Source organism: Anastrepha obliqua, chromosome 3 (assembly GCF_027943255.1).
Source record: "Anastrepha obliqua isolate idAnaObli1 chromosome 3, idAnaObli1_1.0, whole genome shotgun sequence".
NCBI classification, from domain to species: Eukaryota; Metazoa; Arthropoda; class Insecta; order Diptera; family Tephritidae; genus Anastrepha; species Anastrepha obliqua.
In genome coordinates, this window is record NC_072894.1 from 53,309,164 (window position 1) to 53,381,252 (window position 72,089).

Genomic DNA, 72,089 nt, shown 5'->3' on the forward strand with positions numbered 1-72,089 from the left:
GAGGGGCGACCGCTATTAGAAAAATGTTTTCATTAATTTTGCTTTCACCGAGATTCGAACCAACGACCTCTCTGTGAATTCCGAATGGTGATCACGCACCAACCCACTCGGCTACGGCGGCCGTCAATCAAATGTCATATTTACAAATTACATTCGATAAGAATGCAATAATAAACGACCGCATTACATTCACGACGACACGCCACGCCAGTCTTTTAACAGATGGCGCTGGCATAGCGTGAGTTTTACGTAGTTTAGCGTAGTTTTACTCCTCACAGCGTTTCATCCACGCCACGCTTTTAACAGATGGCGCTGGCGTAGCGTCACATATCGATGAAACGCTATGGTTTTACTCCTCACAGCGTTTCATCCTTCGAGACAAAAGAAGTTTCACTTCAAAAACTCATCTGAACGGTATTCGCGTACATATACATATGTATGTATGTATGCATATACATATGAATACATATGTTGGGACAATGTACATATGTACGTAAAAGTTTCTATTCTAAGCAAAACAATGAATACTCGTATATACATATAACCGCACATACTTACTTTATGCCTCTACATGTGTATGCTTCCAAAACTAAAATTCTAAGCCTAGCGACTACAAGAACAAAATGCATTCCTAGGCGTAGCTGCTGCCGCCACGATTATTTACCCGCGACGGCGCTGAACAGTTTCAAATATTAAAAAGCACAAAAAAACAAATTCATTGATAAGTTCGAGCTCATATTTCTACGAACAAAGTACTTTCATTCATAAAACGAGCCGCTAATATGCCAATTTTCTCGACCATTCGAAAATAGTCAATATTGGAATATTTCGCGTTGAATTATTTGCCAATATTTGGTAAATCTTGAATTTTTGTCAAGTCGAGTGGCCGCGGCTCCGTACATATGTATGCAATAATATATGTATGTAAATATGTGTTCTAAATTCTCAACAACAATAGCAAATCGAAATATTTTTTCTGTCGCAAGTGCTCGCAGCCTCATATGTATGTATGTCTATGGAAGTTTGTATGCATGTATTTATGTATATGCGTGTTTTGCTTTTGCACGTCCATATGAACGATTTTTCATATGCAGATATTCATTTGATTTAGCTGAACGAATATATTGATTTTGTAAGGAAATCCTGTCGAATTAAATTATTGGTATATGTTCATTTAAGTTCTTCTTACCAAATAAATATTATTATCCTTTAGAAAATTGAAACACTAGTTTTTTTAATCTCTATTTTTTATTTTTACCAACAAGTAAGTTAACTACTCATATATCGTCCCCTTAGTATAACAATAGCCTATGTGCTCATAGGCTATTATTTTTTTATTGAATTTTTGGATTCTCCATCGTCGATTTTATATGTGGTCAAAATTTTCTCAAATTCTAGTTCCACAAAGTGGGTCAAAACGTCAGTCAAAAGATAATAAATATTTACAGACATAACGAGATTTGAGTGAGAGCTACTTTAGACAAAAAGTTTGAAATTCATTTTCTCAAAACATCAAAAAATTTATAGGCTATTTTAATACTAAGGGGACGATATAGTACATATATTTTACAATACTATAAATAGATATTTATTGTACATTTCCTGAAATGAAAAAAAATATATAAAATTGTGAAAGCACGAATTACGAAATTGTTCTTATATTATAACAATTTCTCACACGACTTCGATATTGACATCGATTAAGTCATATCAGATATCAATCGCGCTACTATGTACTGCACTTCGTGTGCTGTGGAATGAGTATTAATACCCTGACTAGCTCGGACCCGATAAAATAAATTTTCTAGACACTCTTGGTTTAACTTTCCAAGGAAAATAAATTTTAAATTTTAATGCTGTTGAAAAAGTTCCTCGCACAATTCCATCATCGATTTTATTGTAGTACGAAAGCCTTGGATACATTTAATAGTAGAATATGCACGCATATTGTAGACATTGGACTAAAGAACTCGAAGTAACTTAAAAGTCTTTCAACTTTGCCCCTATCATCCCGCTTCAGAGGAGACCTTAATGGATTTGTTGACTGGAAATGCTTTGCATAGAGTTCATCAAAAAGATCATTCATTTCTTTAATAAATATCTGCGTGGGCTTGGCAAAATTTATCAAGTTTTCGTCATTACCAAATAAATTTTGACTACACATCATGTAAATACCTGACGCTACCGAATTGCTCAATACTTGTGTTGCGGGTGAAACTCTAATTTTTTCGAAAATGCTTGGGTAAATATGAGCCTCCCTCAATTTTGGGCAAATTTTAAAATTGGAATTCTTTTGATCAATATCAAATAACTTCCTAATGACCTTAAAGCTTGCAGTGCCATGGGCGGTTGGAATATCATATTTCATAAATACATTACGGATGGACTTTATGAGATGGCAATAGTCAAACATGCAAAAATTTGATATTTATGCACGACAACGATCCCAAACATACTGCGGGACTGGTCAAAAACTGGCTTTCGCAGGAAAATATTACCCAGCTCGATTGGCCAGCACAAAGTCCGGATTTAAATCCAATCGAAAACTTGTGGAATGATGTGAAGACGATGGTTGGACAAAAAAAATTTAAAAATATCGATGAACTTTGGGAAGGTGTACAGGAAGCATGGAACTCTATTCCTTTGGACAGGTGCCAAAAGTTAATAGAGAGTTTACCACGCAGGTGTGAAGGAGTTATACAGAATAACGGCTATTCTACCAAATATTGATATGGTAAATAATAATAGTCAACAATCTTTTCTCATTTCTTACAAATATTTCATATTTTTTAGAGAAATCAAAACTGCGCCAAGTCTTTGTCCAAATCCCACTATGACCAAATAAGAATTACTTCTATTTTATAATATTTTTTCTAGGGAAAACTGTCTACTTTAAGTTATTTTGTCTTATAATAAAGTGTTAAATATATTTAGTTAAAAAAACTGGATTTATTTTGGTTTCATATCATTTAATCGAGCATTATATTGAACTCTTTTTAAGTGCGCTAAACGTTTGACCATAGCTGTATGTCCTATGCTAATATATGTATATAAACATGCATATATACAATTACGCGCAATTTTCATAAAAAGACCAAAAAGAACAAATCTGTAAACATGCATACAAATCATATGGACATATCAAATGAACAAATCTGTTCTGTACGCAAGCAAATGTAAGCTAATGTAAACTACATTTTTTCACACTTGCCTATCACTCTCTCCCTCTCATTTCTCTCCGGCAGCCATATTAATTAATTTCCTACTGTTAACGTGTGCTGATTTCATTTTCCTACCCGTATTTTGTTAGGAGGAACGGGCCGGGACTGCGCCTTCTCTATGAATTTACGTTCTCTGCCAATAGGCGCAGTCAAGAGTACAATTTCCCTAAAATACCTTCGAATCGCGGAGTGTTAAACGTTAAAGTTGTTAAACATGAAAGGATGGGATGCCTGGAGACTAACGGCAGTCATAACTGGCTATTGGTCTGTCAGAGAACAAGCAGCCAAAATGGGCATCCCTCACAACATATACTGTCATAGTTGTAAAGAACCGGAGAAAAAGAAAACAATCTTCCATTTCCTCTGTGAATGCCCTGCCCTATGGAAGGACAGAATGTTAACCCTGGGCAGGCCGCTATTCGAGAGTCTCGAACAACTATCTGGCTTAGATGTCAACGACCTAATAAGGTTCTTAAACCGCACAGACTGGATATAGTCATGCCGTAAATAACTGGTAAACAAGTTGGTAACCAGGATGTGGCAACAAAATGGTGCGGAAGCGCTAGTTAGATTCTGGAAGAATCACCACAAAAACCAACCAACCAACCATACCGAAGTTAAAAATGTAATTACTTCCCCAGAGGAGGGCAAAAAAGTTATTTACAAAATGTGAACAATCAATGGGTCGCATACAATTTGGATTCAAATAAGCTACGGGCGAAGCGAAGCCTTCAAGTTGTAGTACAAAACTGTACAGAAGTTCGGAAAGTTATCTTATATACTTCACTGACTATGAAAAGGCTTTTGATTAGGTACTGCCCACAAAACTATTTGACATTTTAAGACAAAGGGATATTGATAAAAAATAAATAAGGTGCATTTTCAACTCGTATTGTGGCCAACAAGTGATGTTGCATTCAAGAGGGGAGTTCGCCAAGGATGTGTTTTATCACCAATGCTCTTCAATTTGTACTCGGAATATAGTTTATATGTGAAGACGCTTTGGCAACAGCCAACTTAGAAATAAATAATAAATAACACCCAAAAAACCAAATTCAACAAATCACCGATTCAAACATTTATGTATAAGTTAACACTTTCTAGCGTCTTCATGGGAATCAGTACGTTCCAATATAAAACACTGACACTCTTGTCCGCAAATAACGCATAGCGAATATGACACCTGCGTATGCGCTTATGGGTAACATTTAGGTCCCATACTAATGCTGACGTTATGTCTGCGAAGGTGCGCGTGTTGGAAGTTACCTGCGGCAAGAACAACAACAATATCAACCTCATTTGCTGCTGCATTTGCTATCAATAAAATAAACTTGAGTTTAGGCTTAGTGTTTCGTCTTTTGCCAGACAAAATTAAAAATTGTAACTGTTTGAAACTTATAAAATAGTTATAATCGTTAGAAAAGAAAAGTCTTATGAGGAAATACAGCATTCCGCCTTGACTTGGAACCCGCAAGGAACGAGAAGAAGAGGCAGACCATTGATGACTTGGCAAAGGACTTTCCCCAATGAAACTGGAAAATCGTTTAATGAACTACGATGTATGTCTAGAAATAGACATGTTTGGAAAACTTTCCTTAAGCTGTCCTTAAGCTCCTAAAGGAGTATGGAATAACAATAATAAAAAAATCGTTATATATAGCTTATATAAAAATCCGCTCAAAAGAATATTGCGATTTAAGTATCTAGGATATTGGCTTAGCGGAACATGAACAAATGACAGATGAATTTGCTGTCGGATTGGAACAGCGAGAGAAGTTTTCTTCAATTACATGAAAGTTCTTTCCAATAAAAGCTTGAACATGAAATCACGCCTTTGGTACCTGAAATGTTACGTTTGGTCTGTTTTGTTGTACGGTGTGTGACACTAAAAGTTACGAATATGAATAAATTAGTGGCCTTTGAGATGTGGTGTTATCAGTTAGTAACAGAAAAGTCTTTACGAAACCTAGAAAAGATAGAGAGCTTTTATTTACGACAAAGTGCCTCATATCATATCAAATACGAGTTGTTGCAACTGATTGTGCAAGGTAAAATCGAAGGCAAATGAGAAATTGGAAGGACGCTACATAACATAAGACATGAAGCAGCACGAAGCAGACACAATTACCACATTATTATATCTCATATTTTGTAGTTTGGTTAAATGTAAAAACGAAGAAATAATCATTTAACAAATTTGTTGCAAATTAAAAAATTGTTTGTTTGTTACTGTGATGGCTTCATTCATTTGGTTAGGTTGTGGTGGCAGTCGGACCGTATGACTAACTCACTTAGACCTCACAGGTCCGTTGTGATATCACTGTGCGACACGGGAACCTTGTTTATTTACTTTCGTGAAACCATTTTGGGGCTCTTATGAAGCGCAGGATTGACCTAATCCCCGCGCCAGATAGTTCTGTAAGAGAATTGAAAAAGTGTTTAACCTAGACAACCTGCTCTGATTTTAGCTAAGGCTGGACAATTGCAAAGGAAGTGCTCTACTGTTTCTTTCTCCTCTTGATCTCTGCAGCTTCTACAATATTCATGGGAGAATACTTCTAGTCTCAACGAATGCCTTCCAAATAGCCAGTGGCCGGTGACACAAGCCACGACCTTCGAGATATCTTCTCTTGAGAGGCTAAGCAATTCCTTTGTTCTTTTCTTGTTTATTTGCGGCCATAGTAGCCTGGCTGTTACGCATGTATCTTCGTCTTCCCATGACCTATTGGCCTCTTGGATAATGTTGTTTTTTACTATTAATTTACTCGTGGCCAAAGGTATTCCAATGGTACTTTTATCACTGAGCAGTTGAAGAGCAGTACCTTTTCTGGCTAGCTCATCAGCTTTACAGTTTCCCTCAATATCTCTGTGTCCCGGAACCCAAATAAGGCTGACCTTGAATACGACGCTAATACGAGTATCATTTAGGGCTGCTCGGCATTCCTGTGCAACCTTTGATCTTAGTATAGCCGCATTCATTGATTTAATAGCCGCTTGGCTATCCGAGAATATGTTTATAGTCGTTTTTGTTACGGCATGCAAATTTAGGTATGTAGCCACTTCTTTTATACGTAGCTAGAACCTCTGCCTGATAGACGCTGCAGTAGTCTGGTAGTCGAACGTATAGTTCCAGTCCTAATTGTTTCGAAAATACTCCATAACCAACTTTATCGTCTAGCTTAGAGCCATCTATATAAAAATTTAAATCCCCTTTTCTCCATGGCCTTGGTGTTTGCCACTCCCTTCTTGACGGTATACTTGCCCTGAAGAGCTTGTCGAAGGTAAGTCTAGGAGTAGAAGAGTCTATTTCTTGTTTGTGGCTGTTTAGAGTGTGCAAAATACAGGCGTGGCCAAACCGCCGTTCTTTCCATAGCGCCATACTTTTGAGTCTAAGCGCCGAGGCGGCGGTCACGTTTTTCCCTACGAGATTTAGTGCAGGCAAATTGATTAACATTTCTAGCGCTTTGTTTGGGGTAGTCCTTAAAGCACCAGAGATGCATAAAAGAGTTGTTCTTTGGACCTTACTCATGATTTTAGCTTCGCCTTTAGAGTAGATGGCCACCATACAAGTATTCCATATATTAAGATTGGTCTAATTACCGAAGTATATAGCCAATGAGTAACGCGAGGTGTTAACCCCCATTTAATACCGACCGCTCTTTTGCAAGTATATAATGCAACGTTGGCCTTTTTTACTCTTTCCTCAATATTAGGCTTCCATGTAAGTTTCCTATCTAATATGCGTCCTAAGTACTTGACATTCTCTCTTAAAGGAATCTCTACACCCTTGAAGATCAGCGGGGAGATTATAGGAAGCCTATGTTTCCTTGTGAAGAGAATTATTTCAGTTTTTGCGGGATTTATAGCGAGTCCCATACTCTCAGTCCAGCTCCTAAGTGTGGTCATGTTAGAGCGCAGAATGTCCGTGAGCAATTGCTAGGTCATCTGCGTATGCAGTGACGTGGCAAACTCCTCTCTCCAGGATCAGCAATAGCGAGTTTACCGCCAAAATCCAGAGGAGAGGGGAGAGGACACCACCTTGAGGTGTGTCTCTGCAGACCTGTCTGCTTAGGGTAGTGCTGCCTAAGTTTGCCGTTACCTTCCTTCTGACGAGTATTGCTTCTATCAGGGCCTTCTACGAAGGCAATCATGGCAAACTCTTTATCTGATAAACATTTTTCCACCAACCCGACAAGCGAGTGTAAGGCGGTTTCTGTAGATTTCCCCTTAGTATAGGCATGCTGCGCTTGGGAGAATTTATTTGTTGGTATAGCGCCCCGTATGTACTCGTCCACTATCCTCTCTAGAATTTTGAGGAGGAAAGACGTAAGACTAATTGGCCTGAAGTCTTTGGGGTTAGTGCGTGAGGACCTGCCTGCCTTGGGTATGAAAGAGACTTTTGTCTCTCTCCGGAATGTAGCCCATGTTAAGACAACTTCTAATGATGATTTTAATGAACGGTGAGGCAATATCCCGTGATTTCTGCAATTCCACAGGATATATACCGTCTAGTCCAGTTGATTTATAAGGACCAAAAATGTTGATGGCCCTTTTGATCTATGCGTTTGTGACTAATAGACTTCCTAAGTTGGATTGTCTTTCATGATTAGCAGAATCATTTTGTTCCACCGGCTTGTTTCCTGGCAAGTGTGTTTCTAGTAGAAGACCTAATGATTCCTCGCTTGACGTAGTCCATGTATTCCCTTGACCTTGTAGATAGCCTAGGTTACATGGCGTCTTTGGAAGAATATTTCTTAATCTGGCCGCTTCTGAAGTTTCCTCAATTCCTTTGCAATAATTTTGCCAGGATTCACGTTGCGCAGTTCTGACTGCTTTCTTATACTTTTTCAGTTCAGCCTTATAGGCTTGCCAGTCCTCTGACCTTCTCGTGGCCTTGGCGAGGTTGAATAACGTTCTATGGTGTTTTTGTAGCGAGGTTAGTTGCTTGGTCCACCAAGGTGTCCAAACCCGAGCTCGAGGTCTGCTTGGAATTTCTTCCTTACTGTCCGCTTCGAGTTTGACTCCCGGCCTAACCTCTCCTATCCTGGCTACGGCCAACCTATAGAGCGTGGCTGACCTAACGTCCTCGCAGGCGATGAGCTTTGCTCTACCTTGATAGCAACCTGCGTCATGGCAAAATGTAGGGGGTCCAGAGTGTTCCTCTAGGATCTGGAGGTAAAATTCGGCGATAGCCTCCTCAATCCAACTCCATTTTTCCTTAGGAATGTTCCCTTCCTCCTCTCCCTTGTTAATGATGGCCAGTATCTCACCGCCGCCTTTTACGACCTTACGTTTCCACGACAGTCGGTTCTACGCTACCGAAACGACCCGGATTTATATCCGGCCAAGGACTGTCACTCCAGCAGCATTCCCCGTATATAAGTATGGGGAATGTTTATGCTGTTACAACAACAAATTCATACCGAAATTCACCCGAAATTCATACGATGTGAACTGACGGCCATTGTCGCTTACAAGTGTATCGACCAATCCATACCGCGAAAACATTTCTCTTAACTTCGTAATTGTGAACATTGTAGTTATTTCCCTCGTTTTGAACACTTCAACGAATTTCGAAAATGAATCGATAACAATTAGAAAATGAAAATTTCTTATAGGGCCAGCAAAGTCAATATGAATTCGACTCCATACATTACAACTTGGCGTCCACGGCATTAAACTGCTCTTCTCGGGGCTAGGGTGCAGTTTTTGACATGGTAAACAGTTTTTAATTAATTTTTCAATATCTTTATCAAGACATGGCCACCATATATATGATCTGGCAAGCGCTTTTGTTTTTACTATTCCTAAATGCGAGGAATGTAATTCATTTAAAATTTTTGTTCGCAATTTTTCGGGGATAATGGTTCTGTAACCCCACAATACACACCCATACTCCACACCGAGTTCAGTATACTTTTCACGATACGGAGTGAAATTATTATCCTTTAAGTTACATAAGGTTCCATCCAAAATGCATTCACTCGCACTAGCAAATATTATAAGTCCATAAAATACAGTTTGTGAGAATCGAATAGGTCAAATAGTTTCTAACTTATTGCGACTCCGATTCCATTAGACACACTGTACGTGTAAAAAACTGGCTGAAATATGTACCTTGCAGCTACTCAGTGTTATGAATATTTGTATGGCGACCACCGTAGCCGAATGGTTAGTGCGTGACTACCATTCGAAAGCGCGTAGGTTCAAATCTCCGTGCATGAAACACTAAAATAATAGAAGAATGGCAATGGCAAACCTTCGAGTGTATTTCTGCCATGAAAAATCTCCTAATAAAAAATATTTGCCGTTCGGAGTCGGCTTAAAACTGTAGGTCCCTCCATTTGTGGAACAACAACGCATGCCACAAATAGGAGGAGGAGCTCGGCCAAACAACCAAAAAAGGTTTAAGAGCCAATTATATTTATATATTGTATCTATATGCCAGATTTGTTTATCCAACTCGTTTAATATGATATTTCAATCCGTGGTTGCTGTTTGAATTTTTCCAACTAAAAAATGAACCAATTTTCGCGATATTTTTTCTTGGTGGCTAAATTGTTAGAATTCTTGCGTTTCTCTTTTATAAACATCTTCAAATCTTTGGTAAAATTTCTTTAAAGGTATCGGCCATCGATTTTTCATATTAATCGGTGAATTGAACGGTTGTGGCTTATTTATTCGCACGGATCTACAATTTCAGAAATCCTCACAAGAAAAAGTCTTGCGGGGTTTAGTGTTTCGAAGCTACACTTGTGCAGGGCAATCATCACAGTATGATTGCTGTGAGTGGATGAAGGGTTATGCAAGACAAACTTACTTTAATGACATCTTTTAAATTTTTTTGAAATTGAACGTAATACTTTAAGTTTTTTCTTTTTGATACAATAGCAACATGGATCCCCAAACATCTGTATCCTTCATCTCTCCTGCCGATTGAGTTACTTGACACTCTAGACGCTGGTATACATTTTGTATGCCCCAGCATAGACTCTTGCTTCGACTTAGGTTCATTGTGATCAATGCTAATTTCATCTGCAATAAAAATTCGGTTCGCGAGAACAATTTACCCTTTTTTTCCTTTGAAGTGGTGTCAGTATTTTTTATACCCATCTGTTTTTTAATCGAAGTACAGTTAAAAACACTATAATTGATCATATATCGAGCGGGATGAAAAATGATTAAATTACTAAAATGGCCATAAAAAAATAGGGGTTGGTGATAAAAAAGTAAACATTTAGGGTTGTATGTATTTTTAATGCCACATTATAAAAAAATAAAAACAAAAAATTTCGTCCAAAAATTAAAAAAAAATGTTTAATGGTGAACAACCCTTATAACTTAGGGGTATGGAAAATGGATAGTAGCCGATTCTCAGACCTACTGTATACGCATATAAAATTTGGTAAAAATCGGTAAAGCCGTTTCGGAGGAGTATGGTAACTAATATAAGGACATGGAAGTTTTATATATTAGATGAATTTTATTCAGCCTTTGCTTTATGTCTAGTTTCAATTACCTTCTTCTTGTTTATTGTAATTTCTATGGATATGATTACAAATATCAATTCCAATGAGTTTGAAACATGGCTATAAATACTTCATATTTCAATTAGATAAACCAGCTCCAATAAGTTGTTTTTAATTTCATTGACATGTGTTTATTTATGCATGAATTTATGTATGTATACCAAACAGATTTGAAAGTGGAGTGTGCAGAAAATTTCTGGGCACACTTCATCCCTTTAAATTTAACTTTTACAAAGTTTGCTCTCAACCGAATACTATAGTTCAAATTTAGTTCGTTTTTTAGAATTTAAGCTTTAACAGCAATCAATACTTTCATTCAACAATTCAGTATCAAATGTGATTGTTATTATATTATATTTCAAACTCATTCAATGCAATAACTGTTAAAAATATGTAATTTAGCTGGAGGAGTCTGTGCAGAAAATGCTGCCGCGCGTACCGGTACCACTACAGGCGGCCACCTCACGTTTGGTTAGTAAATATGCTACTGCCAGGCCGACGGCGAAACAAATGCAACTGATTAAGTACTTTATGTAAGTAAGAATGACAAGCAGTTACGTAAAAATATAATTATTATATACTTACATGTACTATGCATCAAATGCCTGTAAATATAATAGAAACTTGTACACATGCTATATGTACGCAATAATAGCGACTCACAGCCTCTTTAATTATTATATATACCCTTTTAAGGGGTTACATACATCCAGCAGCGCCAAAAATGTGCTAAAAGAAAAGCTGTTTTTAGAAGGGATAACAATAGAAATAAATATAAAAAAATTTTATCCATTGTTTATTAGTACTTAAATTTTATAAAAAAATTTGTTTAATTTTTTTCTTTACAAAAATTAGTATATAAAAAATCACGTGACACAATGTACAATGAAAAAACTTGACCCACGGTCTGCATCAATTCTTGTAAAATAAAGTTGTAGTTATAGTCTGTCGAGCCTGATTTTTGGATTTCGAAAAATTTTGCAATTTACGGCATTTTAAAAAAAGTATGCGTTTTAAGTCCTAAATGTCACATTTTAATTATGTTTATACAATTTTTTAATAAAAATATTAAAAATCTGGCTCCACAGACTATAGAGAAAACACTTGGAATATTAAAAACACCCGCATCAAACAATATTAAAAACTGTATGAGATATCATGCAGACCGTGCCGGAAAGAGTAGTTTCGAGAAAAACGAGTTTAAACTTTCAAGTGTATTTCGCTCGAGGTCGCGCGCATTTAAAGCTAGAACTTAAAATTAATTTTTTAATTTATTTTGTTAATTTACGTCTAATCTCCCATTCCAGCTTCATATTGTATGCCTTCCTGATCAGTAAGCAATTGTTGTTGTTTATTTTTTTCCAGTCGACGAGATGTTCTGCCCTCTTTTGTTGCTTTCAATGATCAATTGTTCGCTTCGAGTGATCAAAAACAGCTAACCTTTAGTTTCATAAACCTTAGCATATCGACCCTACACATACTCTCATAATGTTTTATAGATGTCCTTATACATACTTTAGAATAACAAAAGAACCGGCAGGATAAACGGAAGGACAGCTACCTGTGCGCATCAAACTCTCGTCGGGCAGTTACATTTTCTACCACAACTTTTTATCTCTCTATAACTATAAATAATCTGTAAATAAAAGAAATCAATTTTAAAATTTTGGACGAATGTAACCCCTTAAAGGGTGATATTAATTTTGATTTGAAGTTTGAGCTTTATCCTGGTCATATAAGATAACTCAAAATTCTTCATAAATATATGCTCGTGTATACCAAAAGCAAATCTATGAATTTTTTTTGTCATAAACAATATAGGCTTTATTTTATTCGAAAATTGGACTCATATCTTTCCCATCGCCAAGCAAATTTTTGTTTTCGTGGTTTCACTTGTTGTCGAACTTTTCTTTTTAATTTTTACAAAACTCAAGTACGCAATCAGATTGAGCTAAGTCTGTGCTGTATGTCCTAGCTAATTGAAGTTTAACTCTAGATATACCAACGGACCAAATTAACCGATTTAGAAATGATTTCTTAAATTTTCTCCATTAATTTAAGTTCTAATGTTTGATGTAGTTATATGAAAAATATTATTTATTTATATCCGATAATTATATAAAATATTTCTATTTATTATTGTTATTTTTGCTGAGATAGGTATGTGGTATACCTACACATACCAACTGGTCGAAATGGCCGGTGAACTGATAAAGCATGAATCCCGAGGAAGACCACAAAGAAGTATAGCTTTGGTTCTACAACATTTGCAAAAAGGCATGTAATTGAAGGAAAAGTTAGCAGCGCTTTTTCTTTGATAATAAGAATAATATTATAATAACACTTGGGCTGAAAAGTCCCAGATCTAACACATAGATGTTAGTACTAACCTTAAAGAGACATCTGTTGAAATTTTATGCTATTCTATTCATTATGTCGCGAGTTATTGTGCTAAGAGTGACGTTACTTTTGTTATTTTTCAGTGAATCATAAAGAATTTCGTTCTTTAATTTTACATTGCTTCTTGATGGGAAAAATACCGTTCAAGCGAAGCAATGGCTTGAAAAGTGTTATGGGAACTCCGCTCCATCAGAAACAATAATAAAACGATGGCTTGCTGACTTCAAACGTGGTCGTAGAGACATCGGTGATTCACAACGCAGAGGACGTCCAAATGAGGCGGTAGCACCAGAAAATATAAAAAAAATCTACAAAATCGTTTGATCGAAAAGTGAAGTTGCGTGAGTCAGCTGCCATCGTAAAGATATGTTATCAGAGGAAAGGCTTTATATTGCATGAGTATTTGACTATGAGAAAGTTCTGTTCAAAGTGGGTGCCGCCTTTACCAAAAACAGTCAATAAAAACAATGGAAAAACTACATGAATTGAACTTCGAATTACTCCCACATCCAGATTTAGCTCCCAGCGACTACTGGTTGTTCGCAGACCTATAAATCAGTTCGGCGGTAAGAAATTTCGCTGAAATGAAGAGGTTATCGCTGAAACTGAGGCCTATTTTGAGGCAAAAGATAAATCGTTCTACAAAAATGGTATTTAAATGGTAGATTAGCGCTAGAATGATTGCGTTGTTCTTGATGGAAATTACATTGATGAATAAAGCTAATTTTGAGCAAAAAAAAGTATTTTGAGCAAAATAAGGTCCGGGACTTTTCAGCACATATTCTATAGTAATAAGAAATTCACAGAAATGAAAGCTTCTACCATTCTTGGGGAAAAGTAGCTTCTCTAATTCCAAAATGTGGGAATCCTTTCACTAAAACTTATCAAATTTGCTATGTGCTAGGAGAAAATACTGCTGTTGATGAAAAATTATTTCTCACTAAAGCCAGGTGCAAAGTTCAACCAGTATATGTCGCATAAGCCGAATAAATTTGGAATTAAATTTTTGATCACAACGGATTTGGCAAGTAAATATTTAATATAGTAAGTAAATGCGTTTCTATACTACTGCGAAAATGGAAATAAAGCATCAATATTTTCGGGTGAGTTTTTTGTCCTAAAACTAATTGAGCAATTTATTGGTTGGGGTAGAAAGTGACAACTGATGTGTTTTTTACAAGCGAATCGAAGAAAATATGACTTTAGTTGGAACTATTTGTTCAAATGAAAAGGGGTTAACAAAAATTTCCAAACAAAAAAGGAGATAAATTGCCTAAATTTTCCAGTTTACTTTACAACGGTGTACAAAGATAAGTCAAATAACTTTCTTATTTCACTTAGCTCTAAGTTTATTTCGCCAAAACTTTAACAAACCCGAAAAAAGCTTCCTGAAACCATTTCATTGTACAACCGCACCAAATTTAGTGTGAATACAACGGACCAAATGGCTAAAAAATATAGTGTTAAGTCAGGATCCCAGAGATGGCCTTTAAAAGTATTTTTTAATATCGTCGACATGGCGGGAAATAGTTCTTGGATTCTGTAGAAATAACTCACGGGAACAAATATTGCCAGAAAGGAATTCTTTTTTCAATTAGCAGAAGAACTTTCTACTGGATATCAAGATTCATTCGAACCAAAAAACCAGAATTAACTACTGATGGCAGATTAAACAGAAAATTCTACAAGAAAATGCTGTCAAATTGGATTTGCAACGAAAATAAAGCCACACATATCTATGTGGGTTGTAAAAAACATGTTTGTAAGAAATGTGCATTCAACCAAATCTCAGCTTGCTTAAATTGAGCTAATAAAAGCTAAAAATCAAACTACTATTAGTTAAATTTATAAAAAATCTATGAATAAAAAATGAATTACATGACTCTAAAAACCCCAGTAAATATAAATAATAAATATTTTGTTTCAAAAGATGTCCAGGTCAAAATTAGCGTAAAGTATATATCAATGCTTGGTATGTCTATTGTTAATAAGAATTACACTCAGAGATTTGGACTAACGCCCCATTATTTGATACCAAGAATGATATAATACAAGATTCCGCCCATCAGATAGGCGTAACGTTATGCGGGTGCAGTTGCGTGAGAGAATTTGAAAATGTAAATAAAGAAGAAGAAATACACAAACAACACGCGAATAAATTGCACAAGTGTGTGCATCAAGTTTGTCAAATTCACAGCGAGGGGAATAGTGGTGTATTCTTCGCATTATGACGTAATGGTGCTTGAAGGTTTGTATATATTTATATATATTTATATACATATGCGTGTATGCGCGTTTGGCTTTCTGGATGCATCCATGGATATTAGAATATTTTCTCATCAATATCTGTATGTACATAAGTAGTTCAGATTTGACTGAAGAGATTAAATATAGGAATGCATATTCATACATACATATGATTGCCTTTATGGCTGTTTTACATATAAATCAATTCAAAAGAAGTATGAATAATGTTATATAGAAAATAAATTTCTCAATAACAGGTATTAGAAAAACCTGAATACACTATTTTAAATCAATTCTAATAAAACCAAATACAAAAAATTAAATAAAAATATCGAACAAAGAATAGTGTGTGCAGGACTTCAACCTGAGTCAAATATGGGACGATGTACTGCATACACGACACGTTTTTCACGATTGCGCTAAACTGTAATTACTAATGAACTTTTCTTAATTAGTCATTTACTCGATTCGCAGTTTTATATGCACATATTCTGCGTTAGTTGAAAGTTTGTATGCGTAATTATATGCATATGCATGCATCTGTGTATGCGCGTTTGGCTTTCTGGACGGATATTAGAATGATATTTTCTCATCAATATAATTTGGATTTGATGAAAGAGATTAAAGACATATGTACTTATTTTCTGTTTTGATTGATTTATATAAAAATCAGGTCATATCCAGTATGAACTATTTTATACCGAAAAGAAATTTCCATTTATGAAATATAAAAAAAACAGTATTTTAAAGAAATTTTAATTAAAATATACTCAAAAATTTTACCAAACTTTCCTGGTTTGAATTGTAAAAAAAAAAATGTGCAAGAAAAAAAAAATATGACTTCAGGACGCGAACCTGAATTAAATACGTGCCAAAAAACAAAACGAATAATTTCGCGGACTTTAGCTTCTGCACCACAAATTAATTACCGCGCGGCCTTCTTAATCGCAAATTTATTCGCTTCGCTGTGGCCATGAAATAAGTCAATTTCCTTAGTAGTGTGCCGAAAAATCTTATGAAATTCCTCAGTAGTTTGGTAAACGCAGAAAAAATCTGAATTCCTGTCCTAGCGTGGTAAGTAAATATAGAAACCCTCCACACGCGTCACTCGCGTGGTAAATATCTGCAATTCCCCACTTTTATTAGGACGGGTTGTATGTATGTATGTATGTATGTATGTATGTATGTATGTAACGGAATCTTTGAGCTTAATTTTCACTGGCTTCTAAACATTTGATAAAAATTTTCCATTATCCTTATTGGGATTGCCAGGATTAATATTTTCTTTTTTTACCTGTGGGCAAAAAGTAAGGTGAATTTGGTTGTAAAATGAAAAATCGTCATTTATTCTTGTAAATCAATTTCATCCCCTTCAAAATAATGCCTTCTCGATGAAATACACTTATGCCAACGAGTTTTCCAATCCCCGAAACATGCCAAATTGTCCATTTCCGGTAGTGGTCTCTTGAGTTTTGGGAATAGCCAGAAGTCACACGGAGCCAAATCAGGCGAATACGGTGGTTGCGGAACGATATGCGTGGAATTTTTGGCGAAATAGTCACGAAGAACGAGTGCAGTGTGAGACATGTGAGATAAATTTTCCATTATCCTTATTAGGATTGCCAGGATTAATATTTTATTTTTTTAACACACTTTTATTAGCTCGGGTTGTATGTATGAATGACTGTAACGGAATCTTTGAGCTTAATTTTCACTGGCTTCTAAAAATCTGATCGACTCGGAACACACAACATAGATGACTAGATGGGAAACTCTTTTTCTCGTGAGAGCGCTGAAAAATGTGCATTTTTTATAACATTTGCCAATATTGCCATACCGGTAGAAACATGAATTGGGTATTTTTTTAAACAAAAATTGGGAATTTTTAGTTTCCACACCACCATTGAGGTTAGTATTTAGTGTGCGGTTGTGTAATAGTATATTACTCGTAAACACCTACATATACTAAAAATAAAAAATAGTTAAAAAAAAACTAAAAAACACGCTTTTATTGCTAATCGAACTAAAAAGTAGAAAATAAAATATAGCTTAAAAAAACTAAAAAACACGCTTTTATTGCTAATCGAACAAAAAAGTAGAAAATAAATTTTAATGACAAAGGGACCTATAATGAAGTAATAGCAAATCGAAGGATCAGTCATAGTCAACTACCTCAGAACAGAATTATAACAAAAATTAAGATACAAATAGAGTAATTCAAATTAGAGTTAAAAGCGTGGGATTATTTGATTGTAATTTATTTGAGTTTGAGTCATAAGTGGCGTATGGCGCCCGGCAACAGAATTGCGGAAACCAGGCCTAATGAGCCTCGGAATCAGGTAAGGTTAAGTGAGGTTTTTGTAGCAGTCAGTTTAGAGTAGCCAAACTCAATTAGCCCATGTAGGTCCATTGTGGTACCACTGTGTAACACGGGAATCTTCCTATTAGTTTTCACGGAATCAGTTAGACTCTTTTATGAAGCGTAGGATAGGCTTTAACCCAACACCGCATAGTTCCGGAAGAGATTCAACCTTGCTCTACTCCTAGCTAAGCTGGACAATTACAGAGAAAGTGTTCTTCCTCTTCCTCGTCTCTACAACTTCTGCAGTATTCATGCGAAAGTATTCCTAGCCTGGAAGAGTGCCTACCTCACAGCCAATGACCGGTGACATATGCCACGACCATCGAGATGTTCTCCCCTAAGAGGTTAATCTACTCTCCTGATCTATTTGCGGTCAAATTAGCCTGGTTGTAACACACGTATTTTCTTCTCTCCATGACCTATTGGCCTCCTAGAGAATATCATTTTGTATCCTTAATTTGCAAGTTGCCATAGGGACTCCAATGTTGCCTCCTTCCATATCTCCATGTCCTGGAATCCATATAAGGCTGACCTTGAAGACGGTGCTAATATCATTTAGAAGTGCCAGACATTGCTGAGCAACCTTTGATCTTAGTATAACTGCCTTCATTGATTTGATGGCCACCTGGCTGTCCGAGAAGATATTTATCGTAGTCCTTGTTACGCCGTGTGTGTTGAGGTACACAGTTACCTCCTTTATGGCTAAGACTTCTGCCTGATAAACGATATAGTAGTCCGGAAGTCGAACCGATCATTTTTTTTGAAAAACTCCATAGCCTACTTTATTTCCTAGCTTGGATACATCCGTGTAGAAATTTATTTCCCCTCTCCTCCATGGACTTTGAGTTTGCTACTCTCTTCTTGACGAAATGTCAGTCTTGACGAGCCTGTCGAAGGAGGGCCCAAATCGACTGGGTTCTTACTGGGCATTGATCAATTGGGCTCATTCTGTGCAGATGTCAAATTTTATTGAGGAAACAAATGCGCTTTTCCAATTAAGCGTTGAATTTATTTTTCGTTATTTTAACTTAACCTTGTACAGGTATAACGGCCACCATAGCCTAAAGAGTTGGTTCGAGACTACCATTCGGTAGTGCTCCGGTTTCACCATTTGTGGAGCAACACCAAGACATGTACACAACGAATTGGTGGAGGAGCTCGGCCATTCAACCCACAGAGTTGCTCAGTGGCAATTAGTACAGTCGGAAGATAGGTTGCAGAATTTAAACGTGGTCGTACAAACCCTGAAGCCACTCCACGTCAAGGACGTACAAAAACAGCAACAATACAAGAAATACAAAATAAAATCGTCGAGTAACTGAATGAGATTTGGTAGAAGCCCTAGGCATCTCATTGGGCATTGTAAGCGAAGTATTGGGTTTCAGAAAGCTGTGTGCACAATGGGTGCCACAATGGAACAAAAATTCATTCGGATGTGACTTTCTCAGCAACATTTAAAGCGTTTTCGAAAGGACAAAGTGGATTTTGTGCGCCGATACACCACTATGGATGGGAGTTGGGTCTATCACCATGATCCTAAATCAAAACAACAGGCTAAGGAATTTTGTGAACCTAGTTCTTTGGTTCCGAAACGATTTCGGGTTCAGAAATTAGCCAAGAAAGTGTTGGCTTCAGTTTTTTGTGATGCAAAAGGAATTTTTTTATGGATTACTTTAAAACTAGTAAACAATAAATTCTGAATATTAGAACAACTGTAGGGAAAAGTTCGTGAAAAAGACCCAGTTTGCCAGAGAAAAAAATTCTTATTGTTATACATTGCCACATGAGCATTTTGGTAGAGGCTAAAATTCATGAAGTTCGAATTGTTGGAGCATCCATCGTATCCACCAAATTTGACCCCTAGCAACTTCCATCCGTTTCCAGACCCAAAAAAACTCATGCGTGTAAAGCGTTTTTCATCAAATGATGAGGTTACAACAGCTGTGGGAGCGTATTTCGCAGTAAACTTCCATAGGCAAGTAATATTGGCCCATACATTAAATAATATATTACAGACCTCTTCATCCAACACTGTCATTGAAAGGCCATTCTCATGTTTGGTATCACATAAAACAGAGTCACTTCGGTTGAGACCGTCTTGTGGGGAATTGAGCTGAATTGTAGGAGAGAGAATGAATTCTTAGTAAATAGATTTTTTTTATTACATGGTTACATACATAGAATATTTGAATAAATTATCGCAAAATAAAGCACAAAATCAAATGCTGCAAATGTTTATAAATGAAAAATGGTCGAGCTATTAATAAGCCATTGGAATACTAATGCTGTGAAATTTCTGATATAAAATAAAGTGGATATTATCGTCCCCTTAGTATAATAATAGCCTATGTGCTCATAGGCTATTATTTTTTTATTGAATTTTTGGATTCTCCATCGTCGATTTTATATGTGGTCAAAATTTTGTCAAATTCTAGTTCCACAAAGTGGGTCAAAACGTCAGTCAAAAAATAATAAATATTTACAGACATAACGAGATTTGAGTGAGAGCTACTTTCGACAAAAAGTTTGAAACTCATTTTCTCAAAACATCAAAAGATTTATAGGCTATTTTAATACTAAGGGGACGTTATGTTACTTTCAAAAACTCATTTTATAAACAAATATAATTTGTATATGCCAGGATTTAAGTTCTACGCTATAAATTAAGCTGATAACCAGGTTCATGGTGGCACGGCGATGCTAACCAGAAACGCCTTAAAGTCGTATGCTACAAACTACCAAGGAGGATAGATTACATACACAATGTACAGAATGCAGAGGTGCGACCAACAATAGATTATTTTTGAAAGATCTATCCGATTGGCTGATGTATGCGGGGTCATGACAGCGATGTGTTTACGAAAAATTTGAGGTTGTATTGGTGATATAAGAAAAAAAACAATACAACCACTACCCAGGTTACTTCGATGATATCTTAACCATAGTATAGAAAATTGTGAAAAGAATTGAGAAGGTGCGACCAAGATCAAACCGTTAACCGCTTCTCAGCGAGTTTGAAAGAATTAGCTGATTGGCTGACGTCACGGGGTCATGACAGCAGCTTGTTCACTAAAAAACTGAGAGAAAACACAGTAGTCGTTCATGTTGCTTCTTTGCTGTTAGAACAACGACTGATTGGACGAATGTGTGAATACGTGCGATACAAAGCGAATTGAGGTGGTGTCATCATGAAACAGTTACTTTATTTTTCGCGATGTTGACAAGTCTGACTCCTTTACCAATAGAAAACAAACAGAGGTAGGAGAAATTATTATTATAATTAAAATTGTAATAAAAATTCCATGAATAGTTTGGTAATATTGTGATTTGTTAGATTTAGATAAAACAAACAAATGAAAACGAAGTGCCGCGTGTTAAATTATGAAAGCACAAATTAATATTATATAAAACCTCCAAAGGAATTTTTTTATGCAGAAGACGCCGTGGGTTCATGGGTTCTGACGATATAGCGAATTCAGAATATAAGACCTTGTATTATATCATCCTTGCATGTGAAATGAACGTGCAGAACTCGGCTGCGGAACCCCCTGTGACGTGGTAGCCGAAGTTGGCCGCCCAATTTTATTTTTCACCATAGCAGATTGGCCAAACCGAGTTATCTATCATCCTTGGGCATGGACGACTAGATGCAAAGCTCTCTCATTTTATGTGACATTTCATTTCATTTTTCGTATATGACCAATATAACATCCGTTTTTGCACCAACAAATAATCTGATTCGTTCAAAATCGCCTCGAGTCGATTAACGGTTTGATTTTGGCAACAGCTTTGCAAAACGTTGTGACGTAGTAACGAAGGCCACCAAACATTCGCTTTAAGCAGAAGAATAACTCTTACGATTACGGTTTAAATGAGATATGTATATAGATACTAGAATTACGCTAATTTTGCACATCGCTGTTTTACAAGCGTAGAGGGTTATAGAAGGTCGTTCTTATTTTCCCTTCGCAGAAAGATGGTATAGCTTGCGAATTTATGCTGTTTAGTTCTTCTTTTATATATTTATATATAATATCAAGGCGACGATGTAGAATCTGTTGGGAAACGCAAAAAACATGAGGAACGTTTTGACGTTGTCTGATCTTGGAGCTCTGATCGGCAGAGCTCTCAGGGATTTCAAGTGAATTCTGCTGCATATACACATTTCTAGAGACAATAATGAAATCTTGGGTTGATTGTGTACGCGGTGATAGCCCATACATCTTCCAGCAAGACTCTGCCCCTTCATACATAGCGATGGCGACACAAGATTGGATGGCGGAAAAGTTCTATGACCCAACTCCCAGCCCTTAATCTCTGGATTACTAGGTGTACGACGTAGTTGGACGTGAAACCAATAAGCATCCCAATAACACCACATTGTCTCTGAAAGCTGCTATTAATACCGTTATGATCAATATGAATAAGTAGCAAAAGCTGGATTCGGACATACAATTGTTTTCGAACTCGGATTGAATGATTTTATGGATATACAATAATTTAATGTTGTGCGAGAAGTTTGTGAATTTTCATTAAAGTTTGTTAAAATTTGAAATCAAAAACTGTACGCATCGCAGGCGTTAGATGGCAAGGGTACCACGGGTACAATACAAGTAGGACTAGAGTGCGGTTTTGATATTCCAATATAGACCACTACCTGCGAAAAATTACAAAACTTAAAGGAAGAAAAACCATCTACAGCCATACAGTGCTGTTCATGTAGTGGAGGAGAGAAAAGGGATATAGGCTGGAGAACTGACTCAGTCTATTCCCAAAACGCACAGTAAGGAACCTCAAGTGCCTAGCCCCCAAACTCGGACTTTTGCAATGAAAGTGTTCAAAGGTCTCTTTTTTTGCTGAATCCCCTAGCTTCTGCAATGGGAGTTATACGAAAGTCCAAGCTTCTCCACATGCGTTCCGATTACTCTATGGCCGGGGGCCACCGCAATGAGTTTGAAAATTTAATGGAAAAGATATTCTCCTTTCCAATAGTGACCCTAAGCATTTTGCATGCTTGCAGGAGCGCGAAGACCTCTGCTTTAAAAACACTGCTAGTTTTCGGCAGTTTAAAGGTGACTGAAATATTGGCGACTGATATAGAGATGATATTGGCTCCTCTCCAGATCCCATCTTCGATCCGTCGGTAAAAACAGAGGTACGTATGTAAGTACAGACTCTCTCCTCCTTCCAATCCAGCCTGCTTGGAAAGATAGCCATAGCACAACTTTCAAAATCCAGTTTGCGGATCGAGAGATATCTACAAAGTACAGAGAAGGAAGAAGAAATCTGCCTCAAAATACTACCTCATCCTCCTGTATGCCAACCTCCTTCAACCCAATAATGCAATGGATTGAACTTGAAGATTAACGGGAAGTAAGTCCAGAATGACGTTAAGAGCGATCCAGTGATGCCAAGCCCTGTACTCTCTCTAATTTAGTAGTGTTACAGCCCTTCCGAAGAGCTATCCACCTAACTAGGAAACCACAATTTTTCCGTGTACTTACTAAAGTATAATTTGAGCATATTAAGACTATCTGCTCTCTTAAAGTGAATTAAAAAGTATTTCAAAACTATTTTTCGCAAAAAATCTGCATACCACCAGGTGAAGGTGGTACCATAATTCAAAGGAAATAATAAGTAGTCATTGAACATCGCATTGCCACTACACAGCCTCCTGTTATCCAAAAATTCACACTAGCACAAGTGGCACTAACAACATATGCATTTCGAAGCAAATAAATACATTGAAGCACGGCATAACTCCTCTACGCATATTCAAATAAAATTCTATCACTACATCTGCATATACATGCAGATGTACATATGTATGAGTATGTGAGGATACACTTACATTTTTAAATGGAATTTCCGGTGTCCATTCAGTGGTTGGTTCATCTTCGATAATTAATGCTTTTGGGTCGAGTGCGCTGGTCAGATTCTGTACACTAGTTGCGGTACCGTTAAATTTTAACGGCTGCTGGTGAACCACTGCGGGCTCAGTCATCGCTGTAGGTGATGACACCGTTGACAAGCCAGTTGAACCGCCGCCACCCCCATTTTTGCCTGTCCCATTGATGCCATCACCCACACGCCTGCCATTATCCAACGCTACACCTTCCATCACATTTGGCAATGAGTTTACCGAAATATTCTTCTTTTGCAGCGAAACAAGTGGTGGAAGTGGATTGGGTGTTATGTTTGTTTGTTGTTGCTGTTGCTGTTGCGCCTCGCCACCAGTTGTGGTAGATATGGATTTGGAGTCCATGCTGGCGGGTGTTGTGACGGCAGTAGGAGTGCTGGTATCCGAGCAGCCGGGCGCACTGCAAATGGTGTTGGCCAAATGTTGACTGCTGCGCGTGCCAAAGCGACGTTTTGGTCTAAGAAGAATAAAACGAAGGCGTTGAAAGTAAGGAATACTTAAATACTTTAGTGAAACAACAGCAAAGGTGCGAAAAATATCTTAAGATCTAATTGAAATGTAAATAATTTTCTGCGAGCTTACTTTACCTACGACGCGTAGAGTATGCGTTGGGGCACTTCAATAAATTATTTATTCCTTCACTTCACCTTTTGACACAATCACTCACCTTAATGGTTCGGTGCGCTTTATAAGATACGTTTTGATGTTCAACATTTTTAAGTGATTGTCTCGACTACCACCGTTGCCCGGCTCCACTTCGTAGGCCTCGTTGAGGCACTTAAGAGTGGCTTCTGAGATGTGTACACGTCTGAAAGAGGTAATTGAAGTAATTTTGGAAAATTCATTTAATTGCAATACAAAACGTAAAAGCAAAATCAAATCTACACACAACTATATCTCCCACTTCATTCAGATTTGACGTGGTTTAAAGTTCGCTTATTTAAGACGTAAATTTTATGTCATACAGGTGGAACAAAGGGCCTTAATGAACAAGTTAAAATTAGATTTATTTAAAGCTAAGAATTTGATTTGTCGCCAAGTGCGAAATGCTTCTAGCACTTCTGCTTCCACTAGTTGTCTCCACGTGTTGGATGGCCTATCTACATCTTCGACTGCATTGTGGTTTCCAGTCGAGGGCGGCTTTTGTGATATCTCCAAGTAATTTTCGCAGACTGTGACCGATCCCTTTCCACTTGCTTTGTGGGATTTTCAGATGAACGGGTGTCTACTTCGCTAATGCCGAGGGGTCGGTGTTAGTACCAGAATACGCGCACAAATTTGCGGAGTCTGTGATTGGTAAATACCTCACACCCATATAGAACAACAGACTTTACATAACTTTAGATATCAGAATTCATCTACTACTTCAAGTTTAGTGCCGATTATCTGAAAGGTTTGCGAACGCGCAGTGTTGACGCACAACATCTTTGCCTTCGCAATGTTGATTTTAAACCCACTTTCGCTGCACATTCGCTCACTGCAGCGATCTTTGACTATATATGTGAGTGTATTGCGCTACAGTAGACATATTTCGTCGGCGTAGTCGATATCTTCAAGGTAGCCGCGCACACTCCAGGATATACCTCTGCTAGCCACGGATGATTGACGCATGACTAGGTCCAGAAAATTTGATTTCATTATAGAACATTATTTGACTGTTACGCGGCCAGTGGGTTGTACGATTAATTTATATTGAGATAAAGTCACAAGGACTGTAGTTGTGTGCACTATTTGGTATTTCTTGTATTTCTTCACCCAATTTAGAAAAGGCAGAAGTAAAGGCGCTTTGTTCAGTGTTTTCTTTCTGTCTCGAGTAACGCACGAGAATCACCGGTTCTAGCTGAAACAGGAGCTTCATCTGCCAGATTGTTGATATAGCTCCTCTTGTCGTGGCACACGAAGCGTTGGACGGTCTTCCGGAGATGGCGATATCGTTCTTCTAGTTGGGTAGCTTGGTCGCCGCTTCGGTCCGTCACCAATGCTAATTTTTCCCTGATGGCCTTTCGTTGGCGTATTTTCTCTATTTACCTTTAGGCGTTGCGCCGAGAACGTTATCAGCACAAGTTTTCATAGCGGCTTTGACTGCGACGCCACTGATTCATCTGATGAATTAAACTAAAATGCTCTCCGCTAAGAAATTTTGCTCGAATGAAGAGGTTATCGGTGAAACTGCGGCCTATTTTGAGGCAAAAGATAAGTCACTCCACAAAAGTGGTATTGAAATGTTCGAGCGGGCAGGAATGATTGCGTTGTTATTGATGAAAATTACGTTAATGAATAAAGCTAATTTTTAACAAAAACAAAAAAAGGTGTTTTGTTTTTTGGGCCCGGAACTTTTCAGACCATGTGTTACCTACATATATATACCGACGTGTCGTTATTTTTAACGTCTTCAATATAAAAATCATCCGAAAACTTCTCAGGATCTACTTCAAGCCGTCATTACGGCGATGGCGAATCAAAATTCCCTGAAAATGTAATAACCGTTTTTTGTAGTATTTCTGGAATATATTTGAAATGCTTCGATAAAGGCAATGCACAGAGTTCACGATTGCACATGCATACATTTGCTTTGATATCACCGGGACAAACATCACGATCGATAGACAATTATTTCCTTCCAACGCGAGATGCAGTTTCACGCAAATTATATGCCAAAAAATCCCAATAAGTTTGGAATACAATTTTGGTAGGCATCTGATCTACAAAGTGAATTTATTGTTAAAGGATTCCCGTAATTGCGAAAAGACGAAACAATGCAATGTTGAATACTTGAGCTAGTTGTTTGTTTTAAAATTTATTGAACCATTTACTGGTGCGGGTAGAAATATTACAACTGATAACTTTTTTACCAGCAAATCACTTGCATCCAAATTATTAAAAAAACGGAACGACTCGTAGAAATAAAAGAGAATTGTCGAAACTGAATAAGCAAAAAAAAAAAAAAAACAATAATTTAACGTGATTTGCATCTCAAATTTATAAAACCGATAATTGCAATTTGACGGTTTATAAAGTAAACTCTCTAAAAAAGTAAACCCTCTAATACAGTCAAAATTGAAAAATACAGAAAAAATACCACACACTATTACATTTTAAAAGGGCCAGAAAATATAGTGTGAAGTCTGGATTTCCAAGATGGACTCTTCTTTTAGCATTCCCAACTTAGCGGCAATAAATGCATGGGTTTTGGGAAATTTGCATCAGAAATAAAAAAAATGGCAACACATTAAGGAAAAAGGACGGCAATGTCGCTAAACAAGCGCAGCGATGGAATCCATGTCAACAAATTGAAATCAAGCTGAATAGAGGTCTCTTGGATTATCGTGGAACGAGCTAAGATCGCTAGCACAAAACCGAAGAGGAGTGGTTGAAGCCCTAGAAATATGAGTTAAAGGATCATATATATATAATGAAATATATATATATATATATATATATTGTATAATGAAATAACCAGCGAAAATAAATCGCGAAACATTTTTTTGTTGCAATTAGCAGAAGAACTTTCCGCGGTGTATAAATCCATCTGAACAGAAAAACTTGAATAACACCTTGAACAGCCCTGAAAGTTTTAATATGAGAAAAACTTGCGAACTAGGTTTTCGTAATGAAAATACTGCTATGAAAATATGTGTTGGTTATAAAATTGTACATTGAAAAATCTCTATATGCAAAAATTGTGGGATCCAGATAATATCTACACAAATTTTACTACTTTTTATGTAAATAGATGTTTATATATGATGTGCCTGCAATATTTTTTATTTTATTTAAAACTTTTCTTTAAGTTATTGTATTTTACCCTCTAATTTGGTATATAACAACTGTTGGTAGTTCGAGTGTTAAAATGTCCATGTGGTATACTGAAATAAATATGCCAATACTTTATGTAAAATGATAGGAAATGGGAATCAATAGGTTAGGCTTTTAGTGTGCAAAACTATAAAAAGCACATTCCAGTTATGTATTTATTCATTAAAAAGAGTTTCTCATCACTCTGAAATTTTCATGCAGCATACAGAATTTCGGCCACAGTAGCCAAAAATCCATTCATAGAATTTTTTTTTATTAGCGATCGCCCCTTGTCAGGCAGTGTCAAACTTGTGTGTGTATTTCTGCCACGAAAAAGCTGCTCATAAAAAGCATCTGCCATTTGGAATCGGCTTACAACTGTAGGTCCCTCCATTTGCGGAAACACATTAAGAGGCATTTCACAAATAGGAAGAGCAGCTTGGCCAAACATCAAAAAAACTGTAAGCGCCAATGATATACATATACATATGGTATATAAAGGGTGGTTAAATTTTTAAACATCATGTTTTTTTCTGCATTTCATTTGACATTTTTCAATTTCAGACTAACTCAATTTAAACCATGGAAAGATACACAATCGAGCAACGCGTTAAAGTTATTCAGGCTTATTATGAAAACGGGCGTTCAAATCAAAATGCATATCGCGCACTTCGTGATTTTTTCGGCCAATTTAATCGTCCAAATGAGCGAACAATCGGAAAAATTGTGCAAAAGTTTGAGCAAACCGGGTGTGTAGGAGATGTGAAAACACCAGTGCATGCTCGTACAGCTCGTACTGCAGAAAATATTGCTGCTGTTCGCGATAGTGTGGTTGAAGAGCCGTCCACCTCAACTCGTCGTCATGCCCAACAATTGCACCTCTCACGCTCGTCGTTGATGAACATTATGCATAAAGACTTGCGCTTACACGCTTACAAGGTGCAATTGACTCAAGAACTAAAGCCTCTTGACCATTTCAAGCGTCGGCAGTGGTCAGAATGGTGGCAGGAAATGGCAACAGTGAATGACCAATTTTCGAAGAAAATCATCTTCAGTGATGAGGCACATTTTCACCTCAGTGGATTCGTCAATAAGCAGAATTGCCGCATTTGGGCGAATGATAATCCAAGAGTGATTGCCGAAAAACCAATGCACCCACAAAGAGTGACTGTTTGGTGCGGTTTATGGGCCGGCGGCATCATTGGGCCGTATTTTTTCCAAAATGAGGCCGGTCAGGCAGTTAATGTGAATAGTGTTCGCTATTGTAAAATGATGTGGCTACAAGAGCAAACTCCCGCTCATGTCGCAAACTCCGATAGGTAGTGGTGAGTATGGACGAAATACCCGTCATATTTGAAATTATGATGCATTGTTGCTTATATTCTGCGGTTTATCCGTAACATCCGCTTTGGTACAGTGTGTGTCAGAAAAAAGGAACCCCGATTATTCATGAAGTATAGAAGGTATATATTTAACATTCTTTTACATTAAAGTATGTACAAAACTACGAGTTCCAATTACTCAATAAGCCGTGTAGTCTCCATCGTTGTCAAGTATAGCCTGGCATCTTCTTCATGCTTTGAACCAGCTTTTCTGCGGAGCTCGTCGACAAACAGGACTAGATTTTGCGAGCTTGACGCACTATTTGCTTTAAATCATGGACTGATGCGTTTTTATAGTTCCCCACACATTTTCAAAGGGGTTGGCGTCTGCCGACTGGGAAGGCCAGTCCAATACTGTCATTTTCTTGTTTTGTTGTTTCTTAATGTGTTTTTCTGAGAGCAGTGGTTTTGATGATGTGGGGCGGTAGGATATGTTCGCCACCTTCGGTCGACGGTAGATGGTGTTGACACTCACATCTATTCCCTTTTTAGCGAGAGCTGATTGCGCTTGGTGTAGTCACCAAGAAGGGCCCCGCTTACGTCACTCGCTCCAAGCCGCGCTTTTTTACGTCACTCGCTTCAAGCCTTATACCGCTGATTCCACATCACAACAAACTTTTTTGATTTTTTAATTACTTTGCAGCCGCGGGGTACGATAATTTCGGCCTTTTCGAATGCGTGCATAAAAATACTGCCTCAAAACGCTTCGTACACTTCTCCGCGTGAAGTGTACGTTTACGAGAAAGTTTTGAACGGCACTAACCTGAGTTAGCATTGGGTCGTAGCCCTTGAGTGGGACTATTACGCAGCAAAAAGCAGAACAAAATATATCTTGAAGTAACAAGAAAAAAGCCGGTAAAAAACGATATGGAAATCTTAACTGTCTAGAAATATATGAAGCAGAACGCAGCTTATTTAAGCTTACGGCACATTTTTAAAGGCCAATCCAGCTTTGCAGTAGCCGGATGCGCTTGTAGTCATTTTTGAATCAAAATGATGTTCTGCGATGCCGAAGTTGACTGAAATTCGCAAAAGTCGTTCACGATGCAAGGCCTACTATCATCTTGCCTAAGAAGTAAATATTCCTCGACATTCATCGTGTAACGTTAGACGAATGTAATGAAAGTTGTTTTGCAATACCGCTATTGGTGTTGAACTCCCGTTTGTTATGTGATAATTCTGGAGATGCTGGTAATATAGATGTTCCTACTCCTGGTAATTTTATCATGGATAAATCGTGGGGTACTAAATTTATTGAGAAGAACCAAGGGTTGCCAACACTGCACAACTAGACTAGTGAGACGTCAGGCACTCTCTGTGATGGGCACAATCTCGCTTCTATCATTCTTGGGGGAAAAATGCGCACTCTCGACGTTCTTTTTTTATTCTTTGGAATATTCGAATTTCTTCCCCCAGCAAAAAAGCAGTAAGTGTTATTGAATAAAATACTCGTATGAATAGAAGGTTCAAAAACTGTTCGAATAACTTAGCCGAACTGACCGAATTTGGCATGCAATAACCTTCCTGGTGTAAGGATCACGTTTGGAAAGAGTTCGATGCCAAACACCAAGTATTTCTTCTTCATACAAAGATACAACAATTTATTAATATATTATTTCCTTTTAATTTAACAACTAATACAGGCTAATTGGTGGTAGGATTTTCGTTGCCATGCAACCTTTGTTTTTAACTTTTTAACTAGAGCTTTGGTGCAATTTATAGAATATCTCTTGAATCCAAGGAATATTGCTTAGGAATATTTTTAGATATCTCAGGGGTATTCAACAACGTGTTTAGGGTGGCTATAGTGAAAAGTTTAGGAACACTAGGTATAAAACCCGCTATTATATGTGGTCAAAAATCTATTAGGTCGCAAACGAAATAATTCGGAATGGCACTAAGCTAGGTTAGTCAGAGTAGTATGCAGGAGTTCTACAAAGGGTGGTGTGTGGTTACTAGTGCTTAACGGAATACTAAAGAAATGAGAAAGGCCCCAAGCTGATAGCATATGAGGATGATATTGCCCTCGTAGTAACGGGAAAACGTGCTACCATTAAGCAGAATATAACAAATACTCTCAGATCGTTACAGCAATGGGCAGATCAGGCAGAACTGGGCTTAAATGGGCACACGGAAGTCTAAGATCTCATGGTGGACACCCCCAACAGTGTATGCTTATTATATAAGAATCTCGGCCAGTGCGGAGTCCAGGAAATGTAGGGAGTAGGGCTCAAGTGAAATTGTAGAGCATTTCCTGTGCAGATGTCCGGCGTTATTAAAAACACGCTTAAAATATTAGGGGGCACCGCAGTTTGACGGATTGGAAATGTCTCTTTAAACTCGCAATAGAAACAGGTGATAGCGGGTGAACTATTTCAAAACGCATAACTAATGAACTTCATCTGGACCGAATCGGTCTATGCGTGACTGCAAACCAACAGTTCAACCCAACCTAACCTATTGGCGCAATTATACTGGTGTTTATGGCAAAATCTACACTCAGACGAATTGGTTTTTGTAAGCAGTGACTCTTTTGAAAATCTCTGGAGCAGCTGCATCTTTACGGAAGAGTATCTACCCATACATATAAGTATACCTAGAGTATAGATCGTATACAGCTGTGCATAAATTGGCAAGCTATGGTCCGAGTCCAAAAGTTTAAAACAAAAGTAAAAAGCAAGGGATATTTATGATGCGAATATTTGACTTTTGTATGCACATCACAGAAGAAAAAATCCAAAAAAATAATAACATAGGTACAGTTAGAAAGCTTAAGTGGAAATGCATCGTATTCATATGTGTGTATCCATTTGCTCTTACTTTTGCACCATTTTGCGCATTTGGCCACTAAGCTTGCTATTGGCTCTTATACAAAAACCTGGAGGTCGTTGTTATTCAATGTAAAATGCATTCTAAAGTGACTACCGTTGAGGTCGGAACCACTCAAGCTGATGGTCACGTACACGCCATATGTTATAAGCAGATTTGTATAGGTATATATGCCACATAGGTGGAATTTAGTATGGTATATATACGTATGTATATGTGTAGTGCGTGTTGAAGATGATTTGCAGACATTGGTGTTGCAGAATTTCAAGTTTGCATAGTTTTAGTAAATATTTTGAGTACTCGCCGACTACTGCAGGTATTGTCATTTTCCTACTCTCCATACTTAGTTTGCTTCATTTTTGTTAAGCATTCCATTTTATATTTTTCCAGTGCCGTAAAATCATTGCAATTTGGCAATTACTTATATTTATGTGTATGGGTACATACATATATCATTCTGTAAAGTGGTGTGTGTGAAACAGTTTTGCTGACACGCCAAAAAATGCATTCAAAGTGATTTACATGCAAATGAATTGTCAACATTGGCGCTGTTAGCGCGAGCCTTTTCTGGCAACAATGTGCTGTTGTAGAATATGTGCCTGAGAATATACGCATATAATTCCCATGGGCTGGTGTTGCATAGGTTGGAGCATTTAAAAAAAAAATATTTCAGTATTGTTGTGCTATCGGCTGAATAAAAACACAATGATGTCAAGTGCCGGTCATCAAAGAATCCACTTAGCCATCCTAACTGCCACATTGTCCTGCTGTGATTTTTTCGGAACACAACTACAAGTTGCATAAAAACACTGTTACGCCAAATGGCTTAGAATTTTAATTACTAATTTAATTTTATATATTTAATTTAATTTTAATCATTATTATTAGAATTTGTTAAATTCCATAATTTCTTGTAACGTTTCAAATTAAGTTTACTGTTTTCTAAAAATACTGTTCAATTTCGTACATAAAAATAGCACTATATATGTATAAACACCTATATTACATAAACGTAACAGAGCAATACATATTTACTATAATTACATAAATATGAACTTAATCCGTTAGGCTAAAACATTATAAAAACTTGAATTCTGAAATAAACAAATCACTTGTAAAGTTACCACCGAACGCGTTCGCATTTTATTTAACAGGCAATTGTTGTGTTCGCGCATCCTTCCCACGTAAAATAATTTCTCTTAAAAACGCTTAAGAATTTTCATGGCGCCCGAGCAGGGACTAAGTGCGTGAAAACATAATTATAAAATTAAACATAATTAATCCGCTTGTGCTAAAAAAAAAAAAAAATAATAATAAATTGGTCAACATAATCGGAAATTATTTCCAAATACACAAAACAATAAACACATAAAAACAATAAGTGCTTTAATTAATATAGTAACAACAATTGCCTGCGCGTTTATATTTTTGCAAGTCGGTTTTCGCGTCGAGTGACAAAAACAAACAAACAAACAAACATAAAAACCACCCTCACTAAAAAAGGTTCAGTGTCTAAATTAAAAGCAATAAAAAGTACATAGGTACAATACATAGTGTATATTTGTGAATACATACGGAGAGAAGCGGTATCAGCGGCAATACAGTGTCCCGTTTATGGAATAGGACACAGTAAAAAAAAAAAAAAAAATTCTTAAATTATAATAAATAAAAGAATAAACTAAAATACACAGTGCAAAGCTAAAACAAAGCTAAAACAGTGCAGTGTTCTCGGCCAAAAATAAGGCAATTTTATAAAAAAAAAAAAAACAGTGGAATTCACCGCTGCTCATTTGCAGTTCGTCGCCATCGTCAATATCAGTTACTGCCATACTCGCCGCTGCTCTCATCGCTGTAACCGTCGCTGCTACTCTGGTCACTGCTGCTGTCGTCATCGCCCGCTGTCGCTGCGATTCCTACCGCTGGTTCTGTCGCCGCCAGGAATGACCTGCACCTGCATCCTTTGCAAAAGGAAAGTTAAGGCTTCCAATAAGCCTATACAGGTAACAAGTGCAATAAATTGAAAGTTGTGGTTGTTGTTGATAAACACTCTCAATTTTTTGCATCCCCTTTTCACTTTCTTGCATATATATACATACATATATATGTACACACACCCATATGTGTACATGTACCATATATACAATTATCTATACAAATATACGTATATAAAACTCCGCGAAAGTGAAACAAGGGTACGTTGGGATTTGATAATAAAGGGTGTGACCTTAAATGCGAAATCGTCAATAAATTTAAAAAACAAAATTAAATAAATTGAATACCTTTTTTTCGAACAATAAGTTCAATTAAATTAAAATTATTATAAAGTTAAACAAATTTTTCGTAAATACGGATTATTTACAAGAAAATAATTCAAACAAAAATCGATTTTTCGCAAATCTGTTGAACAATTTTCGTAGTGTTGTGCTACTGTGCTTGCTCATCCTTTCGTGGCCTGACCACAGCCTTGTCCAACAGCTATTTTTCGTTTTTCTGATTAAGATTTGTGCAGGCTATTCAGCCATCTTTTCGTTTTCGTTTTTTCAGCCACAAACTCTCACAGATATTTTTTCGTTTCTGTGGACATTGAGCAAATTTTTCGGGAGTTTAAATAATTTAACTCAAAATGAGCAAGCCAAAGACAGCAGTTCCAAGTCTCTCTCCAAGTAAGGAGATTATGGAATTGAAATCACTAAAGCGCCAGCGAACTGTTGCGAAAAATAGTATAGTGCGCATAAAAACGGGTCTCCTCGATAAAACAATGTCGTTAGATCCAATTGAATTGGAGTGTCGACTGGACATTTTGAACTCTCATAGCGATAAGCTTATGAAGTGTCAGTCGAAAATTGAAGAAATCGACGAGGAAGACATAGCCCGTGGGGAGTTAGAGGACCTAATAGTGGAAACTTAGTCCGTTATAAAATCTATTCTGGCGAGAAATAAATCGTCAATAGCCGAAACATCATTTGTTGCACCTCACAGCTCGCGACTACCGAAAATGTCGCTACCGAAATTTAAAGGGGAATATTCAGAATTTAAAAATTTTATGAGTCTGTTCGAGAGTTTGGTGCACAACGATCCTACAATCCCAGAAATTGAGAAATTTAATCACTTGGTTAACTGTCTGTCTGGTGAAGCTTTGGGAACGGTAAAGGCCTTCCAAATGTCGGACGAAAATTATTCGAAGGCGTTGGCTAGTCTCAAAAAAGTTTATGACAATAAATGCTTAATATTTTTCGACACAATTTCCAAACTTTTTGAACTGCCAACTATCCCAAAGCCATCTGCGCTTTCATTGCGCACAATGATTGATACAGTGTCGGCTGTTTACGACTCGTTGCTGTCGTTAGGTGACGAGAAAAACATCACAAACGCTATCATAATTCATCTGGTAATGTCAAAAGTTGACACCGTTACTGGGTCAAAGTGGGAGGAACAGTTGGATTATGATAAGCTGCCATTATGGCGTGAGTGTGAGGCAGCATTAAATAAACGCTACCAACATTTATCTGCCGATGAAGCCTCAACGTCGAGGCTCAAGCCGTCAAGCAGTCACAGCATTCAGAAACCCCACCTTCATGCGGGAAGGACGAAAGCTGCCTTAGTGACTTCAAATATAAAACAGCCGGTGTGTCCGCACTGTAAATCAAATGATCATAGTATACCCGCGTGTCCTAGTTTTAAAACTCTCTCTGCTCAGCAGCGATTTGAGTTTGCTAAATCAGTCCCCTTATGCATAAATTGTTTGCGAAAGGGGCACTCAGTTTCAAAGTGCAAAGCGGATCGGTGTCGTGTTTGCAACCGTTCGCATCACACGTTGCTGCACCAGTACCCTGTATCCTTTGCAACTGCACCACAACTTTCGACCTCGCATGCCATGCACACGACGAGTACGCCAGATCGGGTTATGTTGGCTACAGCCGTAGTCAACGTAAAAGGTAGCTCCGGAGAGTACCTTGCTGCACGAGCCTTGCTGGATTCTGGATCTCAGGTGAATTTCATGACAGAGGATTTGGCGCAGAAATTACGAATTCGTCGCGAAAGTACGACCTTAAATATTATCGGCATCGGAAATGCAACCAAAAAAGTAAGGACGAAATTAAATACGTTTGTAAAATCGCGGGTCAATAATTATGAGTTTTCGGCACAGTTTTGGATAATGCGATCCATTTCAGCCAGCCATCCAGATCGTAACGTAAATATTAATGGCTGGAAAATTCCTAAAAACATTAGCTTAGCGGTCCCAGAATTTTATAAGGCTCAAAAGGTAGATCTTTTGTTAGGTGCTGAAACATTTTTCGAGCTTTTAGCTGTAGGCGAGATCAAGGCCAGCCCCAATCACCCAACATTGCAAAAGACACTTTTAGGCTGGGTTGTGTCTGGCAAATACGCCTCCAACCAACGTCCTTCTCCCACAGTCAGTAGCACATTATGCCATACTGAACAAGATCTAGCAAATATAGATTCCATTGTCCAAAGGTTCTGGGCAATGGAAGAAATACCTTCAGGGGCTAGTTCGACAAAATTCACACCTGAACAAATAGAGTGTGAAAAATTTTTCGTAAAAACTACTAAAGTTTTGCCTTCAGGAAGGCTTCAAGTAAGACTGCCTTTCAAAGATGACCGTAAGTTACTCGGTAATTCCTATGAAACCGCGTCTCGGCGGTTTCAGGCCCTGGAGAGAAAGACCTTGAAAGATCCAGAACTTCGTCAAATGTACCTGGACTTCATGAATGAATACATCGAATTGGGTCACATGAGCCCAACAAATAATAAGATCCCGAGTGAGCCACACTACTTCATTCCGCATCAATGCGTTCTTCGGCCTGAAAGTACGACGACTAAATTACGTGTTGTTTTCGACGCATCAAGTCGTACCTCTTCTCAAATTGCGTTGAATGAAATCTTGATGGTTGGGCCGACCATTCAAGAAGAGCTGTATTCAACACTTCTTCGTTTTCGCTTGCATAAATATGCATTTACGGCGGACATTACTAAAATGTACCGCCAAATTCTCATGCACGAAGAAGACAAAAACTTTCAGCTTGTAATGTGGAGACGGCATCCATCTGAGCCACTTCAAATCTTTCGACTTAACACCGTAACATACGGCACTGCGCCTGCTCCATTTCTCGCTACACGGTGTTTACAAATGCTCAGCGATGCCAATACACATATGTATCCACTCGGCTCAAAGGCAATAAAAAGAGATTTTTATGTAGACGACCTGCTTACAGGATCCGATAATTTTGAATCTCTAGATCTTATTAGAAGTGAGGTAGTTAAAATATTAAACTCGGCAGGATTCAATTTATCTAAGTGGTTTTCAAATCACCCATCATTTTTCGATTGTGAGAGTTCTGAGAAGGCCTTAAACTTCAATCACACAGACTCCACAAAAACACTTGGAATCCATTGGTTGCCGAAGGAAGATTTGTTTCGGTTTGTCTTAAATGACAACTTTACCAGTTTACGAGCCACTAAGCGAAACATATTATCAGTTTCGGCTCGTCTTTTCGATCCTCTTGGTTTACTTGCCCCACTAGTTACCAAAGCAAAAATCTTATTGCAAGAGCTTTGGCTGCAAAAACTAGATTGGGATGAGTCGATTCCATTGCACCTCGACACCAGCTGGGAAAATTTCAAAGCCAATCTACTGCAGCTACCATCAATAAGCATTCCTCGGTTTGTACACACCGAGTCGAGTGCAAGCTGCCAAATTCATGGCTTTGCCGACGCCTCAATACGAGCGTATGGCTGCTGTATATACATACGTAGCCATTCGGCTGGTGGAACGAAATGTACGCTGCTTACTGCAAAGTCTAGAGTGGCTCCGCTGAAGACTAAATCTCTTCCGCGTCTAGAGCTCTCGGCAGCCCACTTGCTGGCCAAATTATGGTCACGAATAGCGCCAATGTTGAGTAGGCCAATTGAAAATATAAACTTCTGGACAGACTCCGAAATTATTTTGCATTGGATCAAAACGCATCCATCTGTACTACAGACCTTTGTTGCAAACAGAGTGTCCGAAATCCAAGAGTTGACGGATAAAGCTACTTGGCGACATGTGCCAACTAAGCAAAATCCCGCGGATCAAGTGTCTCGGGGTTGTAACGTGGACGAATTGAATAATTCTATCTGGTTTAGCGGTCCACAGTTCCTCCTAGAAGACCCTGCGTTATGGCCAACAAACACCCACTTCCAGCTCTCTCCAGGAGACGAAGCATTAGAGAAGAAACGGAACGCAACAGTTTTAGTTGTTCAAGCAAATGAATCGCATCCAATTATGGAACTCACCAAAAGAGTATCTTCTCATCAAAAACTGCTTCGTATTGTCGCTTACATATTAAGATGGATAAAACGTATTAGAAACCCATCTGCGACATTCACACAAATGCTGACGGCTGAGGATATTAAATTAAGTTTCCTCAAAGTCATTCAGGTGGTTCAACATGTTGAATATGGTGAAGAAATTATGAAACTCACCAAAGGTACCACCCTACCCTCAAGTTTGCAAAAACTTAATCCATTTTTGCACAACTACTCGGAATTGTCGCTGTCGTTTAATTTACTCCGAGTAGGAGGCCGCCTATTAAATGCGCCTCTCCCATATGATGCCAAGTTCCCACTGCTCTTAAACAATAACTCGCACTTCGTTACCACATACTTACGGGACCAACATTTTCGAAATCACCATGCTGGAGCAAAGGCATTGGTAGCGCTTCTCCGAGACGGCATTTGGCTGGTCAATGCTCGAGAAGCTTGTAGTCGTACCGTTCGAAACTGCACACACTGCTTTCATTATAAGCCGAAGCTGCAAACCCAAATAATGGGAAATTTGCCTGCCGATAGGCTTCGTGCACTACGACCCTTTCTAATATGTGGAGTAGATTTTTGTGGTCCCGTATATACTACATTAAAAATACGAGGTAGACGCCCAGTAAAAACATATATCGCAGTGTTCGTTTGTTTCACTTCAAAGGCAGTACATTTAGAACTAGTAACAGACTTGTCTTCTAATTGTTTTATTTTCGCCCTAAAAAGGTTCATTGGACGCCGAGGAATGCCGCGGAAAATATACAGCGACAACGCCACCAACTTCGTCGGCGCCGATCGCAAGCTTCGCGAGCTGAGGGATGCTTTCGAGGCCCAACAACCGGAAGTACAGAAGTACGCAACGGACGAAGAATTCACCTTCGCCTTTATACCACCCAGGGCACCGCACTTCGGCGGGTTATGGGAGGCGGCAGTGAAGTCCGCCAAACACCTTCTCGTGCGCGCAATCGGCAACGCGCTGCTCACCGCCGAAGAACTACAGACTCTGCTCGTCGAGGTCGAGGCCGTACTCAACTCGCGACCCCTGGTACCACTGAGTCAGGACCCGAACGATGGAGAGGCCCTAACACCAGCGCACCTACTAGTTGGGTGCCCCCTTCGAGCGCTGCCACCAGCCCAAGTATCGATGGACCCAATGCGTTGCTGCGACAGATGGCAACTTGTCTGTTGTCTCAAGCAACAGTTTTGGCGACTGTGGTCCAGGAACTACCTGTTGGGTCTTCAACAGAGGAACAAGTGGTTGCATCCGAAGCGCAACCTCGAGCTGAACGACCTCGTCCTGGTTCAGGAAGACAACACACCACCGCAGCAATGGGTGCTCGGCCGCGTCGCCGCAACCGTAACAGGGCAAGACGGCAAAGTCCGCGTAGCAGACGTGGCAACCAAAGCGGGCGTAATTAAACGCCCCGTTCACAAGCTCGCCGTACTGCCATTAGATGTTGAAGGACCATGAGCCTTTCAAAGTGGCCGGTGTTACGCCAAATGGCTTAGAATTTTAATTACTAATTTAATTTTATATATTTAATTTAATTTTAATCATTATTATTAGAATTTGTTAAATTCCATAATTTCTTGTAACGTTTCAAATTAAGTTTACTGTTTTCTAAAAATACTGTTCAATTTCGTACATAAAAATAGCACTATATATGTATAAACACCTATATTACATAAACGTAACAGAGCAATACATATTTACTATAATTACATAAATATGAACTTAATCCGTTAGGCTAAAACATTATAAAAACTTGAATTCTGAAATAAACAAATCACTTGTAAAGTTACCACCGAACGCGTTCGCATTTTATTTAACAGGCAATTGTTGTGTTCGCGCATCCTTCCCACGTAAAATAATTTCTCTTAAAAACGCTTAAGAATTTTCAAACACAACAAAGTGTTAACGGATGCTTTTTATAGTATAAATAGTAACGGGTGTAATATAAATGGGAGTTTTTTTGTTAAAATGTTCCATCAAATTGCGAAAGCTGATTTGGTGTGTAGGAATTTATATTTTGCCTCACCAAAAGTTAACTCTTCTACAAAAATACGAGAGTTAGTAAACGCGATTGGATGTACTATTTCCAATAGGGATTTTTTGACAAATCACGCGTGACTGCTGTAGAATTAAATACTTATACATAATTTTTTCAGTATCCATTGACATTTCATCATGGAAAGACTTACGCCTCAACAACGTTTTTAAATCGTACAATTGTATTATGAAAATCGATGCTCTGCGAAAAGTATTCATCGCGCGCTGAGGCCAACTTATGAAGTTCAGCGCATAGGTCTATTAATGACTTAATGGCTACGTAAATAAATTGCCGTATTTCGGCTGAAAAACAACCTGAAGCCATTCAAGAACAGTCATTACAACCATTGAAAACAACCGTTTAGTGTGGCCTACGAGCTGGAAGAATCATGGGCCCGTATTTCTTCAAACACGCGGCTGGCGCCAACGTAACAGTAAATAGTGAACGCTATCGCGCCATGGCAAAGCCTGTGATCTCCACAATATTTGGTTCCAACAAAACAACGCCAATTAACTTTTTTTAAACTGAAAATATATTTACGTGTCTGGTAGCACAAAAATAGCAAGTAATTATTGTGTTTTATCGAAACATATTTATTTTTAAATTTGAGAAGAAGTATGGGTGGAAATTTATAGGATCTTAATAAAAAACGAATTTTTCTTCGATACAATTTCAATTCTTTTTATGATATGCCTTTTGATGGTACTCAAACCCCGCGTTAAATGGTGTTTTCATCTTTTCTCAACATTTTTCTCATTTTACACGCATGTATTATCTATACAGATCGTTATAGATTCATAAAAAATTGTCTTGTACTGCATCTGAAATGAAAATTTGAAAACCTTTTGAAGAAATGTCAATGTACTGGGGAGAAACTAAATACGCAGATTTACTTAAATTGAGCTCTGATATCGCACAGTTTGATTTTTTCAAATTTTTTCTTAAACAAAAAAATATAATCTCAAATGATAAATAAATTCCCCAGAAACTATTAGGCTTATGGAAAATTGATGTTTGCACTGTTTAAGTTCAACTGATTCGTAAGATATACGCGTTTGACTGCAAAATTTAATTTTAATATTTAACCTTCAATATCCTTGAAGAAAAACCAAATACCCTATTTCCGTCAACGAAACAATGCATTTTAATAATATAGCTGCAGTTTATTCACTCTAACGCATTCTTGTATGAATTTTTTACGATTACTAAAAATAACCACTTTATAAATAAAACGTCACACAATTTCATACGGCCAGGCTATTTTAAATAGAACAATTAAGTGCAATTTGTTCAATTTATGCAGTTTATGAAAATATAAAAAATGCGTTCGAAAATATATATTGCTGAATATAACTGATTGCATGGCAAGTTTATGTAATTTATAATGTTCTTCGATTTAAATATTTTTGTTATGTATTTTTTTTCTTTAAATATTGATCATCACCTTATAAATCAAACTTTATATAAGTAGCAAATTTAGAAAATATTCAACAAATATCCATAAAAATGTTTAGTTTTTAGAAAACCTTTGGATGGGCTTGCAGTAAACAGGCACATGAAATTTTAGTAAAACAAATAAGTATTTTTACTTAAATAAGTGCAAGTTACAAGCGCCCAAAAATGGCTTTGTTTTTTTACATTTCTTCATGTCTCTGGTACCCTTATGCTATTGCATACAACTTTTGTGCCAACAAAATAAATAAAAAAAAAACAGTCAAATATTTTGACTTATCTCCTAAATATTTTTACCTTGGCAGTACTTTCATAAGAACCTTAAAAAAGTGAACTTCGTATGCTTATTCAGACCGAAAATCATCACACTAACAAAACAAAACTTCAAGTATTATGTATTATAGTTTACTCAATTTCGTTACGAAAGCACCGGCAAATACGCCGCCAAATGTTATGGTAGTTCAATAGAGGACACGAGAAAATGCTCGAATTTCAATAATCTTTAATCAAGTGGAACAATGATTTCATTTCTGGAAAACTATTTGGAGATGAAAAGGCAATCCGTAAATCATTACCGCCTTTTACGCATAATCGAAGAAAAACCCAATCGTTAGGCAACTTCGAAGAAGTAGTTGGCGATGTTCAATTGCGATCCAAATGGCAAACAGTAGACAGAGTGCCCTTCGCTTGGTGAATCGAAGCCAAAGAAAACAAGTGAGGGTTTGTTGGTCGGCAAAGAACAGTAATTGCAGCAGCTTCTTTTTTTAGGTAAAAGGATAACATGATCTAAGGCGCCTATTATGCTGAGTTTCTGGACTCATTCGACACCGATTTATAGCAGATACGAACGTGACTACCATTCGGAAATGTGTAGCTAAGTATTGAAACTTACTATGAAAATTGTCGATCTTTAAGAACATCACATAGTAGAATTCGTGATTTCTTTGGTGAAAATAACCTTCCGAATGAATCGACAATTGAAAGATTGCTGAAGAAATTTCACGAAACTTGTTCTGTAGAGAATAGAAAAAGGATTGACAGATTGATGGAAAAAGGAAGGACAGATGACTGATTGTATTGGTCAACTACGACTACTACGGCCCAAGTTTTAAACCCACTATGCGCATGAAATCCCAAATGATAGAGAAGGTTTTTTCTAATAGCAGTTACCGCTCGGCAGGCTATGTCAAACCCCTCTGAGTGCATTTCTGCCATGAAGAAGCATGTCATCAAAACCCATCTGCGTTCGGAGGTGGCATAAAACAGTAGGCCTCCCCATTTGTGGAACAAAATCAAGACGCACACCACTAATTGAAGTAAGGGCTTGGCCAAGCATTTAACAAGGGATATACGTATGTGTAAATTATACATACATATATACAATATAAGTAGCTGCTATGTGAACCTATTACCTTCTTTAACCACAAACATCCTCCTAAAATTATTGCAACAAGACTACATTCAAGTGTATATACGTTTCACACATACATACATACATATATACATAAAATTACAGAAAAATATACACAAATTCATATAAAACATTGTACTTACATGCGTGTGCAGCTGTACATCCTTGATGGCCTTTATCATGTGCAAGCCAGTCTCCACACTACATACCGCATGATCCGGTCGGGTCTTTCAATTGTCGCTTTCAAACTGTGACACGCAATAATAGCAATCGCCCAAAAGTTTCACACGCAAACAGTGGTTGTCCTGCGGTTGCGGTCATATAAAGCGAACGAAGTAGAGGCACCACATAGTATGTATGCAATAAAAACAACAGCAGCATCAGGGTTTGTGTATATGCGAGACATCCAGCGGAAGCATTGAAAGCGCAGTGCGTCAATGACCAGGGTAGAACCGGAAAAACGTAAAATTTTTATGTTAAAATTCGTGTCTTATCTGTCGCATTTTGGCTGGTTAGTCAATTATTTGTTTTTGTTTTTGCAAACATATGTATGAAGATACTTGTATAGGTGCCACTAAAGCAACTGCAAGAACTCAGAGTAAAATGTGTGCAAATATGTGTCAACAGTGACAGTTGATGCCGTCACTTAAGTGCACAATTTACTCCGGATCAATGTCTCTGCACTTGAGGCTAAGTGTCATATGTACAAGTTAACTGAACAAGCATTGGTTTTATAGACAATTTATGGTCAAGAGTCATCAAGAGCAGGTGCTTAGTGGCTAATAAAAATGTAAATTTAAAGTGTTTGGGGACATTCGGTGTACACAGAGGTCAGTAAAAATTTGTTGTTCTTTTTTTTATTTTTATTTTTATTTGTTGTTATATTATTATTTTTATAAATGACTATTTGTGCGCTGTTAGTTCTGACTTTTGACTTCTGAACCTAACTTGACTTTTCCAAACTGGATAAAGAAGCAAAGCGAATGGGTCTGGTGGTGAACGAGGACAAAATGATGTTCCTACAATCATCAAAAAAGTTGTCGGTGCACTCACGTACCCGTACCCCTGTCAGTGTTGACAGCTATGGTTCCGCTATGATAAAAAACTTCGTTTATTCGGGAACCAGTATTAACATCGATAACAATGTCAGCCTCGAAATCCAACAAAGAATCTCTCTAGCCAACAAGTGCTACTTTGGACTAAGTAGGCAACTGAGTAGTAAAATCTTCTCTCGACGAACAAAGTTAACACTCTATCGTGGACGATGATAATATTTGATAAAGCGTCGCTTGGACTGTGAGAGAGAAATTCTGTGAACGATTTTTAGACCCTTGCACGTTGGCGACGGCGAGTATAGTAGGCCATGGAACAATGAGCTTACGACGACATAGACATAGCGCAGTGAATAAAGATCCACCGGCTTAGTTAGCTAGGTCATATCGTCCGGATGGATACAAACATTCCGGCTCTGAAAGTATTCGATGCGGTACCAGCTGGTGGTAGCAGAGGAAGAGGCCTTCTCTACGTTGGAAAGATTCGGTGGAGAAGGACTTGGCTGAAGAAAGAAGCAACTGGCACGGTTTGTTAAACTTAGTGCGCTTTGTTACAATGTACTCTTAATAGTTCTTCTTCTTCTTGATTGGCGCGTTAACCGCTTACGCGATTTTGGCCGAGTTTAAGAAAGGACGCCAGTCGTTTTTGTTAATAGTTCAGTGTAAAGTTTTAAGTCATTTATGCTGAGGTTTAGGATTGCTCTTACCTTTATACCTTTTCGATTAATAAGTCTTTTTAATTGCCGAATGCCCTTTTGGGCTCTCTTGTACTCGATTAGAGTCTCATTGTTCTCGTTCACGTAGAAAGGCCCTTTTCCAACGGTTATTTATCCCGCAGAAACATTCATGGCCTATGAAGTGTGTTTGGAGTGTTTGCACCCTTTTTCGCTAAAATGTTCGCAATTTCATTTCCATCGTGCCATTCATGTCCCGGTAGCCACATAAGAGTAACAAAACTTCTTTACGCTAGAGTATCGAGAATTTTAAAACATTCCCAGACCTACCTTGATCGGAATGAGAAGCTGTCTACCGATGTTAGAGCTGCGTGACTGTCAGAGAGAATGTTGATATTGGCAACACGCGTGCCTCTACGACAACATTGTCTGGTACATAGCTTTAAGGCATGTTTTCCAAAATCGTCCAACATTAAAAAGTAATAATTGCACTTTTCCCACTTGCAAACGAATTGCTATTTTTATTTTTTCTAACAGCTTTTGACAACTACAAAGCACTTTCGAAGCACTTCCTAAAATATGAAAACAAGAGTGCTCATAGCGGAATACGGAAACCGAAATTGTCAAGTGTTGACTACTCCGGAAAACCACTCCCGGAGGCTATCTATTATAAGAGCGTGGCATAAGCGCACGACGGCTTTCACAGTCATTATTGTATGTATGAATGTTAAAGGTTCAAATATGAACAGAATCTTACCTCGGCGATGCGATCGAAACGAGCAAATAGATCATTCAAAATTTTGACCAGTTGTTGGGCGGATGTTTTACTTGCCAACTCAGTGAAACCCTGTAGGTGAAAAGTACAACATTTTCGTAAATTTTCAAGCATTTGCCAATAAAAATAAGAATTTTTATAAATTGCTTATAATAAAAATATAGAATGGGTTTACTTATACAACTAAAATACCGTAATTTTTCTCCCTAAATTTGAAGCTTTTTTGTAGCCAAATGATTGATTACCCGCTTACTCTTCAAAATATTGTCCATTGCTTGTTAAAATTTTTTAGTAATATATATTTCGGAAAGCATACAAGGAAATTTGTGTTGGAAAAATTTCTCGCTGAGCTGTTGTGGTATAAGGCGCGTGGTATACAACTTCCCATTTCAGTGCTGTCAGAAAGATTTTAATGCCTTGGGAAACATGTGGCCGAGCGTTGTTGTCTTCCAATATCACTTCGTCGTGTCTTTCCTTAGTTCTCGGCGCAAACCTTGTAGTTGCCTTGTGGCGAGTTCTTGCGTTGGTGTTAATAGGCTTCAAAAGCTTTTAATATCTTCTCGACAAATGAACAGCTTGAACTTTGAGCTATGCATGTTGCCTTGCCTCTAGTTGTTTATGCATAGCTTAGAGGCTTTTACGAATAATACACTTTGAATTACGTAATGGGTATACTTCTTATCACAAGTCAAACATGTCACTCGCGGACAATAGCTTTTTTTAGCGCCTCGAGACTGGTCAATCTTTTAGTTCGGACTTTGCTCTCTAAAATGTTCCAAAAAGAATAATTCATCAGTTTCACTTTTGGTGAATTTGAGAGACATTGTGTGGACGTTATGAAGTTCGGAACGTTGTTTTTTAGCCATTTTTGGTTCACATCAATTTGAAAATTTTCTCGTCAGAAAACACAATGTTCGGAAATTGAGCGCTTTCGGCCAAGCGAAGCAACTCCTTCGCTCTCTCAAGTCTGACTTGTTGCTGTTTTGGTGTGAGATCATGCACCTTTTGGATCTTGTAAGGCTTGACTTTGAGATCATTTTTCAGATCTCAAGTCTGACTTGTTGCTGTTTCGGTGTGAATCATGCACCTTTTGCATCTTGTAAGGCTTGACTTTGAGATCATTTTTAAGCATGTGGAGGATGCTACGGTCAGATATTTTCAGTTCTTTCGCCATTTGATTGGCACTTCGACGGGAATTTCGCTCAAGTCGCTTCTTCACATTTATTGCCATCTGAAGTTGCGGCTGTCTTGGAGTTAGCAACCCGCTGTATACTTTACTCATCTGGTCAAATAGTTGATGCAAGAGCAAGAGCTGACATTTCTGCTACCTAAAAAACTACAGCCTATACGACCTAATATCTGTTAAAGGATTATAGTTGATCGAGATGCACTTCCAGTATTTTATTCAACTCGGCAATTTTATTTTAAAGTAATTTTTTTTTAAGTGGTTGTTAATAGTTCACTTTGCTCACCTTGATATCGGCAAAAAGTATACTGACATTACCCATCGGATACACATAGAGTTTGTTAAATTGTGTTTCGACAGTGGGATCGGTGCCTTTATACATTTCAGCGCGAATTTGATTGTTCACAATATTCGGCAGTACTACATAAGAAAAAAGAAAATACATACATGCATATCAGTGGAAAAAGTATTTGAAATAAAGGTACCAAATGCACTAAACCAAATAATGAATGATAAAATAAATTCCAGATTTAAGTTCTTATATTAATTATGAGTTTGAGTTTCAAACTTTTCAGTTGTAACTGTAGGTTACATACAGACAGAATGCTGTGAGGCGCATAAATTAAAGCAATACATACTATAGTATGCACTAGGGCGGGTCGATTTAAAAATCGCTCACTGCTCTGTGAAAATCGTATTCTAGGGATCAAACTAAGAAACTTTGCCCAAGGAACCATACCTGTAAAACGAATTCTGATGTCCCCCAATTTAAAAATATCACCATTTTTGGCCTTTACATGAAAAAATCAGCTAAATGGCTATGTTTTTTCTTTATTTTTATTTATTTATAATAATATTTATTATCTATACTTCTATACTAATATTATAAAGAGGAAAACTTTGTTTGTTTGTTTGTTTGTAACGAATAGGCTAAAAAACTACTGGACCGATTTTAAAAATTCTTTCACCATTCGAAAACTACATTATCCACGAGTAACATGGATTACATTTTATTTTGGAAAAAATAGGGTTCCGTAAGATATTTGGATTTTTCGGACACAAACTGAAAAAAATCTTATATATAAAATAAAGTCAACTTTTTGTGTGTGTTCGCTAACCGGCCGTGTCTGCACCGAATTAAACCAAACTTACACACATTGCTAAGAAGGTATTGAAGATGGTTTCCGTATAGTTTGGATACCTATTGGTGGATAGGGCTCGAGATATAGGTCAAAACGTGGACCCGGGTAACCTTTGGTTGTGTATGTACAATATGGGTATCAAATGGAAGCTGTTGGTGAATGCTTTAGTTCAGAGTATTTTTCATGCCGCTCCGTGACTAGGGTCTCGAGATAGAGACCAAAACGTGGACCCTAGAATGTGTTTGTACAATATGGATATCAAATGAAAGCTGTTAATAAGTGCTTTAAAACGGGGTAATTTTCATACCTATTGATGACTAGGGTCTGGAAATATATGCCAAAACGTGGACCCGCCGTGTCTTTGCACCGAATTAAACCAAACTTACACACATTGTTAAGGAGGTATTGAAGATGGTTTCCGTATAGTTTGGATACCTATTGGTAGATAGGGTCTCGAGATATAGGTCAAAACGTGGACCCGGGTAACCTTCGGATGTGTATGTACAATATGGCTATCAAATGGAAGTTGTTGGTGAATGCTTTAGTTCAGAGTATTTCCATCCGCTCCGTGACTAGGGTCTCGAGATAGAGACCAAAACGTGGACCCTAGAATGTGTTTGTGCAATATGGATATCAAATGAAAGCTGTTGATAACTGCTTTAATACGGGGTAATTTTCATACCTATTGATGACTAGGGTCTCGAAATATATGCCAAAACGTGGACCCGCCGTGTCTTTGAACCGAATTAAACCAAACTTACACACATTGTTAAGTAGGTATTGAAGATGATTTCCGTATAGTTTGAATACCTACGAATACGATTTTAATGATTCTGGGTTCAAAATGATCATCATTACTTGCACGAGCGCCTTCATGTAGAAACAATTGCAAACACGTAGTTGAAAATTTTTATTTTGCAAAATATGTTTGCGTATGCAATCAAATCTCATGGGTGGGCTTACGGCTACATACTAAATGTAAGTTCACACCACCGATCATAACAATAATCTAGGAAAATCAGATAATAAAAAAATATATATATATGGGGCATTCTTCGCCAACCGGACACCCCCATCTGCCTAGAACAGTTTTTATAAGAAAAATTTTTCCCTATGCCGAAATAAAAGCTTATGTCATGTACTTTAATTTGTCATGTGGCACTTTTTAAATACTAAAAAGCCATTCCTTCCAAATCTCAAACAAAAAGGAAGTGATTATTAAAAGATTTTCCAATTCTCCAGAAGAAAAAAAAGTTTTACTGTGAATTCTCCTCAAACATGATGCTCGGGGGTTTCTGGGTTCGCTGCTGAATATAAATATTGAAGGAAATTGCTGAAATTGGAATTTTTTTTTCATAATACAGGATTTTTTTCACAGTAAAACTTTTTTTTCTTCTGGAGAATTGGAAAATCTTTTAATAATCACTTCCTTTTTGTTTGAGATTTGGAAGGAATGGCTTTTTAGTATTTAAAAAGTGCCACATGACAAATTAAAGTACATGACATAAGCTTTTATTTCGGCATAGGGAAAAATTTTTTTTATAAAAACTGTTCTGGGCAGATGGGGGTGTCCGGTTGGCGAAGAATGCCCCATATATATAGAGTTTGATTGAAAAGTAATGAACCTTATTTTTTTAAGCAGTTTTATCAAACCTTTTGGCTTATACAACTAATATTCTTCAAAATAGGACCCTTGAGCGTCAATACACCACTGGTAGCGGTCCTTCCACTGCAGGAAACATATTTTAAACTCATCCGCCGGAATCGCGTTCAATTCGGCTGTCACAGTTTTTTGGATCGCCTCGATGGAGTCGAAACACCTCCCTTCAGCTTTCTTTTCAGGCGCGGGAACAAGAAGAAGTCCGGAGGAGACAGGTCTGTAGGGCGGGTGGGGAAGTACCGGAATCCCCATCTTGGCCAATGCAGAGGTGCAGAGGAAGGCGGTGCGCGCCGGCGCATTGTCGTGATGAAGGGTCCATTTGTTGATGAGGTCGGGCCGAACTCGGGCGACGTGGTTTTTCAGCCGAAGGAGCACTTCTTTGTAAAATGCCGCGCTTAGAGTGCTTCCTGGAGGTACAAACTCCTTGTGGACCATGCCTCGAGATCGAGTAACGTTGCACCAACGATCGCTGCATTTTCGCTACTGCAAAATCCTAACACACTTTTAAAACAGCTTTCACGCGCGGAGCAATGTTGACTGCACCGCTGTTGCCAGCGAACTGGGGCCGGTTTCTAGTGGAAGGGGAAGGTCCAACGATCATTTTCCCCCACCAGCCAATTCGGTTGATCGCGTGGCAGACGCTCCGCGCGGGAAGGCTCATTACTTTTCAATCAAACCCTGTATAAACGCCTGGTTTATGTGTCTCATATGAGACATAGTATGTTTCAACCACACCTTTAAGAGATTGAAAGTCGGTTCGCTTTTTCACCCTTATAAAATATTTCGTTTAATAAATGTTTATATTTCAATATTGCTTAAATTTAATTTAAAAATTATTTACTCCTAGCGGCATTTTATGCATCTTCGTCAACTCATTCTGTTGTCTTTTGTTACTACGACGGGCTTGACGCCTCTACCTACGTCTTTATTAACTTATTTTCATTGATATTTTTTTATTAATATTTTTTTTGTTTTTCCTTGTTCACTCCTCTCGGGAGCATAGGGCCTCGACTAGTCTCATTATTGCGTTGGTTTTGTTAATCTATTTTAATTTTTGACAGGGTAAGTGATTAGCCTGCAGTCCTAAGTAGTGGGAATGCCCACCTGTTCTTGCTTAGGAACAACGCCTTCTTACTGCTTGAAACGCCATCTGTGTTCCACATTTTTCTGGCAAAAGGATCGCACAGATGGTTGAGGCGCCACTGATGCAATGCCACTGATTTTGCTTGCTTTAGCAGCCGCAATGCACGTACGAGTAATGCGCTGACTATTGTGCGGGAGTAAGGATGGAAAGGATAAGTTTCGGGTGTTGAGGAATGAATTTTTGTTGTTTTTTTAGAAACAGGGAAAGTAAATTAGGAAAAGTGCGAGGACCGTGATTTTTTATTATTATTACTTTATTTTTACTTCATTAACAAAACGCATTTTTTTTTTAAATAATATATTAAATTATTTATTAGTTCTTCTTGTTATTTATTAGTTGGCAAACACACAAAGGAAAAATTATGCATTTAAGTCATATCGCTGGCAAAAATGTAACCAATTTGTCGTTTTTTAGTCTGAAGTTTTTTGTTTCACTGCTATAAAAAATGTACTTTGCAACATTTTTTTCGCATTAGAAACGCACATATTTTTATATATTAATTACATACTAAAAATGTATACGGGGGAAAGCAAAATGTCAAACACGACTGAATTTGAATTAATTAAGTTAACTTATTTGCATAAATAAATAAATTGTATTATTAATTTTAGTAATCAAAAATGAGTTGCTACAGTCAAGGGCAATGCCAAATTTTGTAAGCAGTTTATTATTTTTACAAACTACTTTAGTGTAATTATTATATTATAATATTATATACATATAGTGCATACATACATACAAATATGCATAAACAGATATGAAATGTGTTGTAACACTTCGCGTATTAGTATGTTTTAGATATTCTTATATGGTAAATGTGCTCTAGCGAAGAACTTGTCCAAGAAAAAGTTCCTTAGGCCAAAAATAACTTAAAGCAAACTACACAAAGCACACCGCAAAGTACTTTACCTTACTTAAATTAGCTACAACTTGGTTATTGCAGTCTATTACAACAAAGCCAAACTACTTTATAAAACTAAAAACTATTTACAGAATTATGTCAACTCTTATGTAACACATACATATGTACTTCTAGTCGTAAAGAATGTAGTTTGATTACTTAATAAAATTTACACTAAAAACTGTACCTTCTCAATTAGCTAAAAAATTGAACCCGTCGGAAAAAAAGAATTTTGAACTCACATAATCTTTGACGTTTTTCTAATTGTCAAATAAAATGCATGCAAAATAAAACATAAAATATGTTATCTGTCACTTTTATAACACTCCATACAACTTTTTAGCTTTTTCTAAGTAAACAACTAACTTACAGATGTACAAATTACATTTTATTATTCCAGGTAGTAGTCGCTAGACGTAATACCTCCTCATTTAAACAGCTACAAATTACATTTATTATAGTTACATTTATTAGTATTTTTATTATTATTTTATTTTACATTTTATTTGGTATTATTATTTTATTTGATTACACTTGAGCTTCATGCTCTGCTTGAGTACTCTAAAAAGACTAACTCTAATTAGGCAAGCACAACATAATGAAACCTCGCTTAACTGCATTTATTGTTGACGATGCAACACGTGCGCGTCAGATTACCACAAAACACTTGGCACTGTTTCTGCCAAAATATCCGCTGTCGCAGACATAGCGTCAGCATAATATTTTGTGGGAATAAATAAATGAATATTTTAAGTGAAGTTAATTCGAATTGTTGAATACGTTAACTTACATGCAACAAGCAATTTCATTTGAAGATTGAATGAATCTTTTTGAGGCGTAAATTTAAACACGTACAAGTGATAAGAAAATCGGCGTGGGTTATTGTAACAAAGGAGAAGAGGAATTAATTAACATACAAATTACTACATTCATATATACTCGTACAAATTTGTGTCAACTCTTTTAATGTACGGAATAATATTTGAGTGTGTAATAAATGTGGACAAATATTTAAAGTGGTGCGTTTTAATTCTATCAACATATTAATTTTTTTTTTATTTGCAATGATATTATAATCTTTACAAGCAAGATCAACAATTGAAAAAATATAAAATACAGATTAGTATAACCCTACTTTATTTGGAATATGCAGAGCGTGCCCGCCCTTCATTATTGAGAAAATTTCTGTTCATCCTCTAGACATAAAGGGTCGATGCTACTTTTTTCTTTTTCCCTGCAACACGGCAGCTCTTTGTAGTTTTGTAATCGATTGTTCAGGAGCATTGTCGCACAATCGCCAACATTCGTATTGGCTTCTCCAACAAGAATCTAAAAAGAGAGTTTGTATAGACGAGTGTGACTTATTTTTATTTATTTATTTTATTTTATTTTCTTATCAAACACACAACCAAAAGTAATTTAACAGTGCAACAGTGAACTTATGACTACTATTCTTAATAATATCATAGCGTAAGTACACATAAAAGTAATGTATATGGATTTAGCAGTGGGTTGGTAGAGTCAGTAGGATATAAAATAAAGGGTGGTTAAATTTCAAGGGCCTATGTTGAATGCAAACCACACCTAAACGTCAAGTATTTTTCTGCATTTCAATTGACATTTTTCGATTTCAGACTAGCTCAAATTGAACCATGGAAAGATACATAATTGAGCAACGCGTTAAAGTTATTCAGGCATATTATGAAAACGGGCGTTCAAATCAAAATGCATATCGCGCACTTCATCTTCAGTGATGAAGCACATTTTCACCTCAGTGGATTCGTCAATAAGCAGAATTACCGCATTTGGGCGAATGATAATCAAAGAGTGATTGCCGAAAAACCAATGCACCCACAAAGAGTGGCTGTTTGGTGTGGTTTATGGGCCGTATTTTTTCCAAAATGAGGCCGGTTAGGCAGTTACTGTGAATAGTGTTCGCTATCGTGAGATGCTAACGAAACAATGGCTCTTTTGCAGCATAGAACGGCATAGAACCTCAATTATGCCTCAGCGTCATCGAAAATTTGGACCATCGGATGGAGGTGTGCCGCCGAGTCTGCGGCAGCCATTTGTTCCATACGTAATTGAACCATACCAATATTATTATAATAAAGAGAAATGACAATAATTTCTTAAAAAATTTTATTTTATTCAAAATCAATACCGGCCCTTGAAACTTAACCACCCTTTATAAAGAATGTTGAAGTTGTGAAAGTATAGAAATACAAGAGAAGAAAAAAGGTAAAAAGAAAGATATACATACATATTAGCAACTATTGGTAACAAAGGTAGGAGGTTGCAAAAACGGACCGTAAGGACAAAAAACTGTCGTTCTTTTACTAGACAACTGTATTTGAAACTAAGTAAGTTAAGAGATCGAGACGATTTTGCAGCAATTAAAGCAATCGAATTTTCACTGGGATAAAGTGCTGAATAGTCCATAATAATCGTAGCATACCATAGACTTTGTTTACTGCACTATAGAACAAAGTTTAGAATTGTTCAGTTTCACTTCATTTAAATGTATTTTAGTAAATAACGATGCACTGTGATTTGTTTGGATTTAATAGCAACCCGTTATCGCAGGCCCACTTGTTAACGTTTACTAAATCACTGTTGAGGTTATTAATACATTTACACATGGACGCAAAGGCACAACTAACATACAATTGAACATCATTGGCATAAACATGAATATTACAATATTTTAGTACTTCTGTAAGATCATTGACGGGCCAAGAATATAACCTTGGGGAACACCTTTATAAGCTGTGATTCGCACATACAGCTTACACACGCTCACTAAGGTATAATTTTATTAGACTCAATGCTGGAGCTGAAAAGTTGAATAATGATGTGTTAGGTAAAGTATACACGCTCCAACCGTTGTGTCAACATGGGCATATTGGATAAATTTGTATCATGGAAGTATGGTTGTACAACGGTTGCGTGAAAATTGAATTTTTTTAATTTTTGGTGGGCGTAGTTAGGGGTTGCACTATGAGTTGGAACGTGTATACGTAGATTGCACAACCAACTTTAGATTTAACATTTTTCTTTTTAGTTCTTTTCACAGAAAAAGAACTTAAAAAGAGAATTAAAAAAAAAATGTTAAATAATAAAAAAAATTTTTTAAAAATTAAAAAAAAAAAAATTAAAAACAAAACTTAAAAAAAATTGAAAAAACTAAAAAAACATTTTTTAAATAAAAGAATTTAAAAAAGAAAACAAAATTTAAATGTTAAAAAAGATTGATTAATTAATTTTTTTTACTTAAATTTTTTTAATATATAAAATAAGAATAAAATTAACAATAAAATAAACAATTCGATTATTATTATTGAACAAATTTCACTTGAATCCTGCATTTTGCAAAATGTTCTACACCACGCATATAATTATAATAAAGTTGGACAACGCGTTGTTTATCACGTTGAAACATTTATGGTATATTAAGCAACCGCCCAACTCATTGTACACCGGTTGGAGCGTGTATACTAGGCCGGGTCGATTTGTGGGGAGGCAAAACAATGGGGAGGCACATATAATGTAGGGTATACACTAGGGCGGGCCGATTTAAAAATCGCTCATTGCTCTGTGAAAATCATATTCTAGGGATCAAAATAAGAAACTTTGCCGAAGGAACCATACCTTTAAAACGAATTCTGATGTCCCCCAATTTGGGTCGAACTTTTTAGTTTCTTTTCTATAACTCACTGAAATTAAGTTTTTCATTTACATATGTTCTTAAGAGAAAAAATAGATATTATTATAAATAAATAATAAATATTATTATAAATAAATAAAAATAAAGAAAAAGCATAGCCATTTAGCTGATTTTTTCATGTAAAGGCCAAAAATGGTGATATTTTTAAATTGGGGGACATCAGAATTCGTTTTAGAGGTATGGTTCCTTCGGCAAAGTTTCTTATTTTGATCCCTAGAATACGATTTTCACAGAGCAATAGCGATTTTTAAATCGACCCGCCCTAGTGTATACCCTACATTATATGTGTTTTAAATTTGGCAATAACAAAACGATGAGGAGCGTGGGGAAATACCATCAATATAATAAGAATTTCCCACTTCATTTGTCACTTTAGCATCCTACAAAAATAAGTCTAGGATAATCAGCATATAATTTCATCGCATTTCCACCGACTTATGGTCATGCCAGTCTACTATTGCGACAAACTCAGTACACCTGAGAGCAGAGGACTGATTACATCATCCCGACGGTAACATTTAATAGGCATTTTAGCACTCTCTTGCCATCTCAGGAGGAATGGAGTAAGGGATTCTCACTACACAACTTCGGCACTACAGTTTATACAGAGCAGGTATATATTCTCATATATGACTCTAAATTGAAAAATCAGCGCGTCTTCCTAATGCTTGCAGTGTTTTCCTGGTGGAAGTACTGGCAATTGTGGAAGTTTAGTAAAATAAAGGTTTCATTATCACTAAATCCGCTTATTGCACTAATTATTTATTGAACTATACCCAACCCTGATAGCAGGCAACGTTAAGGCCCATCTACCCTTTCAAACAAACGCCAACATTGATAAACATGAAAAGACGGGACGCCTGGAGACTCACGGCAGTCTTAATTGGCTTTTCGACTATCGGGGAACAAGCAGCCAACACACACGAAACGATTTCACATTTCCTCTGTGAATGCCCCGCCTTATGGAAGCAGAGAATGTCGGCCTTGGGAAAACCACAATTCGAGAGTCAACGAACAACTGTCTGGCTTAGAAGTCAACAATCTAAGGTTCTTAAACCGCATAGACTGAATATAGTCATGCTGTATAATATCATTAAATCAGTTGGTAGCGAGGATGTGACAACAAAATGGTGCGGAAGCGGTAGTTAGATTCTGGATGAATCACCACTTCAACCATCCAACCATCCACCGATAGTGAGTTCTACGTTATCGGAACGACCCGGATTTATATTCGGCAAAGGATTATAACTTCAGCAGAATTTTCCAAATATTTGTGGGTACAAAGGTAATGTTAAGGTTGTTGGCCGTCGTATCTAACGGCACATAAAATTCTGCCTAAAAATCTTTTTAAAAACTATTTGGATAGGAAGGAGATGCATAGAACAGGTCGTAGCAGTGGAGCAAAAACAACAAGAGCAATGCATTTCGCGTTTGTTTTTGGTCCCTATAATATAAAAATCTATAAACAAAGATTGACAGCTTAGAAAAATAAATTGGAAAAATCAAATCAGCTACTGCTTCTACCTGTGCAATGGACCATAGATGGAGAGTATTTCAGGTTCGAAATTTTTTAAATGATTTGTTTTAGCAGCCCTCACAGTTCGATGCCGCTTATAAAAAACCTAACCTAGAACTGATTTATTTTCACTCTAGAAATACATATAGGTATAGTAAGACATTAAAATGTTGCTGAAAAATTAACAAAAGCATTAAGAATTGTTTCTTGCTGTGCTTAGACGTGCGGCATGCTTAACCCCTTGGTTATATTTAACGTCTGAGACACGTCATGCACTTGTTTGCCCTAGGAGCAGATAACTTGTTTTGTTTTTATTAATTTATTTTCGTGGTGCAATTCTAATTACCTGAACTCACTAAATATGTCAGTAATATTTTAGAAATAAATGAATTCTCACGTAAAATGTACTACTCCAAGCAATCCGTTCTACATGCAAATATTTTCTGAAATAAATCTGTACTCAAGGGGTTAAAGTAACTCGATCTGTATTTGAAATAAACAGAATAGCCGAAGCGACAACACACAACGGGGCTTCAGGCAACTTCAGTTGCATTTTGAAAAAAAAAAAAAAACAACGCACAGAAGCGTGTGATTTTGGCAGCTGCAATATTTGGTAAGTTTGGTAGTTAATAATATTATATAAGTTGCACAGCAAGTAGGAGTGATCCATAGCAATAAAATCAAACAGATATTTCTGCTATTTATATTATATTTTTTTATTTATTAAGTAAATTTCGAATTTGAACCTCTTTTAGTATTAGAAATATGTATTTAAAACGACACTCTATATTATTTGGACTAGAACTTGCTGGTTGACCAGAATGGCGAGACTATTGTAGAAGTCTAAATATGCTCTAATCTGCCCACAATATGTAGTAATATGTGTTTGTGATGCATTATTGCGGCTGTGATAAAGGTTAAGTTAATTTGAACTTTTATGGTTGACGGATCTATGTTTGACAACCAAAATGGAAACATTTCTTGAATTAATAAAACTCAACGAATCTTTATGGAATTTGGCACATCCGCTTTACAAAATCAATTGTAGACTCGACGCCCCATTAACTTTAATTTAAAAATGAAACTTACAAAGAGGAATTCAGAGACAACGTAGGTTCAAATCTCGGTGAAACGCCAAAATGAAGAAAACGTTTTTTCTAATAGCGATCGCCCCTCGGCAGGCCATGAAAAATCTCTTCAGAATAAATATCTGCCGTTCGGAGTCGGCATGAAACTGTAGGTCCCTCCATTTGTGGAACAACATCAAGACGCACACCACAAATAGGAGGAGGAGCTCGGCTAAACACCCAAAAAGAGTGTACGCGCCAATTATATATAATCATAAGATAAGTGTGCATAATTTACAGATTCGTCAGTATATGCAGTAATCAATATTATTGAAGATTTAACTGTCATTGCTTTCCAATATGTAAGATTTTAATCTAATCTCAAATTAAATATTTTCAGAGGCCTTAATCTTCTTTACATCTAGCAATTAAAAAACAGTATTACGCGAACTTTTGAAATGTTTTATTGCTTGTTTATTATCTTAATAATATACATTATTATAATAGAAAGTGTAATATGTATTTAATTTAGTTATTGAAGAAAAATCTACCAAAAAAAACTAATTTTTTAGAAATTTGTTGATATGAAGTTAAAAGTTGGCATCCCTGGTAAGAATTCATGAATAATTGCTCTCTCATTCAGGATACAAACACAGACACAACTCGCTCAATTTTTCTGTTTCTTCCCTGTGCTTTGTTATCTCTCTTCACCTATCAGAAACACACGCTGCTGCACAGTGCAAACGTGCTGAGTTTGCCCGTCACTAGCCTAGCACATACATATGTGTACATGCGTACAATTCGCAACAAATTTGTGTAATAATATATTCAAAAATAGATGGCGAAAGTAGAAAGAATGAATGCTTCAAGAATACAATAAGGGCTTTCATGTACCAGTATATTGACTTAACCGTAGTTGAGCAGAAGGCCTTCAGCCTCTCCAATGGTCCTAATGTCCTTGGTGAACAAATTTTTAACACTGGGGGGGATCGACCTATAGGAGTTGAAATATTTCAATGTCTGTTTGACCAAGGCCGGACCTTTACATACTATATATAAAACACGCGTGGACGTCTCATCATCCTCTTGTTCCAGTGGTACGATCGCATATCCAAATGGGTCGCGGGAAAATTCAGTCGATTGTAACCGGTTAGCGAGACAGAAAGCAACCTAATGTCAGTCCTATTAAATATAAAAAGCAAAAATACAAGAAAAAGAAGATGGTACACAAACACGAGTAAATTGCACAATTGAGACGTTACACACACATCGATTCCGTCAAATTTACTGAGAGCGGAATTACGGTATGCGATGGGTGTTGCCTTTGTATTCTGTACTTTGTCGCACCCAAACATGAATTCCGCTCTGATTTAACTACTCTGCAATTGGAGATCACGGAGAATAATGGTCCACCCCTTTGTTGATGCTTTAAAGGCTGCTTGTATCTGACAACGATTCTCATTGGCCAGGAACAAGGCTCGGTCCGTCATGAGCCGCGATGTCTTCATTACATTCACAAGTCATTTAGGCAGATCTTTGAGCCCTGCTTGGTAATTCGGAGGACTCGTTGACTTAAAGTAGTATCAAGCTCAATTAAATAACTTCTGGAACTTCAGAACTCTATAAAAGAACGCAACGCTCAACGCTCCTTCACCTAAAGGAAACTGTACACACGCTCTTGCATACCGATCTGCCAACTCATCGGCAACCTAGTAATAAATTTAGGGCTATGAAGCTTATCAACGCCACAGGTTTTAAGAGAATTTCCGTAATCAGATTCGCATCTTCTAGCACTCAATTGCTAATTTCAAACAACTGCTGTTGCATCTAAGGAATTCAAATGGGCATAGTTCAAGTGCGATTTTTTTTGAGTGGATCCTTACTTTAATTTAGAGCCATTGATCAAAGTTGGCATACAAATGCTACGAGCATGCCACTACTGGTCCCTCATTCGCTTTGCTTAGCAGACCACTTTTAATACATGGAGGGCAGGTAGAGCAGTTATAATCGCGGTTATTATTTTCATCCTACCTACAGAGCTTATAGGTAATTATTTATTTAGCTGTCTGTCTACCCGTCCATCCATCAGTCCATAGTTCGATAATGCCAACTAGAAATTAAGATATCTCAACGCAACTTAGTACAAATATTGCTCTTTTTCTAAAGTGTGTAGAACATGGGCGCATAAGACGATGAGGTCGAAGTGCAAACTTCATAAAGCAATGTGTGTAGGTTAGTATTGAAAGTTGAACAATAACCATACCCTTCTTCAATATGTACGATTTAAGATAATTTCCTGCAATTTAAATCACTGCATGTTATTTAAAAAATAAATACGCTTTTTTAACACATTTCAAAATGTTCTTGCCAATGGCCACCTTTAAGTATTTAAATCCATGGATTCCTAAAATCATTTTCATCGAACTTTTCGAAACTTGGAACATACATTGCCATACATACCTGATTATTGAAATCGACGAAAAACTACGTACAGATCATATATCAATGAATATCTACAAAAAAGTGTTTAATTTTCAAAAATTCACTGTTTATTCACTCAGTCACTAGTACAAATGTCAGAGGTACAGAATTGCCTGGAATTGGTACAGTATGATCTTAGGGACAGAAAAGCATGTTTCAAACGATGCTTCTGCGACTATAACTAAAGGTAACACAACATGGGCTGAAAAGTCCAGGGCCTAACAAAGAAAATACGTTTTTTTAACATGATAATGTCTTATATATAGTTCGATTTAGCCGGCTGCACGCACGAAAAATGTGTCGTTATCTTGCTCATGCGTTGTTACCTTGCTTGAACTGCAAGCGATAGCGCGGAACGAACGACAAAGAGCACAATCGGCCACCGCGTTCGGCAACGTTCGACATCTGACTCTCTCCTACTTGAGTGAGCATATATTATGAATGTATATGCCATGATTGAAAGAATAATGAGATAGCACCTATCGTGTTCCCGTTACTTTGCTCTCAGTGAATTTGACAACGAGTTACGTGATTTTAGCACCACTATGACCAGATTACCATTTTCGTAACTTGATTTAGCATTTTTTTTTGTTATTTAGTCTCGGAGTTTTAGTTCTTTCTTCATGACATTTTTCTAGCCTGTTCTAATTAAAATGTAATGTTTATAATTTGGTAAAATATAGATTTTTTAATAATTAGTTAAATAATTCACTCAGTTTTATTTAGCTTTACTTTTTTTTAACATCTGGTGGCATTGCCCGCGATTGCAGGTGTTGTTGGTGTTGTTGGTGTTCTTCTGCTTTCGGCAGTCAAATCTCTCTCTCGCTACTGCAGTGTTGCCTAGCTTTGGATATAAAAACGGACTAAAATGACTCTTTTGTTAAGGGAACGACTTATTTGCTATATTTGAGGTTATGTAACTAAAGAAAAGATAAGGTACTCTTTTTGTAAAAATATCAGTATGGTTTCTTTAGTATTTTCTGGTATTTTGTGGCTTATTTTTACAATTAATACACCTCTTGATGCCCTATGTCCCACTAAGGATTGATGGCCGGAAGAAACGATTACACCTCTATGGTTTTAATACGGATTCAGTAAATTCAAACGCCTTTTAAAATATGTAAAAAGGTTTTCAATCTTAAGAAGAGTTGAGAGAGGGATATTTAATATTCTTGCATAACCTTAAATGGAGCAAAAAATTAAATTCACACTTGCAAAATATCAAATTTTATAAGAACCAACTAATTTTCATTAGTACTAAAATCTTCTCAGATTGGCCTTTTTTAACCTTGTTTTGTATAATAATAGTTTTTTTTAACTTAAAGTTTAGGTAGCTTTAAATTAAAAACAAAAAGAAACAAACACGAAACTTCAAAATTTTTGCATTTTCGGTATAAAAAAGTACTAAATTTATCGCGAGGAGCAAATGGTTGGCAATACTGCACAGCTCGGAAAAACGTGACGTCACGCACTCTCTGATGGGCGCAATCTTCTTTCTATCATTCTTGTGTATATGCGCATATGTATATAAATTCACATATTTGAATTTGCATATGTCTTCTTCCTGTGTGCATGGTAATGAACCATTTCTCTGTTGAGAATAGGAGATGATAGGAAAAGTAGGAAATGAAAGGGGGTGTTTCGAGTGTAATGTGTCTTGAAAAAGGTAAATCGATGATGTTGCCTCTTAGTGTTGTTGATTTATTAACGTCTGATGCACAATCGAAATTGAACATATCTTTCATGAATTTGATAAATGTTTCGTCATTTTTCACGTTTGTGTAAATGCAACTTGACCTATGCCATTGCGATTCCATTTACCTCCTTCTTTGTATCCATACAAAATATCTATCAAACAAATAAAATTAAAATTTTTATTTGAAAATTGCATCCATTACATCACTATTTTCTTATGACGTTGTCACGTTAAACTATCGTCAGTAAACCGACTTTACAGACAATTTTTTTTTTTTGTTCAAAATTAGCTTTATTCATCAACGTAATTTCCATTAAGAACAACACAACTATTAAAAGCGCCGCTTTAACATTTCAACACCACTTTTGTAGAACGATTTATCTTTTACCTGAAAACTGCCCTCAGTTTCAGCGATAACCTCTTCATTCGAGCGAAATTTCTTACTGGCGTGCATTTTTTTTAGGTCTTCGAACCTACGGGTAGCTAAATCTGGCGAATACGGTAGATGTGGGAGCAATTCGAAGTTGAATTCTTGTAGTTTTGCCATTGTTTTGGTTGACTTGTGACACGGGGTATTGTCTGGATGAAACAAAACTGTGAGCAAACGCGGCACCCACTTTGAACAGAGCTTTTTGATAGTCAAATGCTCATACAATATAAAGCCCAAACTTTCCTCTGATATCTTTACGATGTCAGCTAACTCACGAAACTTAACTTCGATCGTTTAAAACGATTTTGTGGATTTTTTGGACTTTCTTTCTGTCTCTACGACCACGTTTGAAGTCAGCAAACCATCGTCTTATTCATGTTTCTGATGGAGCAGAGTCCCCTTAACACTTTTCAAGCCATTGCTTCACTTGAACGATATTTTTTCCCATCAAGAAGCAGTGCAAAAATTAAAACACGAAGTCCTTGTTGATCCATTGTTTTGAAAATAGCAAAAGTAGCGTCACTCAGTGCAATAGCTCAGGAACTAATGAATATAATATCATGAAATTTTAACACTTTTTTTTTAAGGTTAGTACTAATTGGAAAAGCGGTGAATGCAATAAAACTAGTGTCATTTATGTGTTAGGCTAAAGACTTTTCAGTGTTCTGACTATAATTATGATCTTCCAATCAAAGCTTCCATTCAATGTAAAATATTTTCAGTTTTACATGTACATATATATAGGGTTATAAACATACATAGCTTTAATTTATGCCCTTGAAAAATATGTGTACACAACATCGAGTTTACCGCACACATACGAGCATATGAGGCGGGGTATATGGAATGGATTGTAGTTTGCCATACATAGATACACATGTATACATACTTGCTTCATAATAGAAAACAGGCTTAACCAACTAAAGCGTCTGAGTACTAATTCCTAGGAAGTTAATATTGAACAGACCGTGAATGCGTATTGCGGAATGCCAAGGGTCAAGGGGAAAACGAACGCGTAACTGCATACATTCGCCAGTTTAGCTTTGCGAGGCTGTATGCTGAAGCTGCGTTCCCAGAAAGCAAGCAAAACGAACATCAACTACGACGACAACAACACGAAACACAAAATAATCAAGTTCAAAATTACTCACAACTTAAATGTGTACGTACGCAAGCATAAATATATATACCTGCAAGCAAGCTGATTGTGTACTAAAATGAGAGTTAACCCCTGGAGAGCGAGTATTAGCAGGCGCGAGAGAGCACGTATATACCATGGCCAACAATATTTAGAAGTCCCTGTAGTCAGCTGAGACCGAGAAGCTTTAATGAATGGGTGTTACGTTGCTGGCTGTTTGTATTTGAGTACCTTGACTCTACATATTTTTGTAAATATACATATGTATGTGTATGTGGTTGTTTCTCCGGCAAAACATGTTTTTTTTTTGCAAGAACTTGTAGTAGCAGCAGAGAATGTTAATGCAATGAGAAGGTGCAAATGTTACTGTGAGCTTTTTTTAGTACAATTGAGATCTGAAAGATTTGTAATAAGGTCATTTAGCACACCGAGTTTATAGACACCTCACTGACTTTTGCCCACACAAAAATTAGAAACACCACACATCTTTCACCTCAACACACAACACATTTCTCACCTCGACATTAAACCAATTAAATTTGTACTATTTTCGTATTTTTGAAATAATAAGCGAATACGTAAAATTTATTACATAATTTTTTTTTTCAATTACATTAAAAAAAAAAAAACGATTTTAAAAAATAAAATTTATAAAAAAAAGTTTGCACCGGGAATTGAACTCGAGTCTAACATGTGGCGAGGAAAAATAGGCGGTGCGTTTATTTCTTCGACTGCTTATTTTTTGACCATTTTGTTACTTTTGAAATGATAAGCGGATACATAAAATTTATTAAAAATTTTTTTACGATTACATTAAAAAAAAAAATTTAAAAACGAAAAAAAAAAAAATTTCCACCGAGAATTGATGGCGAGTCACGTGGGGAGGATAAATACATTAAACTAATTAAATTTGTACTATTTTCGTATTTTTTGAAATAATAAGCGAATACGTAAAATTTATTGCATAATTTTTTTTAATTACATAAAAAAAACGAATTAAAAAAAAAAAAATTTATAAAAAAAGGTTTGCACTGGGAATTGAAATCGAGTCTAACATGTGGCGAGGAAAAATAGGCGGTGCATTTATTTCTTCGACTGCTTATTTTTTTACCATTTTGTTACTTTTGAAATGATAAGCGGATACATAAAATTTATTAAAATTTTTTTACGATTACATTAAAAACAACACATTTAAAAAAAAAAAAAAAAATTGTCGCCGAGAATTGATGCCGAGTCACATGGGGAGGATAAATACGCAGTGCGTTTATTTCTGCGCCTGCGTTGTGAACCAAGGTTTTGTGCATGCGCGCGACGCGAATTAATTTTAATAAAGTTCTGAAAGTAATTCATGAAGTTTTTCATTACATACATTCATAAATGAACGTATACTCTATATGTACATAAATGATGGTATATGACAATATACATACATAATATGTATGTACATGTCAATAGGAGGTATTTGCATTAAGAAAAAAAAACGGTTTAAGATAAATCAACACTTATTTTATATTGTATGTCAATTTATAGTTTATGTATTCGACAGCATTTACATACATATGTAGGTATGTACATTTGTATATGAAAAACAATAATGCACAAGCGCAAGAACATCATCTTCCTTTCATACATATGTACATATGCATGTATGCCCAAATAACCTTGACTTATGTATGTACACAAGTCACAGCACATCACATTCTTACAAGACAAATACACATACGCACTAGCGAGTTTCTTCCTAACAAGTGCAAAAACAATTCTGCTCTATGTATGTATTATGTCCTAGCATATATACATACATACATATATACCTACTTGCCTTCTAAACTTCCTACAAAATAATTGTATTCATATCCCAGCAAAACCTGCGTGACCGAAGCTCTAACACAATTACACTTTTTTATATGTTACAAACACATATGCACTCGTATTTCTTTGGAAATCGACTTTTTTTTTTGATGCTCCGTCCCCTTTGGAAAAGGTGTAAGCAGTAAGCAAACTTCATTCATATATTTTTTCTCATTTTTGCATCAATAGAAAAAAAAAACAAAAAAACGGCAAGTGGCTGTCAAAGCAATAAGTCAAAAAGATATCTTTTCTCTCTTTTTGATATCAAAGTAGGCCGAGAATCAAATTGTCAACCTTTGGCAAATATGTAAGCAGTAAGCAAATTTCATTCATATATTTTTCCTCATTTTTAAATCAGTCAAAGTAAACAGACGCCGTAGCCGAGTGGGTTGGTGCGTGACTGCTATTCAGAATTCACAGAGAAAACGTCAGTTCGAATCTCGGTGAAAGCAAAATTAATAAAAACATTTTTTAATAGCGGTCGCCCATCAGCAGGCAATGGCAAAACACCGAGTGTATTTCTACCATGAAAAAAATCTGCTCATAAACATATCATAAAACAAAATGAAATAAATGTAATTATAAAAAAAAAAAATTTTTTTTGTGATTCGAACCAAGGATTTCGGATCGGAAGCCCTCATTGCTAGGCGCTGGGCTATCGCGCTGTGCTGTCGCCGCTGGCCTAAAAGTTATTTTGTTCGTCGCTACGTTTATATGAAACTGGCATTGGCAAACGAATCCATATGTATGAAAAGGATAAAAAATCACACGTACACAAAAAATTTGGCACAATTTTCCCAACGGCCTTAAGAAAGTGATTGTAAAGGGGCGGGGCTAGTGACAGTTTAACGACCACGCGTGCAGGTCATGTGCAGGGTAACATGACCACCACTCTTCTTGCTGGGATGTTACTACATCCATGCACGTTCATACATTCATGCATATGTATATGCGCGAGCACAGCGCTCCCTTCTTGCTTCCGTGTACTTTTGTCTTTCACCAGTCAATATTCCTAATATTGTACTTACAAAAACACGATATGTACTTTGATAGATGCAAAAGCAACAGCAAGCGCAACGCCATGGCCGCTTTGCCACCGCACATTCTAAAATGTTCTAGAACATAACAAAAACACATACCTCACATGCGCATGTCGCCCAAAGCTAAAATCTAAGCCTAGCGACTACAAAAACAAAATACATTCGTAGACGCAGTCGCAGCGGCCATGATTCTATCAGCGACGGCGCTGAACAATTTAGAACAAAACAAAAAGTTCATTCATAAGTTAGAGCTCATATTTCAATTTCATTCATAAAACGAGCCGCCCATATGCCAATTTTCGCGACCATTTGAAAATAGTCAATATTGGAATATTTCGCGTGGAATTATTTGCCAATATTTGATAAATCTTAAATTTTTGTCATGTCGAGTGGCCGCGGCTCCGTATGTATGTATGCACCCTTATATGTATGTAAATATGTATGTCTTCTAACTGTGCGACAGTCGCGAGTTAATGCGACTTCCAGCGAATCACACATTGCTGTCCGCAAAGCCGCATATATGTACCTTATGATCAGAAAGTACCGGGAATGTTTAAATTAAACAAAACAGAGTTAAATTTAAGGAAAATTTATATTATCTCCTTCAAAATATGACCCGTCTGAAGGAACACACATGTGCCAACGCTTAACCCAGTCCTCCAAACACTCCCGGCAGGCCGATTTGTATTCTCTTTGATCAGTGCGATGGCGCGTTATCACCATGCAAAATCTGAGAATTGTTTGCTCACATTTCCGGCGGTTTGCAACACACAGCATCTCTCTAAGGTTTCAAAACGAATAAATAATATTCTCTATTGACTGTCTGGCCCGATGGAAGGTACTCATGGTGGACTATGCCTTGGCAATCGAAGGAAGCAGTCAACATCACCTTCCCGGTTCTTTTTGCTCATAGGGTATACATATCCCATGTGTCAAGTGTGCGCAGAAGCTTGTGTTCTGGGTTTGTTAGAATGGTGGTAGTTTGTACATATATTTAACCCTGCAGTAGTCGCGCGGTCTACATATGTAATCCACCATTGTTAAATTTTAAATTTCTTGAAAATCGTGCATCGATTTCATCGGAGATTTTTGCTACTTGTAACTAACAAATTGAGAGTCACTCTCAGTTTTCCGCTGTTAATTGTCGCATGCAGTTGTGTCGCTAGAGGTTCGTGAAATTCATGGTCTACATATGTATGCCGCGCGACCGATTACGTAAGTATTTTAAATTAGGTTTTATGCTAATAGCTAGTTATACTTTGTAAATAAAAGTGGACTTTTGGCATAATTTTTCATTTTACAATTTTGTGGAACTTTTCTTATAATATTTACATATGTATGCTGCTCTGCTGAAATGACTTTGGACGAACAACTCTTGTCCTTCAGGGGGCGTTGTACTTTTCGGCAGTATATTCCAAATAAACCTGCTAAGTATGGACTGAAAGTTTTTGCACTTGTAGATGTTCATTACATATACACCTATAACTTAGAAATTTACGCCGGCCAACAACCCAAAGGTCCATTTCGGTTAAGCGACGAGAGATTTGATATCGTGATGAGAATGGTGCAACCAATTTTGAATAGACATATCATATTACTATGGACAATTGGTTTTCCTCTCTGAAAATAGCAAAGCAATGATTTGATAATGGAATTACAATGGTTGCTACCGTTCGAAAAGATAAAAGAGAAGTTCCCCGGGAATTTAGAATTGCCTCTAACAATATGCTCCTCAAAATCACTCACTCTCCATATACTCTGATTTCTTATGTACCAAAAGCCAACAAAATAGTAATAGCCATGTCTACAATGCACAACGATACAGCGATTGATTCTGACACCGGAGATCAACGAAAGCCGGAAATAATAACATACTATAATCGCACTAAAAATGGCGTTGATCTGGTTGACAAGATGTGTTCTCTTTATGACGTATCTAGGAATTCGAGAAGGTGGCCGCTGACTAAGTTCTATAATCTTGTAAACCTCAATGCTCTCAACGCATTATGCATTTACACTGCAAACAGTAACTATGAATCTGTCAAAAGGCGTGATTTTCTCATAGACTTAGCCTTGTCTTGGATGAAACCACTGGCTCACCAAAGATTAACACTTACCACGCTACCTAGAACACTGACATTTAAAATAAAAGACTTCTTGGATCTTCCACAAGTTGTAAGTCATCAAGGTCCTACGCACAATAACTACGTCGGTCGTTGCTACGATTGTGGAAGGGCCCTTAATAAAAGCACCCGTAAAGTGTGTAACGTTTGCAATAAATTCATTTGTCCTGATCATTCGAAGACTGTATGTTCGTCATGTTTCGAAAACAATTAAAACATCTCAATTATCTTCTGGTTATTTTATATATATTTTATACTTTTGTGAAGTATCTTAATTTTTTGTTAAAAAATGAAGTTTTGGTTTTTATTTATTTTATGTAAGAACAGAAAGTTTATTTATGTTATTTTTGATTAATATTAATAAATTAAACAATAACAAGAATACTTAAAACAAAAGCAATGGAAGAATTAAATATTTATCTTTTGTATTTTTAATTTTAAAATGGATTACATATGTAGACCGCGCGACCAATTACGTCAGTTTTAGGGGCGCGACTACTGTAGGGTTAAACACATATGTGAGTATGCGCGTTAGGCTTCCTGGATGGATATTAGAGTATTTTCTCATCAATATGTGTATGTAAGTAGTTCAGATTTGACTGAAGAAATTAAATATAGGAATGCATATTCATATGATTGACTTTATGGCTGTTTTACATATAAATCAATTCAAATGAATAATGTTATATAGAAAATAAATTTCTAAATAACTGGTATTAGAAAAACCTGAATACACTATTTTAAATCAATTTGTAGCATACGTATAATTTAGCATTAAGTATTGTAGCATACGTATTATTTAGCATTAAGTATGTATTACTTTTGTAGCAATGGCAACACTGTAAATAGAGATAAGCATTACATTCTACACGATGTTATGTAATCCACAAAAGCTGTAAGCAAAAGCTCTGTAGGCATAAGCTCTGTAGGCATAAGCTCTGTAGGCAAAAGCTCTATGCCTGAAGGTATAAAACAGCGCTCTCGTGTGATCGTCGTCCACTTTGCGAAATACGTCCACTCGAGAGGTAAGTCAACTAACAACGGTATAGTAGAACAGTTTTCGCTGGTCGCTATAACTGTTGTTGGTAATCTATATATTTAATATATATATACTGTGTTGTTGACAGTGTAATAGATTGGTGATGAGCTGGTCGTTACTACTGGTAACATATATGCATATGTACATATATACAAACAATAATAGTAATTGCAGGACTATGTATGTAATTGGCAGTATAGTAGAACAGCTTTCGCTGGTCGCTATTACTGCTAACACATATATATACTTATATATATATATATAACATATCACGCTTTTTTCTTTAAGGTTTCTTTTAGTGTACTTAAGAGTTTTGTACCCACGTACCCCCTTTATAATTGGCGCCCAACATCGTGGCAAACCTCTCGAGTAGTTATAATTATTATCGCCGAAGCGAAAGAATTGCGAAGCAAAATAATAAGATGGCTCAGTTTACTACTGAACAGTTTGAGCAGCTTATGCAAGCTGTCGGCCATTACAATGTACGTAGTGGTTCGTTGAGCAACTGTACTGCTCGTTATGCAGGTGAACGCGATTCCACAAAGTTGAGGAGTTCATTGCTGCTGTAGGGACGTTTAAAGCTGTCGAGAAAATAAGTGACGCGGATGCTATTACTGGCATGCCCATGATTTTAGAGGGTGACGCAGCAGAATGGTGGCGCGGTGTACAGCCAAAGCCCAAAGTTTTTGAGGATGTTGTGCGTATGCTGCGTGAAGCTTTTTGTCCCCCTAAGCCTGACTGGCGAATCTATGCTGAAATCATAGAAAGCAAACAAGCCAAAAACGAGCCGACTGATTCTTTTGTTCGAAGAAAACGTGCTCTCTTTTCCCAACTCAATAATGCTCCTAGTGAAATCGGCCAAATCGATCTTTTGTTTGGTATGATTCATTTGCAAATTAGGGATAGGGTTAGTCGTAAACGCATTACTACGTTCGATGATCTATTAAATGAAGCTAGAGAAGCAGAGATGACCTTGCGCGAACACAAAATTACTACCGCGAACGCCGATAAAGCCGTCGATAGTACAACTGGTCCGGTACGTTGTGGTTTTTGCCGCAAAAAGGGGCATTACACAGAAGTGTGCTTCAAAAAGAAAAACGAAGAGGCCAAAACAGCGCAAACACAAGCGATTGCAAATGCTTTAGTGACAAAGCCGTCGTATTCGTGTTATGGATGCAATGCACCAGGTGTTACACGCGCAAATTGTCCGAAATGTTCAGATAAACCGTCCACCAGCCATGGTTCGGTAAGTTTTAACTCGTTAACCATTCCAATTGGAAAAACGATTCCAATTGCTAATGTTCAATTGTTCGGTATGCCTGGACAGATTTATTTCGATAGTGGCGCTCGTACTAGTGTAGCTAGCGCAAACTTGAAACGCATAATGGATTTTAAGGGGTGCACTTACCGCAAAGTTGAATGCGAAATCACACTTGCCGACGGATGCACGAAACTCCAACGATGCCTTACAACTAAGTGCGATATAGTAATTGGTGGGCGTAGCTTTACTATTCAGTTCATGGTATTGCCTAATGCAATTGGAAACAAAACATTACTGGGAACAGATTTCTTAGAACAAGCGGAAATCGTATTAAATATGGGTCAAAGATACTGGTACTTTGAAAATAACCCAACGCAACATTTTGATTTCGTTGATCCACTGCCACTCGAATTAAATGTTATAGAACGTGTAAAAGTATGTGCGCTCGTGACAAAACGTAAACCGGAGGAGGCAGCAGTCAAAGAGATTGACGAGCCAAAAGTATATATGTCTGAGTTTGAGTACTATGGTCCTGATTTGCCAAACGATTATTCACCGCATACTATACAAAGTATCTTTAGAGATGCAGTTCCGCCTAACATGATTACACCCGAAAGACCTAAAGGACCGAAGTTGTTTACTGGTGTTGTTTACAATCAAAGCACTATTGATAATGTTGATTTGTTTTCGATTGATTTTCAAATTTTGAAAGAAAATGATGGTTTAGGACTAGAAGTGTCGGAGAAGATTGAGCTCGACAAAGTGCTTCAATCACATGTACACGTTTTTAGTACATCCTGCGAACCGACGCCATATGCACAGCATTTTATAGATACTGGCGAACACGAGCCGATTGCATCACCGGCGTATAGATTATCATTTTCTAAGTTAAAGGAACTTAAAGTCGAAATTCGCAAAATGCTTGAAAACGATGTGTTAGAAGAATGTGAGTCAGCGTGGTCATCACCTGTTGTTATGGTGCCTAAGAAAGATGGTGGTACTCGTGTGTGTGTAGATTATCGTAAACTAAATGCGATAACAAAACCCGACCGATACCCATTGCCTCGAATAGACGACCTTTTACACGCTGCAAAAAGCACAAAATTTATGACCACTTTAGACCTTCAAAGTGGGTACTTTCAAATCGCGGTAGCAGAAAGAGACAGAGATAAGACGTGCCTTATTACGCCTTTTGGTACATTCCGGTTGAAGAGAATGCCATTTGGTCTACGCAACGCACCGTCGACATTCCAGAGGTTGATTGACCGTTTC

General features: G+C 37.0%; 1 protein-coding gene across 5 annotated transcripts; it reads right to left on the bottom strand.

Annotated features, from left to right (window-relative positions):
* Positions 1-11,478: 11,478 nt before the first annotated feature.
* On the bottom strand, positions 11,479-52,143 carry LOC129243029 (adenylyl cyclase 78C-like). Of its 5 annotated transcripts, XM_054880074.1 has the most exons (8): positions 51,819-52,143; positions 46,888-47,021; positions 45,398-45,487; positions 43,058-43,219; positions 24,347-24,487; positions 23,611-24,136; positions 19,777-19,872; positions 11,479-12,386 (listed from the first exon to the last, which is right to left on the bottom strand). In XM_054880074.1, exons 4-8 carry the CDS (start codon positions 43,075-43,077, stop codon positions 12,321-12,323), a joined length of 849 nt encoding a protein of 282 aa, XP_054736049.1. In that variant the 5' UTR covers positions 43,078-43,219; positions 45,398-45,487; positions 46,888-47,021; positions 51,819-52,143; the 3' UTR covers positions 11,479-12,320. The 5 variants fall into 5 exon arrangements, with proteins under 5 accessions (XP_054736049.1, XP_054736050.1, XP_054736048.1 ...); XM_054880075.1 differs by lacking the exon at positions 19,777-19,872; XM_054880073.1 differs by lacking the exon at positions 11,479-12,386 and having other exon boundaries at positions 16,496-19,872; positions 51,872-52,143.
* Between the last annotated feature and the right edge of the window lie 19,946 nt (positions 52,144-72,089).

Coding starts and splice junctions, on each gene's coding strand:
- LOC129243029 (XM_054880073.1), bottom strand. CDS start 43,077: ATGTACAGCTGCACACGCAT. Junction 24,488..43,057: donor ATGTACAGCTGCACACGCAT/GTAAGTACAATG, acceptor TACCTCTTTCAG/ACGTGTACACATCTCAGAAG. Junction 19,873..23,610: donor CGGAAATTCCATTTAAAAAT/GTAAGTGTATCC, acceptor CCTACAATTCAG/CTCAATTCCCCACAAGACGG.